Source organism: Lytechinus pictus, unplaced genomic scaffold (genome assembly GCF_037042905.1).
Source record: "Lytechinus pictus isolate F3 Inbred unplaced genomic scaffold, Lp3.0 scaffold_129, whole genome shotgun sequence".
NCBI lineage: Eukaryota > Metazoa > Echinodermata > Echinoidea > Temnopleuroida > Toxopneustidae > Lytechinus > Lytechinus pictus.
In genome coordinates this window covers 5,219-66,916 of record NW_026974249.1, presented here as the reverse complement: position 1 = coordinate 66,916, position 61,698 = coordinate 5,219, and the positions used below count along the sequence as shown (strand labels likewise).

General features: G+C 32.9%; 1 protein-coding gene across 8 annotated transcripts; it reads right to left on the bottom strand.

The window, feature by feature from the left end:
- Positions 1 to 3,998: 3,998 nt before the first annotated feature.
- On the bottom strand, positions 3,999 to 32,206 carry LOC135158987 (uncharacterized). Of its 8 annotated transcripts, XM_064115495.1 has the most exons (12): positions 32,004 to 32,160; positions 28,880 to 28,933; positions 26,909 to 26,962; positions 25,241 to 25,275; positions 20,606 to 20,716; positions 19,971 to 20,075; positions 15,404 to 15,488; positions 10,961 to 11,023; positions 9,254 to 9,411; positions 7,336 to 7,400; positions 6,941 to 7,028; positions 3,999 to 6,418 (listed from the first exon to the last, which is right to left on the bottom strand). In XM_064115495.1, exons 5-11 carry the CDS (start codon positions 20,691 to 20,693, stop codon positions 7,002 to 7,004), a joined length of 591 nt encoding a protein of 196 aa, XP_063971565.1. In that variant the 5' UTR covers positions 20,694 to 20,716; positions 25,241 to 25,275; positions 26,909 to 26,962; positions 28,880 to 28,933; positions 32,004 to 32,160; the 3' UTR covers positions 3,999 to 6,418; positions 6,941 to 7,001. The 8 variants fall into 8 exon arrangements, 6 of the variants coding, with proteins under 6 accessions (XP_063971565.1, XP_063971564.1, XP_063971569.1 ...); XM_064115494.1 differs by lacking the exon at positions 25,241 to 25,275 and having other exon boundaries at positions 32,004 to 32,206; XM_064115499.1 differs by lacking the exon at positions 25,241 to 25,275 and having other exon boundaries at positions 20,630 to 20,716.
- Positions 32,207 to 61,698: the final 29,492 nt, after the last annotated feature.

The window sequence follows — 61,698 nt, the reverse complement described above, 5'->3', positions numbered from 1 at the left end:
TAGTTCTTACTCTTTCTGAGTTATTGCCTTTATTTTTCATTTTGATAGACAAATCATCCTCAAAAATTGCAAATAATAATGGCATGTCATTTTTACTCATTTTGCGTGTAATCTCTATGGGACATGACTTTTTCTCAAAACTAGATTCTACATTCTTCTATTTCGTAAGCCATATCTCCAATTTTTGTTGCTAGTTATCCCTGAGCTTTTAGTATGTTGTAGCTGAGATTCTAAGCTTTCGGTTGCGTTCCCTTCATTTTCCGATCAGATGTCGGGATCATGCCCGTAATTCACTTGCAAGATTGGATTTGAGATTCTGGTGTTTTGCTTACGTGTTAAGTCTATGGGAAATATTCTAGCTCAATCGGTTAGGCGTCAGACTTACTTCTCATTCCATCATGCAGGCAGGGGTTCGAGTCCGACTCCTGCAACTTTTTTTTTCTTTGTTATTCTTTTTTTCACCTTATTTCTTATGTCCATTGGAATGTATATAGGTACACATATTGCAATAAATAACCATTTTAAAGGTCATTTTCCATGTTTTTCATATAATTTCTCAGTATCAAGCCTTTTTTACGTATCTAATGCCTATACCACCATCTTTCTTGATTATGTTCATTTCCTATGTTCATTTTAATCACATGGATTATGATAGTGATCCTGATGATGCTGTTGATGACCATGCTGATAATAATGATGTTATGTATGATCATAATGATGATCGTTATGTTGCTTATCTCTGGTAATATCAAATGGTCATGAGCATATTAATGATCATGATCATCATAATAAACATATTACAGAGAGAGAGAGAGAGAGAGACAGAGAGACAGAGAGAGAGAAAGAGAGACAGACAGACAGAGAGAGAGAGAGAGGTTAAAAGAGGAAAGATTTTTCTTTCTCTGTTTCTCTTTGTTTTTAACATTACCATCATCACCATCATTACCAATTTTATCATGGTCACAAGCTGCGTTGTATTTATCATTAATCTTAGTTTATTCTGATCTGTCACTATCAATTTTTCCCGAAAATTATCATCGCCGTATCATTTTATGATATTTTTGCCATCATCAAAGGTTTGGGGCAAAAGCCTCCTACCAACCACCAATGAAGTCCGTTGAAAAAGAGAGAAAAGAAAAAAATAAAAGAGGAAAATAGAAATGATAGATCATGGTCGACTTTCCTCTTTCAGCATATCTTCTGTATTTTTATCATCATCACAATCCCTTTTTTCATTATTGCCATGATTATCAACATATTCATCATCATAATTGTCTTTAATATGGTTCTCATTTTCCAAGTATGTTTATCAAGGTAGCACAAATATCTCAACATTCCAGCTTATCATTATGTGTGTGCGTGTGTAATTAAGTTTATACAGACGTGTATCAATCAGATATGATTATTTACGCCCGAGACCGACCTTTAACGTCAACGTCCGATAGACGTGACTAGGGCCCGAACCTCGAACATCTGCAGCAATTTATAACTTCCTCAATGTAGCTTAGATTACAGGCGCACGTCACAACGCCCATGCAATTAACTTCTGATATAAGTGGTGATGACGTCTCAAGATGGCGGTATACCACTAATCACAATGGAATTGTTCGTTGCTTTTTAAAGAAAAATTCATACTTTATGTTGTTCCATCAGTTGTAAAACAACAGTAGATTTTTTTTGGAAAAGAAAGGAAAAAAAGGGGGAAAGGGGAACAGAGGATCAGGTACATGGTCTAAAATAATTGTCATCGCTGTCATTATCATGATCATCATTATAAGTGATTAAAGGCAAGGGAGCACCGCCTTTACACTTTAGTGATAAAAAAAGAAAGTACTCCTCCGCCCCCCCCCCAATAAAAGCGGGGAAAAAGGAAACGTAAAAGAGGTGCGTTAAAGGACAAGTACTTCATTTTTCCCATTTTTGACATCATTTTGTCCCTCATTGTATTAAGTCTCGACCTTCCCCACTTTTTTTTTTTTTAAATTATCCTTGGATTTTTTCCATATTTTTTCTATTATTCAAATGATTTGCCATGATAACAATAAAATTGTTCGGATGATAATAAACAACTTTATTCAAAGTGACCCAGGACAGACTTTAATTACATTATTTACGGGTGCTAATGTCCTCCAGGTGGTCTCTTCTCTGACAAAGGTACTGATTCACAGTCAACAAATTAAAGGGTCTGAAGCATTCATGGGCAGGGATTTGCGTGGTAGACAATGAGACTGACAGGCAATGGTTCATAAACCTTTCTCTTTCAAATAAGTGCACGAGTGGTGAGGAGTCACTCAATTCTTGGAAGTCTTTTGTTTAGAGTGATGATAAACTTGACATCAAAGACTAAATTGGGGAGGGAGCTTTACATAGCTTTGACACATGTTCAATTATTTAAATTTCAAGAGTGCTTATTTAGTTCTCATGATCAAAGTTGTCAATAAAATAAAATTTCTAAATTATCATTATCATCATCATAATCATTATCATCATCATAATCATTATCATCATCATCACTATCACCATCATCATCATCATCATCACCATCATTATCATTATCATCACCATTATCTTCTTAATTATCAATTCAAACATCAACTGAATTTTATTAGTTCATTTAATACTTCACTATTATAATCATGATTATCATTATCACAGATTATTTCCATTTCCTATGCACTTTTTTTTAGCAAAAGGATCATGATAATGATCATGATCATCATCACTATCACCATCATCATCATCATCAACATTATCATTATCATCACCATTATCATCTTAATTATTATCAATTCAAACATCAACCAAATTTTATTACTTCATTTAATACTTCACTATTATAATCATGATTATCATTATCACAGATTATTTCCATTTCCTATGCTCTTTTCTTTTAGGAAAAGGATAATGATAATGATCATGATAATGCTGTTGATGACCATGATGATAATGATGATATTCATGATCATTATTGTTATATTGCTCATCTCTGGTACATATTTAATGGTCACGAACATATTGATGATCATGATGATGATGACATCAATTATGATGACGTTTTTAATGACTATTCATGTATGCTTAAAAAAAAAAAGAAGATAAAAAAGAAAAAGAAAAGAAAGAAAACCAATACGAGAGAGACAGAGAGAGAGAGGTTAAAAAAAGAGGAAAGATTTTCTTTCTCTCTTTCTCATCGTTTTTTAACATTACCATCATCACCATCATTCTCTATTTTATCATGGTCACAAGCTGCATTGATCTTAGTTTATTCCGATTTGTTGATTACTTTCATTCGTAACATAATCACTATCAATTTCTTCTCGAAAATTTTCATCGCCGTATCATTTTATGATATATTTGCCATTATCAAATGTTTGGGGCAAAAACCTCCTACCAACCACCAATGAAGTCCGTTGAAAAAGAGAGAAAAGAAACAAATAAAAGAGGAAAATAGAAATGATAGATCATGGTTGACTTTCCTGTTTCAGCATATCTAATGTATTGTTATCATCATCACAATCCCTTTTTTTTTCATTATTGCCATGATTATCAACATATTCATCATCATATTGTCTTTAATCAAATAAAATTTCTAAATTGTTTTTCCTGTTTGTAGACAAGTGTTTTGATGATATTAAACATTATTATTCATTACAATACCCAGCATTTATCACCAAGGGCTGGTATCCTCCAGCTGCTCCGTTCACTAACAATTTCAGGGATAAACATGGTCAGCACATTACTCACAGGGGCTATAGCATTTACAGACACCAGACTTGTAAATTATGATCATCAACATCGCCATTATCATTACCACTACCATAATCATCATTCACCATTAAACCACCATGACCTTCTTTGCTATTATTACCTAATCTCTTTCACTGTTTTTTTTTTTTTTCAGGCTTATGGTGTGGTTATTACTTTAAGTACAATGATAAGAGGAAATAATTTCAAAATTTAAGGAAAAATTGAATTTACTGCATCACACTAAAAGAAAATACTCTTTAGTATTTTTATTTTCTATCTTTATTTGTACAATCAAAAGCCATAAAAGATAATGACAGATTTCTGAACATAAAAAAGAAAATATAAATACAATAACAATGATCAACAAATAATTCATAATAATCAAATTAAAAGGTTCACAGCATTTTAACTGTTACCCAAAGCCCTGAAGGCTTGGGCTTACATTGTTATTCCAATATCATAGGGATCCTAAATACATACACAGACTACATACATAAAGTTTCATTCATATAATGTATTATTGCAAAATACTGCATCTAAACAGAAAAGTGATGCTTAGTTTAACAATTCACTGGGAAGAGGGGGGGGGGGGCCTGGTGGAGTAGACCATTTTTGTTGTTTGATATTTTTTGCAAAAAGTCCATTAAGCGAAAAGCAAAAATTCATTACAGATGCATACACAATCAAAGTTACAAGATGATCTACAAAATTGTAAAAGTAAAAATGAGTATTTTTATCTATTTTTTTTTAATTTTGTGAACTTGACCTCTGACCTCATGACCTTTAAACTGATGAGATCTTCTTCACCGCCATTCCATACAGGATTCAAGTTTCAAGTGAATCCATGAAACTGTTTTTGAGTTGTAGCAAGAACAGAGTATTTATTATGTACTTGCTTGAACTTTCTGACCTTGACCTTGATCTGTTAACCCTAAATAATGAGATCATGTACCAACAGAATATGAATATTAATTTTTTTCTAACGATACATACATGCATACGCATGTGTGAAATCATTTTGAGCACCTAATGCATATATGGTCCAAGTTGAAGTTGATCTGTGAAATGGTTTTTGAGTTACTGCGAGAACAAAAATGGAATGAACAGACAGATGAACGGATGGACGAACAGACGGATAATCCAAAACATAATGCCACCGGCAACCACTTTTGATGAGCAGAGGAATAAAAATTCTTTAGCTTGCTTTAGACAATGTCAGTTACTGATGTATAAAGAGAAACTAAAATAATAACTTTCCTTTATGAATAGTGGGATGTTTTACCATTCACGCAGGTCAATTGGTAATGAAGATCTCTTTAAATATAACTGGCTTAATTTTTTGTGGTGTTAAATCAACTGTGAAAACTGACAATGTTGAGAACTCATCAACACAGTGGTTCAACACAATTTACATACAAGCTTTGCACATTGTTCCATATCAAATTCATATATGTGGTTCTCAAGTTATGCAATATTATGTAAATGACTGTCAGGCTTTAAAATGCTGTAATGATCAAAACAAATCAAATAAACTTTTCTCCCAAAATTCATAAATGTGTCATTATTTCTACTTTTACTCAGTCAAAACAATCTATGTTTTTTGGTGATTAAAATGATGTTGCCACAATTCTCATTGAAAACTAGATAAATCTCGACTGTGCACGGTCAAAATGTATGCCTCCGCCACTGCCCGACCAGAAAAATATTTCTTACTTTCTATTTCCATGAACAAAAAAACACTATAGACCTTCAATCTTCACACTTTGAAATCTAGTCAGGTAACTGTTTCTCCAAAAGGCAGACATATGAACTGAAATCTAAAATGGATGCAAATTTTCTTTTTTACATTCAATCACCATTTCACAAAAGAATCACAACAGCAAAACTGAATTTCCAATTATCTGAATACATTGGTAATCACGAAACACTCAAGTGCAGTGACAAATAAAACAGTAGTAAATGGATAATATAAAACAATACAAAAATGTAACATAAGTAACCAATTTAAGACACTTTCCTTAAAGGAGTAGTCCACCCCCAACAAAAATTGATTTGAACCAAAAGAGGACAATCTAGGAAACATTATGTCACACACTTAATACAAATTGCATGGAAAATAAGAAAGTAATGTAATTTTAAAATATTGGTTATCTTATACAAAACAGTTATAACCAAATCGTGGTCATGTCCAAATCAATGAGTTGATGATGTCACATACTCACTACTTCTTTTGCATTTTATTACATAAATCATACCAAATTTCATGTTTTTGAAAATATGATAACACAGATACACTTAATTTCTTCACAACAGGTTTTATCAATGGTTTATGAAGAATGTGAGAATAGAATCAAACTTGGTTTGTTTCCTAAGGAGGAAAAAAATGAAATATTTCATATTTTATTTAATAAAAATACAAAAGAAATAGTGACTTGATGTCATCACTTTCTAAATTGCATACAAAGCATGATGTGTATATAACTGTTTTGCTGAATACAGAAAAACTTTGAACTGACATAATGTAGTATTCTGGATTTTTGGGGGAAGTTGTCAGGACACTCCAGAACACAAGACACGATACGACGAGAGTTGTAGGTTGTGAGCGGAATTTAATTTCCCACTTGAGCACAACAGTTGTTCAGTATATAACAAATTGGAAAAGAAAAAACCTCTGCAAGCAGAAAAGAGAGAAACAATAAAGAACATGAGTATAATGTTCAAAATATCATTACAGCATGAATAAAGCATTTACATGTCAAGACAGAATATAAACTCTTAATATTACGAATACACCTGTCGATCACTGAGCAGGCCACTACAATGTGTGTTTTTTTTTTTTTTTAAATGATTTGCAATCATATAAGTAGATATTAGTCTGCGCTCGATAATATGCGAAAAGTAATAATATTTATAACAAGTTATTAATACAACTATCGATAATTAAATAGTCACAATTATCATAGATATTATATGTTTCTAAGCTTAAATCGACCTCTTTTGCAATAGTTTCTTTCATTGTAAAATATATGAATTCACAATTTATATAGCAAACTTTGGAAACATTCTTCCAAATATATCAATCTTTTATATATGTCAACAAATTCAAACTTTCGTAATCGATCACAAAACACCGTTAATTTTGGTAAAAAATGCTGCACGTATCAATCTTTTAAGTACGGCCATCTTGACTCACCCGACTAGGGCAGATACAGGTTAAAAACCATACCAAGGACCAAAACAATCACTTTCTAGGGTCAGATTCCGGTACCCAACACTGCAATCTAAAATAAATAATAACATACATTTGCATGAGTAACTATTCAACTATATCATAATACCTTTTAGGTTCCTATACATCTTACAGGGAAATTACAATCGATTAACTGTAAATGTTCTTAACATCATATTGACAAAAAATTAGAATTATTAATTCAAACACCGTGATCTAATGAAAAAGTTATCATTTAAGCCTTCAATGCTCGAAGGAAAAAAATCAAATTCACCAATCATTCTTATCCTAATATTATAAGATATCACTTCGAACAACACAGTCATTAAATTACAAGGAAAATTCATAACTTTTCGTACCTTCGTAGAAAACCCAGAAATCATCACAATCCAGCTAGTTCCATCAACAATGAACATTCGAACTCCTAAATAAATAAACGATACACCAATCCTTAATATATATGATTGTATAATATCAATTGATCACGTATCATTTTAAAATCTAAAATATATAACTGAACTGGCGAAAATATTAATCGATTAAAGTTAAATCGATAATTAATCGAAACCATCAGTACGAAATGATTTGACATTGCCTGACCTTGAGGCTACCATTTACCAAATCTCCCGGTTTACGAATTATTCACATTTATAAATTCTACTCATCGTCTATTTAAATACACCAGGTAAATAATTTATCGAGCGTTAAAGAAATACAACTACATAAATATAGTCCTCCAATTCGGCAATTCCAAGACAAAAAGGAAAGAGTGATACCATCTTGAATCGAGGTACCCGATACATATATACACACATTCATTGTTACGTAACATGCCACGTAGTAGGTATCCTTGACCTAACAGAAAAATTACGATTCAATGCTCTAATTTTAGTTCATGATTTAGAGATAATATATTCCAAAAGATATCCTTCTCTTATAAAATAGCACATATCAATCAACATACCTCGACAGGATTGAGATCTAAATTATCTGGATCCTACAGGACTCTCTGACTGATTGCTCTCCTCACTGAGTAGCTTGACCAATGACCTCAAAACAATCGATCTCTACTGACCAAGCGGGTTTTCTTCCCGCGTAACATAATCACTTTCACAAGATCCTTCCTCTTTACTAAGTTATAACACCATTCCGTAATACAATTTCATAAAAAAGGAAGTATACTTTATCCCAAGCAATTTACATAATTATATATAATTTTCATTTCTAATAACAGTCCATATTCAATATAATAACTTTACAAAAATGGAACTATTTGTTCTGAGATGTACATTTCAATGTTGTGATAAGACAAACACTTTACACCCTCTTCGTCCAACTCTTGTAAGTAAATCTTAAAGGAAAAATCCGACCTCTTTTCAAATACTATAATAACATTCAATTTTGATGAAATTTTCAGCATAAAGCATGTTCGTTTGATTTTTCCCTTTTCGTCCAAATCCATTTGTTCTTGGGGTGGACATGGCTTTTATAAGTCTTGAATCATTGATTTACTTTTGATTTCTTTTTGTATTGCACATCTCAGTTGGGGTTTACATATGAAGCAGATTGTGAACTATAATTTAAAAAAACTGTTGAAAATCAAAATAAACAAAAATTCTGCAATGATAAGAAAGCTGAAATTGTTCAGATGATAATAAACAAATTTATAGAAAGTGACCCATCACAGAGTCCAGTTACATTTTAGACGAGCCAATGTCCTCTAAGTGGTCTTTTCTTTGACAATTTCAAGGACCTGTAGCATTTGTGGGCAGGCGATTTGTCTGGTAGCCAATGAGACTGACAGATTATGGTTGATAAACGTTTTTCTTTGAAATAAGTGCGCAAGTAGTGAGGAGTTAGTCAATCCTTGTCTTGAAGGTGTGTTCTTCATTAAAGTCTTTTGTTTAGAGTAATGATAAACTGGACGACAAATGATTAACTGGACGACAAACACTAAATATGGGTGAGAGGGGATTACATATCTGTGACACATTTTCAATTATCTAAATTTCATAAGTTATCATCATCAAATCTTGTCAATAAAACAAATTTCTAAATTGTTTTTCCTGTTTGTAGACAAGTGTTTTGATGATATTAAAGATTATTATTCACCACAATACCCAGCATTTATCACCAAGGGCTGGGATCCTCCAGCTGCTCCGTTCACTAACAATTTCAGGGATAAACCTGGTCAGCACATTACTCACAGGAGCATTTACAGACACCAGGCTTGTATGGCACCGATTGGGATTGGATATAAATTTCATCAATACAAACCAATGGAGTGAAACTGCATAAATGAATGGCTTTGTACACTATGCACACTCCTACATGGTCCCAAATCTTTAGATGAAAAGCGGTCTAATAACCGCAAGTCAGGCAGTAATCCCCAAGAGGAGTTATCACATTGTTGGTGTTTGGGTTCTTGTTGGTACCTGTACTTAATAGTAACATTGAGAGAACAACATTATTACACAGTGTATTACAGAAACTGCAAATGGTATGTAAAGAAAATTAAGAACTATTACACAATACACTTATATATCTTTGTCCCATAACCCCCTCCCCCTTGGACTACCTTTTTTCTGAGTCGATGTATACCATGTAGTCATTATAAATTACAAGATTTTTGTATTCATTGAAAATAAAAGCACATTCTTAGTAGAAAGTTTTCATTTCTTTCACTTCCAAACTAGATTCAAATTCTGTTTCATTTCTTTTTGATAATTGCTGTTGCAATAATAAACTGATGCTTCTTATGACACCATGTATTGTAAAATAAAATATCTTTGCAGTAGTAATTGCATTTTGAAACCAGACGAATCTTTGACTGCGCACGGTCGAAATGTACGCCTCCGCCACTGCCAGACGAGAAATATATATCCTAGTTTCTCTTTCCATAAAGTATAAAATAGTAGGCCTTTGATGTTGCGACTGCAGAATCTAGTCAGATAACATATAAACTTCACTGAATCCTGTGACCTTGAGACCAAAAATCTGAACAGATCACTGTCACTTGTATATGCACACATGAAAGAAGTTGGAAGTTGATCCTTCAAAGGGTTTAAAAGTTATCATTAGAACAATCTATTTCTTATGCATTTTATTGAATTTTATGACCTTCACCTTTGACCTTGAGACCCAAAATCTACTCAGATCATTGTCAGCTGTATATGCACACATGAGCCAGTTTTGAAGTTGATCTGTTAAAGGGTTTTGGAGTTATCATGAGATCGGTCTATTTTTGATGTATTTTATTGAATTTTATGACCTTGACCTTTGACCTTGACATTCAAAAAATTTAATCAGCTCATCGTCTATTGTATATGTACACATGAGCCAAGTTTAAAGTTGATCTGTCAAAAGGTTTTAGAGTTATTACAAGAATAGTCTATTTTTTATGTATTTTATTGAATTTTATGACCTTGACCGTTGACCTTGAGACCCCAAAACTTATCAGCTCATTGTCACTTGTATATGCACACATGAGCCAAGTTTGAAATTGATCTGTCAAAGGGTTTTTGATTTTTTGTGAGAAAGGTCTATTTCTTATGTATTTTATTGAATTCTATGACCTTTGACCTTTGACCTTTGGACCCAAAAACTACTCAGCTCATCGTCACCCAAATAGGTGTCCTCGAGCCGAGTATGAAGTTGATTAGTTGACTGGTTTTTAAGTTATCGCGAGAACGAAAGTGGGACGGACGGACGGACAACCCGAAAACATAATGTCTCTGGCAGCACCTTTGGTGGGTGGAGGCATTGTCATAATGTCCTTTACATGAAATGTAATGTTTTGAACTTGATTTAAATATACTTGGTTGAATATCCTTTTTTTTTAATTAATGTATTCATAAATGCAGAGCTCTTTTGAAAATTGCCTTTATTCATAATCTATGCAGACTTTCATTTATCAAAATATGTTAAATTTTTCATTTTGCAATCATAACTATTTGATCAATACAAAATTAAATCTACACTTACCCTTTATTCTTTCCTTCTTGCTTTTCTAAGATATCAGATAAACATTCTCCTCCCTTTTGACATCTGTATCGTACGATAAATAACAGTCAAGATATTTTAATACATTAACAAACTGCATTCACAATCATATTACACTCAATATGATTTTTTTTTACATGCCTCAAAATTAATGCTTCTTGATTTAGGATGTTACTATAATGTATCTTAAGTAAACACTTCCAAAATTCAATAGAAAACGGGTACATGAGTATTTTTATTTCATTTCACGTCAACTAAAATATTACTTGAATTGCTTCATGATAACTATAATACACAGGAATGACTTCAGCTTCTAATGAGTCTAATCCCTTACTGTAAACATGATCTATTAATGTTCCACTCTCTGTTGTAGGATTCATAACATGCTGTTTGTAACCATTCATAGACATTAACTGATGTATCTTTGATGATCCTTTCATCAAATTTTCATTAAAATCACCTGTTATAATACATCTTGTGCATCTTTTATTCAGTTCATTTATCAAATCAGTCAAATTTTGACAAAAATGATTAATATCATAAGAAGGAGGTCGATATACGACTGAAACAACAAGAGAAGGAGATCTACTAATAAGAACTGCAATAAACTCCAAATTATCCACATTTATGTTTAATCTGCTCGTGTCAATTTTCTTCACATACATTCCAACGCCGCCGTGTGCTAGGTCTTTAAATTTGCCTGAATTTCCAGATTCATTGTATGAAAGACTACGTGGCTGATGGTAGAATTTATGTCCATCCATAAAAATATTTAAAATGTTGTCATCATTAATCCATGTCTCAGTCAAACAAATTATGTTTGCATTCATAAATTGTTGTTGGGAACGAAGATCTAAAAAATGTTGTCTTAATCCTTGTATATTGTGCAAAATTAAAGTGAACTTATCACTATCACTCTTTTCAGCTTCCAAATTTTCAATAAATGGTTTCATGTTATCCAATCTTTCTTTGATTTCAGGATTACAATGTATGCTTTTAGATTCAAAATTTTCTATAGTAAGGCCAGATAATGAAGAAACACGACTAAGCCCAACATATGCTTGACCAGACTCAAATGTCCTTTTCAATGATACCACAGCTTTGTCTAAGGTCAAACCTTGTACTTTATGTATTGTACATGCATAAGCAAGTTTCAATGGAAACTGTCTCCTTGAATACTTCTTACCCAGAAATTCGTTACATTTTTCAATGGAATGTATACCAACATTTTCCTTGTCAAATTTTACTCTGATGCAAACATATTTAGAATTTGTTTGGTCCATAATTATTTCACAAACATTTCCAAAGCATCCATTTGTAAGGCCTTTGCTAACATCAATGTTCTTGACCAACATGACTCTTGCATCGATGGCAATCCATAAATAACTGGGTAATTGGCTTCTACAACGTGTGACAGGTTTTTCGCGAACTGTACTTCCCTTCTTCGAGTCTCTTTCTGTGTCTTCGGCTTTCAAGCATATCACATTGGAACATTTCTTATGCAACAATTTCCTGTTCCATTCATCTACTTCCTTATTACATGAATAAATATGAAGAGCGTCTTCATTTTCTTCACCAGTTTCACAGGATTTTAGCACTGCCAGGTCTTCATCAGAAAGAATATCATCTCGTTTTTTTACTCTTAATCTGTTCAGTAAAAGAGCAAATTTTGCATCGTCTTTTTGTCTCATAATTTCTTGAAGTTCTACTTTTTTAAAATTGTCATTCCATAACACTCCTTCAAGTGTATCTTTATATAAAGGGCTTCCAAAGACAGGAGGTAATTGATACATATCTCCAACAGCAATAACGGAAACACCAGCAAAAGCAGTCTGATCTCGTGATTGTTTTATTTGCCGTAGACGACTGTGGACATAAAACATCAATTTTTGATTTACCATGGACACTTCATCAATGATTAGAATTTGCAACTGAATTAGCTTGTTGCGAAGAATGCTTATTTTTTCTTCACTTAATGGCTGGTAAGGCATCTGTGCATTAGGTGGAATAGACAAAATACTGTGAATAGTATGACCATCTATATTATAAGCTGCTACTCCAGTGGGAGCCATTTTCAACACTGAGACATCATCAGGATTATGCATCATTCTGGCTAATATACGTGTTGATTCATAGTATATGCATTTGACTAAATGGCTTTTTCCAGTGCCAGCTCCACCTGTGATAAATACATGAAAGGGTTCAACTTGTTTTCCATTTATTTTATCGAGACACCACTGCCGTATCTTATAAAACACAATTTTCTGCTTCTCATTCATTGACCTAATGATACAATGCCTATCTTCTTTTGAAATTTTATGAGTCCTAATTTCCACTGCAAAGTTTTCTTTATTTTTGGATTCTTTAAGATCAGGCATAGCAAGTTCTTCATCCTGGTCTTCGGCATCAACATACACGTTTGGATGTTCAAGTCTCTGTACTTCACTTTCAGGACATAATAGGCCCCATGCATCTTCTGGTACACCAAAACGATCTAAATGCTCTTGTGCCAGTTCGATAGAATCTGCATTGATTTCAAATTTTTTCATGTTATTACTGATAACTGAGCTAACCCTTTGCAAGTCATTTCCAGATAATTTTACACAACCTGTCTCATAGAACTCTTCATAACTTTTGAACCCAGGAGGCTTCAACTGCTCATCGATATAATGTGGCAAAAAAAGTTGCAATATACTCATGAAATACGTTTCAGGTGATCTGGTGGACGAGAATCGTGGATATCTTACGACTGCATCTTTGGAACGAGTTCGTCTTTGAATGTATCCCAAATTATTTCTGAGTTTAAAGATGTTTTTGTGCACTTTGCTTTTCATATAGCAAGCGGTCAATATCCTATATTGAGAACAAAAAGTTGCAAGACACATCTTTTTGAACATTGCATCTTTAGGTCGAGCTTTGTATCTCTCAATTTTGCTAGGAAACCAAATATTTTCTTCATCATCATCACAATCAGGTCTGTTTCTTATGACATTTAACGGTAAACTCATTCTTATGGGATCAGGACCAACAGATATAAATTCAACTTTCCTAGAACATTCTTTCAGTCTTAGACTGCAAACACGGAATACACTTTCTTGAGCCGATACTTCGCGGTTGTGCATGTACACTTGCCCGACTGATTTCATACTTTCTTTAGCATCTTTATTTCCATCTTTCATCTCAGAAACTGTTTGCTCTAAAAGCATTCCTATTTCTCTTTCTGCCTTTGACATGTAGGACACAATGTAAATAACACAGGCATAGGCATTTGTCACATATTGTAAGTCCATGTTAGCATTCCAACACCTCAATAAGTTAGGGTTATACTGATTTATCCATACATCGCCAGGCTTTCTTCTGATTACCACACTTTCCTGTGATGCAATCTCGTGATGTGCCTCTTGAAACTGGCTTTGTGTAATTTCAAGTTTATCAAAAAGTTCTTTAGTACTATTATATTCAGTTCCATCCGACAAGGCATTTTTAACAGAATTCAACAGTTCTTTTGCATTTTCTGTAGCCTTTTTCTCAGCATCTTCATTATTTTCACCCTTTTTCTTTTTGTTTGTTTTTCTATCATCTTCTCCATTTTCACCCTTTTTCTTTTTGTTTGTTTTTCTATCTTTAACTTTAATGATAAACGTCTCTTCTGAAGGTGGTCTCGGGAAATTAAATCTACAAGTCGTTCCTTTTTTTCTGCACGATTTAGAATGCGTTTTACTGTGTTGCTGTACAGAACGAACAATTTCATGCAATTCTGGATCGTCTTCCTTATCAGGCGTCACACAAGAAATATACTTATCTATAAATTGTACAACATCTTCATCTTTGTCTTTTCCTAATTGTGGGGCGTCAACCCAGAACAAAATATGGCAATGTGGACTTCCTCTTTGTTGAAACTCATATCTGTATGCAAAGTCTTGGATGTTCCCAATAGGAGCAGATGGTGATAAAATGACTTTATGAAGAAAAGTATGAAATCTTTTCTCAAACATCCTTGCTAATGTTACTGGATTTGAGTTCATCAGCTTGCATTTTTGTGCCCAATCTAAGGTACTTGACTTTCTGCTATCTCCTTGCTGTTTTAGTAATGTGTTCATAATCTCTGGCCATCTCATATCAGCACAAGAAAATGAAGCAAACCAGGTTGGTTTTCCAAGCTGTCGAACCATTGCTAGAATATCTTTTTGTGTTTTCTGCCAGTAAGGAGGTGTCCCTCGAATCTGCTTAAGAAATTTATATCCTTTGTCTGATTTTAAAACATTTTTAATTTTTTCAGGACATCTCAAATCTGAGGCAGTAATTGGTGAGGAATCATCTTTTTTGTTGCAACTTTGTCTCAATGCAATAGACACTTGTGACAAAACTTGTTGAATTTCATAGATATACTGAGCATAAAAAATAAAATCTGTATTTTGAGCAAACCTGTTGTCAACATGCATCAATCGGTTCAGCAGATAACGTCCTAATGTTATCCTCTCTTCCCTTCTATCATGGTACGTCGGCTGACCTTTGGGAAACAATATAGGAAAACATCTAGCTTCATTAGTTTCATCTTGCAGAACGGATACAGGATTTTTTCCTTCACAAGGGGCACAGCATATTATTTCATCAAAATATTGATCAAGAATTTCCTGTCCAATATCAACTGGTTGAAGACATGAATCTAGATGCAAACCATGGAAACGGTCTTCCTCGTCAGTGATGTCTTTTTTTTCATCATTGATGTCATTTTTGTTTGATTTTGTATTTGGCACGTTGGCACTCTGTCTGAAGTTTTCATCATTTTTCTTGTCCTTAGACAAAATACTGTCAATATCTTCATTCCATTTTTTCCAATAATTTTTCCAATAATTTCTTAATTGAGTCTGAGCACTCATTTCGCTTTCCTGTTCTTCTTCAGTTTCATCATCATTTTCATTTCGTTCCATTGAATTTTTCCATCCCTCATTCACAGTGATATTTGAATAATATTTGTTATTTAGTTTTAGATAATGCAAAGCACAAAGCAGTTTTTCTTTATTTACAAATTTATACTCGTAATGACCTTTGTAAGACAATTTTCTTTTCAGTTTAACACGAATCAATTGATCTTCTGATTGTGCTCTTGGTAAAATATCTGCAGTTTCATAAGAATTTGAAGGGACACACACGACTGGACCATGAACTCCGTTTTGACCACCTTTAGGCAATGCCATCAATTTCATGAAGGGAATATTTAGTGCTATTAAATGCTGTTCCAATGTGTTTAAGTTCGCAAGTTCTTTTGGAATTTCATGTAATTGCAAGTTATTTAGGTTTGCTTCTGCAGGTACTCTGTCAGATTTCAACTTTCTATGGCAAGTAAAGCATATCCATAAAGATGATCTAGCTGAGGTTTTTACTGGACAATCTCCTCTACATTCTGAATTACAAACATGCAAATACTTTGTACTAATACAGATCTGAAACTTATAATCATCAATTACACATTTCTTGACTTGATTTTCAAAAAGAAGTTTAAAGCATACAGCACATACATATTCTGGACCATGAGATACAATTTCTCTAAATTCTTTGATTACATTGTTAAATTTACACAATTTTTCCTTTTTAGCAATAGTTCTTTTAGTATTTCGTTTTATTACACTTTCTCTAAACTTTTTGATTTTTCTATATTTCTCTTTTGACATTGCCAATTTCCTTTGTCTATATTGTCTATTTTTATATCTCCTTAAAGACATGAATTTCATGGTATTCCTTTTATTTTGTCTGAACTGCGCATCTTTTGCATACTTTTCTTTAAGCATGTGTCTCATGATATTCTTTTGTTTTTGTTTGTAGATTTCCTCATTCTGGTATCTATTTCTAATGATATTCTTTTGTTTTTGTTTGTAGATTTCCTCATTCTGGTATCTATTTCTAATGATATTCTTTTGTTTTTGTTTGTAGATTTCCTCATTCTGGTATCTATTTCTCATGATATTCTTTTGTTTATATCTGAACTTCAAATCTTTTGCATACTTTTCTTTAATCATGTGTCTCATGGTATTTTTCTTTTTCTGCTTGTAATTTTCTTCATTCTGATATCTGGTTTTCATAGTCTCTTTCACTTTTTGTTGGAAGTCTTTATCTGTCATATATCTTGTTTTATTTGCATTAAGTCGACGTGTTTTATATTTCAAATTAGATTGATACAGATTTTTCATGGTAGCACATTGTTTTACCTTAAAATCAGAATCAGATGTGTATTTGTAGTTTCCTTTGACCTTGTTAATTTTTTCCATTCTCCAGATAATATCTTCATGATATCTTGATTTTTTGCTCTCTTTTTTTCCTTTCTTAGGTGTATTTGCATCTTTGACACAAGCCTCTACTTTGTTTTCATATACCCTACCACGAATTTTTCTCATAAACTCCTTTTTGTATTTCATTCTTTGTGTACAACTTCTTTTACGTCTTTTCTGCATTTTCGTACTGCTTCTATCACTTTTCATGTCAGTAATATTTCTTTCATTGATATTTTCCGTTCTCTTAGAATTTCCATCTTTAAGGACAGAACTGTCTCTGTTTATGTCCTGCGATCTAAATTTCTTTGTTACTTGGCAAACATCTATGTTAGCTTCTATTTCTTGCTCCAAAGTATCCAGTTTTCGTTTTCTTGTCAGATTACAACTTCCATTTTTTTCTAAATTCTGTGGCTCATTGGCACACCGATTAAAATCATTAGCATCAGTACTTTCCATACTAATGTCTTTGTCTGCAGGGGAGCTTTTCATAGTCCATGTTGTCGATTCTGAAGCTTCTTTTATCATATTGCTTTCATCACAAAAGATTATGTTATCCACTTCATCAACTGGACTTAATAACTCGTCTTCAACAATTAATTTGTCAGAAAAAACACTTTGTTCTATTGTTCCAACATTATCACAGATATCATTCTCTACGTGTATTGCATTGTCACTCGGTAATGGATCTTGGGGCAATGAAATGCCAGGTAACTGAAAGCGACCATTCAATGTCTCATTCTTGCCGGAAATTGTTCTTGCAATAACACCTGTGATTTCATATTGCGTATATTCAGAGCAACCCAAAGTCCTTGCCAACCTCATACAATGCTTGTGAACACCTTGCCAGCTTGGACTTTCTAGTACTACACTAAAGCCATCCTCTATGAGTAAGCCTCTTGAGTTTCTTGAATGAGAATCAAATACAAAAAAAGATTCAAATGCAGATATGACAACAAAAGTGTTCCCAGAAAATGTTACAAAGCTAGCATTGACATCACTGCATAACTCTTGCTCTAGTGCTTGTTTCAGTGGCAATGAAATTGAGTCCACCAAAGTTGATTCATCTCCTTCTAGCAAACCAGGAATCGATTCACGATATTCAATCTCGAACAATTCATCATAGGCTTCCAAGAGTTTTGGTAGATCAGAAATCAATAAATATTCGTCTTGGCGTGAAACAAACTGCCTTATGTTACGATACAATTCATCCCCGTTGATCAAAATCCTATCCAAATCATCATTATTCCAATCAGCCGCATTTTTCACTTTGCTGTACAACAGAGCTGATAATGAATTAGCAACACATTGCTTTCCAGATGAACAACCAAATCTTTCATGACCTTGATTGAATCTTCCCTGTGCAACTGGTTTGACTCGTGTATCTACTGCTGTACTCACATCTTGTTTTGTTTTTGTGGTCTTTGATGAATCACTACCAAGACTCTTAACAGATTCAACTACATTGAAATGATTATTATCTGTGTATTGTAGAAAAATGCCTCTCTCAGTTGTAATAACATTTATGCTGCCAGGTTTCTTAGCAGAGTACAACTGCCAACACGGTACTTGGTCATTATAAGAATAGATATCAGTATCAATTAAGTTGGCCAATGCACTCATCTCCGTGTCCGTAGCCCAAGTTCCATCTTCCGATATTCTCTTTTCAACAACATATTCTCTGACACTTCTGAACTCACTTCTCAATGTATTCCTGAACATATCGTTAGTTTCTAATAAATGATTAACGGTAAGTCTCCGCAGAATCGCATGATGACGTTCAGTACCGGAAATTCCATACGAAATTGCACGAAAGAAACAGTTGCCATCTCTAATTATAATTTTTATGCACGAAGGAATCCCAATATTCTCGTCTTTATTAAAACTTTCAAGCCAGCTCTTCTGTGCACAATTAATATTCATTTTTTTACAAATCGCTTGTTTCTCATTCATCTCGAGGGGTACAAATTTGAAAGACTCGTCTGGTCTATCGCACATTCCAAGATCTGATACAAACTCTACTTCGTCTCCTGATTCATTCGAACAGATTTCAACTTCATTTTCTTCTTCAACAATGTCTGCTTTGATATCAGATTCCAAGGAAATTTGCACATGAGAGTAATCAATACACTCATCTCCCGTATTCAAAATTGCATTGCTTGTATTTTCGTTCAGTCTTGCATCTGGAACAATTTCAATGTGACACGTTTCATCAAGTACATGCTGTGTACCAATACCCTGACATGACTCTTCACTTTTAATTGAACTACAAGGTATAACTGCAACAGTTTCAATGCTGGTGTCTGAATCTGAATCGATGTAATTCCTACGATTACGTTTGATAGGTGTATCAATGTCAATGTCGCTACCGCTTTCCTCATTCTCTTCAATATCATCCTGCAAATCGACTTGCCTTACTCCATTGGTGACATTCATGTTTTCTGCACTACCGATACTTTGTTTTCTAATTTCACCTGTTCCATTCTCATTTAATGGCATGTTTGGAGGATGACCGTCATTACTGCCTCTTGATTCTCCTTTATCTTTGCCTACTGTGATCGATTTATCAGAATTGTTTGATTGATTAGAAACTTTTTCTTTCTCTGAAGAATTTGTCACTTCATTGTGGATCATATCTGTGTTCAACTCTTTTACTTCCTTCTTTGACGATTTTGAAAAAGTGCAATCGACATCATCTACCCTTTTTTTCACTTTGATAAACTGACCTTTCTTGTTCCTTTGTTTGCCTCCTGCATGAACTCTGTACCGTCTCAAATCCTTCATCTTTCCCAGAATATTACACGTTCTTCGGTTGGAGTGCTTAGCAGAATCTGGTTTCGACAATGGAGACAACTTAGTAGTTACATTAGCATAGGATCGATTTTGCATTTTCTCAAATTCCTTACTGGCATCATTACAAAATTTCATGGAAAGCGGAGATTTCACACTGCAAGCATAAATGCTCAATAGAGTTTCTGCATAGGATTGGACACCAACATGTTTTTCTTCATTTTTCATTTTGTGGTTCTCATCATTCTCTTTTTTCTGTACTGTGTTTTTCCTCTTACGACTTCCATAAAATGTCTTGAATGCTGTGCCAATGTACGTTACACCTGGTTCCAACAATACACCATTGACTGATCTTTCCTGCCTTTTGCCCTGATCATTTCTTTGTTCTGAATTTGATTGCAACCTTTCTTCCCTTTTTCTTGCCATTAGTTTTGCTCTCGTGCATTTTACTTTCACCCAGCTATTGTCAAATTCTTCACTGAGCAAGTTTTGAGACAGATTGTCTGTTACACCATTTTCATATCTGCTACATTGATCTGTAAGCACTGTGCTCTTTTTTTCTTTGACATACCTCTTCCTTGCTCCCTTAACTTGCCTTGTCTGCTTGAAGGTTTTGATGTTCTTATTGCTATTGTCATCATCATCATCATCATCATCATCTGCTTCCATTAGAGGCTCATATCTGTTATAATGAGATGGAATACACTCTCTGTCAAATATGCGATCACCAATGTTGCTATAACCACAACATGAACAAATCCATATCAATCTCTGGTCAGCAAATTTGTTATTGTTCACGTATTCCTTACATGTCACATGGAAATCATTGTTGCAAGATTCACACGTTACGTAGGTTTCATATTCATTGATCTTATCCATGCACAGATAACATTCATCAACATCTGTATTGATCATCGATGTATAATTAGAGAGTATGCTCAAAATTTCATGAACAACTGAGCTGAAATGATCGACAGCCATTTTCAATTTCTCTTCTGCAATAGACATAAAATGCTCAATATTATAATTTTACAGTTCAACTAGTTAATTCCAAATGAATGCCTTGATGTGTTTTCAACACGTAAAATACTCGTATCCAATAACTTTTTTTTTTTCAACAAACGTTGGTTTACAACTGGAATATTGGATGAATATACGGGTTTTGGCTATGAAATTATATAAGCCTCCTTGTATTTCACAAAATACTCTTATCCAATATTTTTTTTTTTCTCAACAAACGTTGGTTTCCTATTGGATGAATTTATGGGTTTTGGCTATTAAATTATATAAGCCTTGTTGTATTTCTTGTACCTTGTTTTCTTACTTCAATTTTTCTACTTTTGTTATATATCAAGCTCGCTTTAACAAAAATGGAAAATCTGTGATTTAATTTTTTCCAGCCACTTAAACCAATTTGTTTTACTTAAGCCTTCTTCTTTTACTTCAATTTTTCTTACTCTTTTCGATACTTGATTTATCAAGCTTAGCTCTTTCTCCAAAAATTTGTAAATGATAAAATATCCTCTTTATAACAGTGTATCTTGATCTTATTCTCTTCAATATTTCCTTTTTTTAATGTACAGGTGATTTATCAAGGTCAATTTCCCTTTTCCAAGCTCTGTTAACTTCTGAATTTTATTTTCTTCCTTCAACTTCGCTCACTTTTTATCAATAAACCAAGCTCAATTCTTTTTTAGATAAAAACAAATTCTCTTATCAAATATTCTCTTTCTAATTTGAAAGCCACTAGTACTTCCCAGTCTTGTTATCTCGATTTGAATTTTCTTTTTCTAATTTATCAAGTTCAAGCCTTTTTTGCAATCTAGAAACTTTTTTATGAAATATTTCTTCGAACTACTCAAGCTCACTTGGATATTTAACTTTATCTTATTAATCAATTTTTTAAAACCCTTTTTTGTTTGTTTTTTCTTCAAACCTCTGTATATAACCAAAAACTCTTTTACTTTAATTACTCAAACTATGTTTTTACCCTTTTTTGTTTGTTTTTTCTTCAAACTTCTGTATATAACCAAAAACCCTTTTATTTTAATTACCCAAACAATATTTTCTACCCTTTTTGTTTTTTTCTTCAAACGTCTGTATATAACCAAAAACTCTTTTATTTAATTATTCAAACTATGTTTTTTACCCTTTTTTTTTTTTTTTCAAACCTCTGTATATAACCAAAAACCCTTTTATTTTAATTACTCAAACAATATTTTCTACCTTTTTTGTGTGTTTTTTCTTCAAACGTTTGTATATAACCAAAAACTCTTTTACTTTAATTATTCAAACTATGTTTTTTTACCCTTTTTTGTTTTTGTTATTTCTTCAAACCTCTGTACATAACCAAAAACTCTTTTACTTTAATTACTCAAATAATATTTACCCTTTTTTGTTTCTTTTTTTTCCTTCAAATGTCTGTAAACTCTTTTACTTTAATTATTAAAACTATGTTTTTTACCCTTTGTTTCTTTTTTTTTCAAACCTCTGTATATAACCAAAAACTCTTTTACTTTGATTACTCAAACTGTTTTTTAACCCTTTTTTGTTTGTTTTTTCTTCAATCCTCTGTATACAACCAAAAACTCTTACTTTAATTACTCAAACTATGTTTTATCTCTCGATTTTATTCTATTCAATTTTCCTTACCTTTTTTCAGTATAGTTCATCAGTCACTTCTTTCTTATGAATCTATGAACTTCTGAGCCTTATTCTTTTATATCAGGTGTGCTTCTTTTCATCAAACTCTGCAAATGATAAAATACCCTCTCTGGAACTACTCGAGCCTACTTGTTTATCTGGATCTCATAAGCTTCAATTATTCTCAATTTACAAACTGTGTTTATAATATATCAAGGCCACTTTTTTTCTTGTTTGCAAAAGTTGTAAACCTCTAGCCTTTTGTCTCTTAGCACAATTTTGATCACTTATTTTCTGATTAACCAGCCTTATTTCTTCCTTAAATAAGAAATATATTTGATCAAATATCCTCTGAAATTATTAAGTCCACTAGTACTTCTCAACCTTGTTTCCTAGACTTCAATTTTATTCACAATACTCTACCTAATCAAGCTCACATCTTTACTTTCAATCTAAACACTTTTTAATCAATATTTTCTTCACAACCACTCAAGCTAACTTGTATTTACAACTTACTCCTATTACTTCAATTCTCCTCACCTTTTTTTCCCTCTAAAAACTCTGTAAATAATCAAATACTCTTTCCTCAACGATTCAAGCCCAGCTGTATCTCTAGACTTAATTGGATATAAATTCTCGTCTCCTTTTTCAGTATGTATAATTTATTACTCACTTCTTTCTCTTGAGAGTCTCTAAACTTCTGAATGTTATTCTCTTAATTATATATTCCTCACTCTGCTATCCTAAAAGAAAAATAACCTTAGTAAAATAAACTCTTTCAGATTACTCAACACCACTTGTCCTCTTGACTCCAATTTTATTCACTCTCTTTGTAATTTTTCAAACTCATAAGAAAGAAACACTTTACAGTCAAATAATGAAGTACACGTCTTTATTTTCTCTTTTTTCTTCTGTTTTGTTTTTGTTTTTGCTTTGTTTGGGGGGTTTCACCTCATCTCCTTTTCAGGGGTTTCACCTGTTCTCCGCTTTCTTTTTTAATTTTTTTTGTTTTTGTTTTTCTTGTTATTTTATTTGTTTTTATCGTTATTCTTGTTAATCTCGTTATCTCGTTATCTCGTTTATCTCGTTAACTAGTTTTTTGCTACCAGTCCTCACAATTCTCTTTGACTCAACCAAGCTTTCGTGCAAGGTGCAAGGTCTACTGTCGTGAATTGTGGGGTAGACTTTCTTGGTTTCAGGGGTTTCACCTGTTCTCCTTTTTTTACTAACTTAACAGGAGTTTCACCTGTGTGCTTGTTGAGGGGTTTCACCTCTTCGCCGGTTTTACAGTGGGTTTCACCTGTGCGCCTGTTCAGGGGTCTCACCTGTTCTCCTTTTTTTTATTTTTTTCGTTTGCTACCCACAATTCTTTTTGACTCAACCAAGCTTTCGTGCAAGGTGCAAGGTCTACTGTCTTGAATTGTGTGATAGACTGATTTGTTTCAGGGGTTTCACCTGATCTCCTGTTCAGGGGTCTCACCTGTTCTCCTTTTTTTATTTTTTTCGTTTGCTACCCACAATTCTTTTTGACTCAACCAAGCTTTCGTGCAAGGTGCAAGGTCTACTGTCTTGAATTGTGTGATAGACTGATTTGTTTCAGGGGTTTCACCTGATCTCCTGTTCAGGGGTTTCACCTGTTCTCCTTTTTTAAATTTTTTAGTTTGCTACCCACAATTCTTTTTTACTCAACCAAGCTTTCGTGCAAGGTGCAAGGTGCAAGGTCTACTGTCTTGAATTGTGTGATAGACTGATTTGTTTCAGGGGTTTCACCTGATCTCCTGTTCAGGGGTCTCACCTGTTCTCCTTTTTTTTATTTTTTCCGTTTGCTACCCACAATTCTTTTTGACTCAACCAAGCTTTCGTGCAAGGTGCAAGGTCTACTGTCTTGAATTGTGTGATAGACTGATTTGTTTCAGGGGTTTCACCTGATCTCCTGTTCAGGGGTTTCACCTGTTCTCCTTTTTAAAATTTTTTAGTTTGCTACCCACAATTCTTTTTTACTCAACCAAGCTTTCGTGCAAGGTGCAAGGTCTACTGTCTTGAATTGTGTGATAGACTGATTTGTTTCAGGGGTTTCACCTGATCTCCTGTTCAGGGGTTTCACCTGTTCTCCTTTTAAAAATTTTTTAGTTTGCTACCCACAATTCTTTTTTACTCAACCAAGCTTTCGTGCAAGGTGCAAGGTCTACTGTCTTGAATTGTGTGATAGACGGATTTGTTTCAGGGGTTTCACCTGATCTCCTGTTCAGGGGTTTCACCTGTTCTCCTTTTTTTTGAACAATTTTTTTTTTTAGGGGTTTCACCTAATCTCCTGTTCAAGGGTTTCACCTGTTCTCCTTTTCCAGGGGTTTCACCTGCTCTCCTTTTTTTAAATTTTTTATCTTTTTTTTTTTCCAGGGGTTTCACCTGCTCTCCTTTTTTTTGAACAATTTTTTTTTTTAGGGGTTTCACCTAATCTCCTGTTCAAGGGTTTCACCTGTTCTCCTTTTCCAGGGGTTTCACCTGCTCTCCTTTTCTTAATTTTTTTTTTTTTAATTTTTTTTAAATTTTTTTTTTTTAATACCGGGCTTGCACCTGTTCTTCTTTGTTTACGGGAAGCTGTAGAGAGAAGAGAAAGAAACATGAATTTCCCCACCTTCCTGTTTCAAGTGTTGCAACAATGTTTCGCCAGTGCGAGACCAGAAATATATCTCAGCTTCTGTTTCAATTAAAGTAAACAAATACTAAACCTTTGATCTTTTGACTATGAAATCGATAAATAAATAATTATTACTCCAAAAATCAAACATGTATATTGTAAACCTGATCGAATCATGTGACCTTGAGACCAAAAATCTTAATAGATCATTGTCATTTGTATATGCTAAAATGAGCCAAGTTTGAAGTTGATCCATCAAAGGATATTTTAGTTATAACAAGACCGGTCTATTTCTTAGGTATTTTATTGAATTCCATGAGCTTGACTTTTGACCTTGAGACCCCAAATCTAATCAGATCATCGTCACTTGTATATGCATACGTGAGTCAAGTTTAAAGTTAATCTGTCAAAGGGTTTGATACTTATTGCAAGAACAATCTATTTTTTATGTCTTTTATTGAATTGTATGACCTTGATCTTTGACCTTGAAAAAAAAAAAAATCAGTTCATCATTACTTCCATATGCACACATGAGCAAAGTTTGAAGTTGATCGTCAGATTTTTTCGAGTTATAGCGAGAACAGTCTCTTTCTTATGTATTCTATGACCTTGACCCTTTAACCTTGAGATCCCCATAACTAATCAGCTCATCGTCACTTGTATGTGCACACGAGCCAAGTTTGCATATGATCCGGCACAAGAATTCAGACTTATCGCAAAAATGGTCTAGTACTTATGTATTTTAATGAATTTTATGACATTTGACCTTTTACCTTGCAAACCAAAAACTAATCAGTTCAGAGAAGTATCGAGCCAAGTATGAAGTTGATTGGTTGACTGGTTTTTAAGTTAGCGTGAGAACGAAAATGGGAGAGATGGACGGACGGACAACCCGAATACGTAATACTTCCAGCATCCACTTTTAATGGATAGAGGCATTAAAGAGTCCATTCTTATGCATGTCATAGATTTTTTGCTTTGAACCTTTGATCCATCACCCCCATAAGTACAATAGAAACTCGTTAGAAAGAGATCTGATAAAATAATACTCCTGATATAACAAGGTAATATTTTGGACTAAGCTCTTAAATTCTCTTGTTTTTTTAACCCTCATATTATGACATTCCTGCTATAACAAAGAAATTTTGATGTACCCAAGGACCTCGTTATTCTGAATTTCCACTGTAATTACATAATTGTCACTCCCTTATCACATATGATCAAACTTTCAAAAATTGATCAGTAGAATGTTTTTCAAGTAGTGACTTGCCACTCACAATATGAAATGCAAATTCATACCATTTTCAGAAGAGTGTATTGCTTGTTCATTATGAATTAATTTTTTTTATTTAAACTATTATTTCAAAGCTGGTTCGATAGGCTATCTACGTGTATACATTTTAGCCAAGAAAGAAACGAGATACAGAGATAAAGACAAACGGGGAGAAAGAAAAAACATAGCACAAATCTTGTTATATCAGGGTTAAAAAACAAAAGAATATAAAGAGCCGAGACCGAAATATTACCTTGTTTTATCAGGAATATTGTTATATCAGATCTTTTTATGAGTTTCAACTGTACATGCATACTTACTCTAACTTCAAGCAAAATACAGGAACGAACAAGCTATGCTGTAACTTTGGTAATCTACATTGGGAAAAAAAATGAGAGAAAAATAAATTCTTTTATAACACATACATACTCAAACCCACTGCTCTCCTTTTTTTAAAACAATTATTATTTTTCTTTACACAGAGCTAGCACCCGTTCTTGTTTGTTTACGGGTAGCTGTATCAAAAATAAAAAGAAACATAAATTTTTTGTAGTGTTCCAATAATGTTTTATTATTGATGAAGTATTTTTCACAACATGTAACCTTCAGGTCATTGTCACCCTCTAATTAATTTTCAATTAACTTTCAATTAGATGCATGAAAAAGTAAATGTTATTATAAAACCAGTCTATATATAATGTATTATATTGAATTCATGATCATGATCTTTGACCCAATGGCCCTGAAAACTAATTTCATCAATGTCACATCCCAGTGCATATGTAATAAAATTTCGAAATTGATCCTTAAAATTATTTTCAAGTTTTTGCAAAAACAATCTATTTCTTATGTTATCTATTGAATTTGTAAACATAACTTTTTACCCCAAATCAATCAGATCATTGTCATTTTGCAATGAGTATGTGGGCTATTTCAAGAGAAACGAAGACAACGAGTCCAAAATAGGGTCAAAATTCTAACTCATTTTTATTGTATGAAATTATTCTCAATTTAAAGCTTAGATAGTACCTCATTAATTTAGAAAATTTAAAAGTGTGACATTGTCAACAACCTTCATGATCTGTCAAAGGGTTTGAGAGTTACATGTATTTCAAGAACGGTCTATTTTTTAATGTATTTTATTGAATTGTATGACCTCAACCCTTGACCTTGAAAACAAATTATAATCAGTTCATCATCACTTCCATATGCAGACATGAGCCAAATTTGAAGTTGATCGTCAGATTTTTTTGAGTTATCGTGAGAACAGTCTTATGTATTCTATGATCTTGACCATTTAACCTTGAGATCCCTATAACCAATCAGCTCATCATCACTTGTATGTGCACACACAAGCCAAGCTTGCAATTGATCTCTGAAAGGAATTCAGATTTATCGTGAAAATTGTCCATATCTTATGTATTTTAATGAATTCTATGACCTTTGACCTTTTACCTTGCGAACCAAAAACGAATCAGCTCTTTGTCACCAAGATAAATATCGAGCCAAGTATGAAGTTGATCAGTTGACCAATTTTTAAGTTATCGTGAGAGTGAAAATGGGAGAGATGGACGGACGGACAACCCAAATACATAATGCTTCCAGCATCCACTTTTAATGGGTGAAAGCATAAAAAGTCCATTCTTATGCATTTTATAGATTTTTTTACTTTGAACCTTTGACCCATCACTCCCAAAAGTTCAGTAGAAACTTGTTAGAAAGAGATCTGATAAAATAATATTCCTGATATAACAAGGTAATATTTTGGTCTCAACTCTTATTACTCTGTTGTTTTTTTTAATCCTGATATAATGACATTCCCGCTACAACAAGGAAATTTTGATGTACCCAAGGACCTCATTATACCAAATTTCCACTGTAATTACATAATTGACACTCCCTTATCACATATGATCAAACTTTCGAAAATTGATCAGTAGAATGCTTTTCAAGTCGTGACTTGCCACTCACAATATTAAATACAAATTCATACCATTTTCAGAAGAGTGTATTGCTTGTTCATGTATGAATTAATCTCTTTTATTTAAACTATTATTTCAAAGTTGGTTCGATAGGCTATCTACATGTATACATTTTAACCAAGAGAGAAACGAGATAGAGAGATTAAAGAAAAACAGGGGGAGAAAGAGAAATAATAGCACAAGTCTTGTTATATCAGGGTTAAAAAACAAAAGAATATAAAGAGCCAAGACCAAAATATTATCTTCTTTTATCAGGAATATTATTATATCAGATCTTTTTATGAATTTTGACTGTACATGCATACTTACTCTAATGTCCAGCAAAATACAGGAACGAACAGTCTATGCCGTAACTTAGGTAGTCTATAATGGGGAAAAAAAATGAGAGAAAAATAAATGCTTTTATAACACATACATACTCAAACCCACTGCTCTTCTTTTTTTTTTAATTATTTTTTTTTACATAGAGCTTGCACCTGTTCTTGTCTGTTTACGGGTAGCTGTAGAGAAAATAGAAAGAAACATAAATTTCCCAAGCTTCTTGTTTTCGAGTGTTCCAATAATGTTTTATTATTGATAAAGCATTTTTTTCAAACATGTAACCTTCAAGTCATTGTCACCCTCTTATCAATTTTGAATTAACTTTCAATTAGATGCATGAAAAAGTAAATGTAATATTATAAAAACAATCTATTTATTATGTATTATATTGAATTCATAATCATGATCTTTGACCCAATGAACTGAAAACTAATTTTAAAAATGTCATATCCCTGGGCACATGTAATCAAACTTCCAAATTGATCCTTGGAATGATTTTCAGGTTATTGCAAAACAATCTATTTCTCATATTATGTATTGAATTTGTAACCCTAACTTTTTACCCTCAAAATGAATCAGATCATTGTCATTTGGTAACGAGTCCATGATTCAAGTTTCAAATATGAGTAAAATAGTTTCCAAGTTATGGTAAACAAAAAATTGACGAATCTTCAACCGTGTGCGGTCGAAATGCATGCCTCCGCCAGTGCAAGACCAGAAATATATCCTAGTTTCTGTTCAAATAAAGTTTAAAAAAATACTAAACCTTTGATCTTGTGACTATAAAGTCTTGTCAAATAACTATTTCCCCAAAAATCAAACATGTAAAGTTGATCGAACCATGTTACCATGAGACCAAAAATCTTAAGATCATTGTCATTTGTATATGCTAATATGAACCAAGTTTGAAATTAATCTGTCAAAGGGTTTTAAAGTTATTGCAAGAACGGTCTATTTTTGATGTATTCTTTCTAATTGTATGATCTCGACCTTTAACCTTGAAATAAAAAAAATCATCAGCTAATCATCACTTGCATATGTACACATGAGCCAAGTTTGAAGTTGATCAATCAATTTTTTTTAGTTAACGCAAGAGCGGTCTCTTTCTTATGACCTTGACCTTTAACCTTGAGACCCCCAAAACTAATCAGTTCATCACCACTTGTATGTGCCAAATGAGCCAAGTTTGCAATTGATCCATCAAAGAATTATTGATTTATCGCGAAAATGATCTATTTCTTATGTACTTTATTGAATTCTATGACCTTTGACCTTCTACCTTGGGAACAAAAACTAATCAGCTCTTTGTCGCCCAGATAAGTATCATCGAAGGTGTGCAAAATATTTGCTTGGAAAACTCGACATTGGGTTTTTCAGAACAAATATTCTGCACACGCGAAGATCAAGACTAGTACGTGCGATCGTGTGAGATCGGCTTTCTTTGTTGTGCAAAAGGCAGTATTGTGACATCACAAATTAACACATGAAGTCATGGCGATATGTGGGTATCGAAGTGAAAATCACAGCGCTGGGTAAGAATTGTTGCTTTCTTTTCATCTTTTTACCGAATGAATAATGCGATCCACCCTAGCATTTAAAAGCATCGTGATGATGAAATTTTTTATATGATTCTTGAAATGATGATCAAGACCCTTTAACACTTTGGTTAAAATTTCCTGCCCGGGTCATGAATCAAACAACTATTCTTACATTTTGTAAAAAATCTACAAATGTTTTCATGTGTTAATTTGTGCTGTAAAATACTGCAATTTGCACAACAAAGAAAGCCGATCTTACCCGATCACACGCACTAGTCTTGATCTGAAGGTGTGCAAAATATTTGCTTAGAAAACCCCACGTGTAACCATTACGTTTTTCCTAACGAAATATTCTGCACGTGTACGCGAAGATCGAGACTAGTGCATGTGATGGGCGAGATTGGCTTTCTTTGTTGTGCAAATGGCAGTATTGCGACGGCAAGAATTAACACATGAAAACATGGTGACACGTGGATATTGAAGCGAAAACCATAGCACTGAATAAGAATTGTTACTTATTTTTCATCTTTTCACCGAATGAAAAATGTGATCCACCCACGCAAAAAGTGTTCGGAAGTTAAGTAAAATATTTTAACCCCTCTAGTTTTTTGTAAAATGTGTAGATTTTTTATAAAATGTTAGAATAGCCGTTTCTTTACATGAGCCCGCAAGAAATTTTAACCAAGACTTTAAAGTGTCATGAAGACCATATCAAAAATGATATACAAATTTTCTCATCACGACGCTCTTAAAGCTAGATCCACCCACGCAAGAGCTGTTCTGTCATTAGTACAATGTTTTAACCCCTCTATTTTCTTTTGGATAAATGTGTAGAGTACCTCTAGATTTATTACAAAATACTAGTAGAATAGTTGTTTGTTTACATGCCCCAGACAGAAACAGACTAAATAGCATGTAAATAAGACCTGCTGTGAAGTGAAACTTAGCAGTACACAACACAAATTGTAAAAAAAGGTCTTAAAATATTATTATTATAACAAAACTAGTAAAACTAGGCCGATGATGACAGCACACAAGAACAAATAGTAAAAATAATTCTTAAATTAAAATATGATTAGGAGTCTAGACTCTAGTCTAGGCATAGAATCTACTGTACCGTAACAAAAAATATTAAAACAGATGAATGATCCGTCTTCCATTTAGAGACTATCACCAGAGAGAGTAGGGCCCTACTCAAATCTTTAATTTTGAAAATATTTTTTGTGTTTGGCAATGAGTTTTCAATTCTAGGGGGCCTTGCAAATACAGCAAATAACATAGCCTTTTATAGGGCCTAGGCTTGCAAAAATTAGACCGAAAAATCTGTCTATTTTGGTCACGATATGTTCCGCTGAGACTTCGTCTGGCCTCACGGAATCCCTCCCGAGTCCCTACATAGACCGAAGTCTCCAATACGCACCGCTGTAGTGAAGGCCTTAAGCACTGCTATAGGAAAGCGGGTGAGGCGGGGTGAGGTACCTCACCCGACACTGGCATTCAAAATTTAACTCCGCAGAACATAAAAAGAGGATTTGTATATCTAAAATGATATGTAATAATAACAAGGGACTTACCAGATTTTTCATATTTTGAAGATTTCAATGAAATATCGGCCTATAGCCAATGTACTTCTCATCGATGTGCTTCGCAGCGATGTGGGAGCGTCAACCATATACGTGTGCCGAACTTCGAACCCCTGCGCTGCTGCATCAATTTGAAACTTTGAAATGCAGCTTGGATTACAGTACAGGCGCACGCCACAACGCCCAGTTGTGATGATCACGTCTCAAGATGGCGCTATACTACTTATCGCAGGGAAATTGTTCTTCGCTCTTTCAGGAACAAAAATATTATCCCATGTTAATTGTTCTTTGTGAAATGACTGTCTAGCTTTTTTGGAAAAAAAGAGAAAGAAAGGAAAAGGGGGAAAGAGGATTACAATATAATATTAAATAACTGTTATCATCGTCATTAGCATGATCATCATTACAATTTACCAACAGCAATGGGGAACCACCTCGCATGAAATATCAAGTACACTTTAGTGATAAAAAAGAACGAATCCCCAGCCCCCCCCCCCAAAAAAAAAAGAAGGAATGAAAGGAAATATAGGAGAGAAACGTTATAAGACAATGCTTTCTCTTTCTTATTTTTGACATCATTTCGACCATCATCGTATTAACTCTCAACTTCCCCTGCCTTTCTTTTCTTTTCTTTTTTGATTTAATAATTTTATCCTTTCATTTTTTCCTTTTATTGAGATAATTATATCTTCGTGATTTTGCTCTCTAAGAGTGCTTACTTTAAATTTATGTGTATTGTTTTTGTGTTTGAAGTCCTACTTTTGGTTTTCATCATTATTATCATTCTTATCATCATCACCATCATCCTCATCACAATCATAATTATCTTCAACATCACCACAACCATCATCGTTATCATCATCTTAATTTTCTTCTAGATCATCATTATAATCATTATCATCTTCATCATCATAATCATCATCACCATCATCATTATCATCACACAATCATCAGTATCATCATTATTATTATCATCTTCATAATTATCTTTATGACCACTATCATCACCCTGTTCATCACCATCACATCATCTTTATAATTATAATTATTATTATCATTATCATCATCACCATCAGCTCTATCATTAAAGGTAGCGTTTAGTTTAGGTAAACTTTCAAAAATTGGATTGTGGGTAATGAACTGAAATAGAGAAAGATACTTTTTCTGACATTTACCAAAACTAAATACTACCTTTAACTTAAACTAGTCTCATCAAAACATCATAATGTCACCATCTCCTATGGTACAGTATTAACAATAAATGCTTTTAAATTTGAGTTAATGTTTCATTTTAATTTATCAATTGTGTGAATCATAAGGAAAAAATAAACTTCCCACAACTTTCTGATAAAATCAAATTCACAGCTAAAAAACATAGTAGATATAGAATGAAGTTTGAAATGCAAAAATTATGCTGATCTATTGCTTTGTGGTATCAGAATTACAATTGTTCTAATAACAAATTATTCTGCAAGAAACAAAAAGATAGGTTGTAAACTTTTTGCTCTAACAAAATCAGTAAATTTCACAATTTTTTATATAAATGCTGCTAATAATTTTAATCAAAGTGTAGTTGTGAAAAGAAATATAAAGAAATATATACAAAATTAATGTCAAATTAAACAAATTTTAGACCAAAAAGTTAAAAGTGCAGAATTAGCAACCTTATTTGTCAAAAATCGTATAATTTTACCATAAAAATCTTATTATATCTATAAAGAAAGTACTTCTCTTTCTCATTGTTAATCAGAAGATATTTTGCTTTTTTTTAAATTGCTGCCAGAAATGAGTAATTGAACGTGTACTACACAATGCTTCCCCACAGAAACACAAATATTGTAGTATGTACATAATCATAATTTCATAATCATGGCCAAATGTCAGGTACCAGCATTCCAAGGACTTCTTTTTATAGAGTTTCCACTGAACAAAGGAACTTAAAACTTTGTATTAGAAAAATAGTTATGACTAAACCTTCTTATATTTGTGCTTTTTACTTTGAGAGTCCACTATAGTACCCTTCTCTCCTCTTTCAGATATTTATTCCCTTCAATATTTAAATAGTAAAGAATTTATTATTCAGTATTGATTTTTAGAGACTATCTCTATCATAGTTTTAGGTTAAAACTTGAATTTATGGGGCTATTATGTTTTTGAGAGGCTACTTTTTCAAATACATCTCAAATTCAAGTGATAAATAATGTAAAAAGAAATTATTGTGAAAATTTGTGAAAACCTTTTGCAGTGTGGCAGAATTTGCAAGCAAATATCTGCCCCAGTGATTAAGCTTTTAAGCCATAACTGTCTGTTGCCCTAGGCTATTTCCTACACATGTATGGAATGTAGGTAAATTATTCAGTATAATGCATACAATGTATATGGCATTCTTTGGTTTTTCAGCCAAGAAACATGATGATATGATACAGTAACAGAGGTTGGCAGAACTGTCATGCAATCTCTTATGTCTTCAGCATTAAAATATGGCATGTCACTATGCTTTAAATAAAAAAATATATATGACCTAGTAAAAATTGTTGAATTATAATTCACATCAACAAGGAAAGTATAGACATAACTTTCTATCAACTATCAGGATGTGCCTATTCATACATGGCCAATTCCATAAAATATGTGAGTCCGATCCCCTATGTTTGCTGCCTTCCTGAAATGATGTCTCCCTATTTTCTAGTTCATATAAAACGTTGCAATGCTCTTGAATAATCATGGCTTGAGCAGTTTATGAAGTAATATTGGAGTTATATGAATTAATATGGGGGTCGGACGTACAAAAAGGTTGAGTATTTTATAGAATAACCCTATAAAAGACTAATTATGCAAGTTGATATCTTGTGTGCAAGTGCAATCTTGTGTGATCATTTAAATATTACAATACTTTTGATGATCATTACTTATGCATTTTTTTTTTCAGAAACTTTATATAGTAACCTTTATTAATTTATGATTCTAAATTTTAAGATTTATTTTCAAAATGAAGAAAAGGACAAAGAGATCATATCAGAATACCCAGTAATAGACCAAACCTTATAGTCTCAGAACTGAATCTTTTATACACCTCGAAAATGCTTTCTAACAGAAAGTCCCAACATACAAATTTTGTAGAAGTAAAACATGTTTTAAAGGAGAACTCAACCCAAAAGAAAAATTGTTTTTAGAAGAAAGAATAATATCAGACATGCAGATAGGTGAAAATTTGAACAAGATTTGACAGAAAATAAAAAACTTTAATATGAATTTTCAAAAGTTGTAAAAAGTTGTTATCACTACACCCATGAGAACTTCAATTTGGCAGCTTTAGTAATTTCACTGTGATGTAGGGTTGGGACTACTCTTCCATATCTTCAAATACACAAAATGGATAAAATTCATTCTTTCCAAAAGTTTTACTTCCAATTATTTGTTTTCTTTTTTTTCTTTTATGAAGAAATAACAAAATATGCCAGCTTTGATCTTGATTACTGTCTCAGGAGAATGGGCACTTGTGAGAAAACCACAAATTCATGATATACAGCTATGACAGCCTATGCAAAAATGGTTGGCCCTATCAATGTCATACATTACTTCCTGAGTTGCCCATTTGAAATTTACATAGTCTCAGTGATCTCATTTTTAAAATAGCCATGAATTTCTTATTTCTGGTCCAAAATTGTTTCTAACTTTCACCTTTCTTTTTTTCTTATTTTTCTTCCTTCTTACAAACCATTCATCGCCATGGTTAGATTCCAATTTAGAAATATAAAAATGCTTTGAACAGCATACATTAAGCTACATGACACATAAAACTATCTTGCTTTGTTACATTCCGAATATTACACAATGTTAAGAGGTTAACTTTCTTTTTACTTTCAGCCTGCAGGGCTTTAGTTTGTTGTAAGTTTGTTTTTTTTTTATAGAAAGAAAAACATCATTTGAAACAAAAACAAATATGGTACATCTAAAACCATCTTCAGGAAATAGCAAAACATCATTCAACTTACATGTATGCACTATTCAACAATTTTGCACAATTCAACTATTATGTACTTCAAAATGTTGAACAATCAATAGGAAATCACAAAATGTGACATTCGAAACAGTACTTTTAGTTATTACTTAACAGTCCAAAAATATTCTGAAAACATTAATGTTCTGAGGCCTACCAATAATAAAAAGAGCAGTACAGGAAATTGCTTGGTTCATGGTACTGTAGAGGGGAATGAATATTGATCAAAGTATAGAAGACGGATCTCCCTCCCCTCCTCCCTATTACAAATGAAAAATTTCCATGTCACTATCATAGTTTTTTTTAATGTATTACTGCTGTAAATGGCACAGTAAATGATTGATGTAACATATTGGCATTTTCTCATGATTTGATTTCAATATATCCTAAAGAAAGTGTATCTGAACAGATGACAACGATGGAGTACTGAATATTGCCCCCCCCCCCTTCCAAAAAAAAAAAAACGAGAGAAAAGTTGGTGGTAAAACATATCCCCAGTTATTCTTTGACTATTACAATTCGGGAGTTTGCACACTCAGCTAACTTCTTTTCAGTGGAACCTACAAGCGCCCAGTATACTCGCCAGACACACTCGCCAGACATATTTTTGTAACAAATGATCATTGTACTAATAAAATATAATATTCTCCATATGATCATAAAAAACAAAAATGATTTTATAACCTCATTAAAGAATAATATCATACACAAAATATGTCAATTTTCTGATAAAACATCTAATACAGCCAGAGGCGTAAATCCACTTTGGAAAGTACGGGGGGGGGGGGGATGATCCACTTTTTTTTTTTTTTACTTCTGCCCAAAATACCCGACCAACACAAATTTTCAATATGTGCATTTACATGTATTCAATAATTTTGCAAGCGGCCTTAGCGAACTAGACAAAAAAATGATTTGATTGCTAATAACTTTTGTGAAATAGTGCCTGAAGCTAATAAAAAATCATCAAATTGAAACATGTCAACTCTGAAATAAATCTAGTCCCATATTCAGTCAGTCATACTCATCATTTGTTGATAAATACCTAGCTAGGACTTTAGAACTGTTTCGGACGTTACATAATTTCAACGTTAACATAAACCTGTCAATTTTACCACATTTTTGTCATGTAACTACTCTAAAAGCATTCTATTTGTTAAAAAATGTGAGAATGGAATAGTACATTAAAGCTTTTTGTACGGTACAGAGTTAAGAAAAATCAGAGCCGTAAACAAACAAAAGAAAATACAAACAACTGAATAGACAAAAGAGAGACAAACAAACAAAGCTTTCACTCTTATCTGTCAATAACTTTAAGTATAAAAAAACAAGTCACTAACCTATTGGAAAAGGTAAAACAAAGAAAACTATTGATGAAACATTATCTTTTTTATCTCAAGTATTTTAATACATCTAAAATACTTTTTTTTTCCTTTTTCTCCATCATTTCATTTTTGATATAATTTCTTGACATATTTTCTCATATCTTTTACCGTGACCTCGATTGTCACGTTTTGTGGAAGTTCGGTTGGGTCAACTTCAATTACTGAATCCTCGTCCACACAGATGTCTTCTTCTTTATCATCCACTTCAATGATCAGTTCGTATGGTAACGACAATCTAATAATAAAGAACAACCATTTAAGAGTAATCATCACATAAAGTACTTCAATCTCAATACGATGTGACAATTAATTAAAGCCTTTCAAACAAATTTCACTATGCAATTCAAAAACGACATCATTTGTTATTCATTTAATTCAAACTAAAATAACTTATTCTTAAACATAATCATTTATTGATACATTCTACTCTATTATTTTGAAATGACCATTATTCTACAGTGTTCATTTAAATGTAAATCCAAAATACATGTACTTCAATTTCCAAGGCATTTTAAATTTGGTAACATGATACATCCAAAACTTTATTTCTTCAAAACAAATTATCTTTACCTTTGATCTTTAGACCCCAAATTCTGAAAAGATCATTGTTACTTGTATATGCATACACGAATCAAGTTTGAAATTCATCTATCAAAGGGTTTTTAAATTATCAGAAGAACAATCTATTTTTCAAAATATTTTGTTCAATTTTATGACCATGAACTTTGACCTTCAGATTTCACAACTAATCAACTCATCATCACTTGTACATGCAGACATGTGTCAAGTTTGAACTTGACATATGTGTGTCACATCTGTCGAAACATTTGAAAGTTGTCGCAAGAACGCGTTCAAATAAGCTTATCGTCACCCACATACGCATCCTCGATCATAATATAAGTAGATCTATTGACCACTTTTAAAGTTAAAAGGAGACCGAAAGTGGGACAAACAACATGGAAAAACTAGCTTGGACACAAAGACGGGCAGACAACCGAACGAACAAACATACAACCAAAACATAATGCCTCTAGCAACTATCTATGCTGAGCAGAATCACGTACATATATTGTTTGATTCATAAAATTGAAATTTTTTGATAGAATTACAATTCTACAATTTCTTTTTTCCATTTCTTCCCCACACATAATGAAACAATCTAATTCTATTTCTAAATAGAAATATAAGAAACACTTGAATTAATTGTCACGAAGACCTAATCTTCTTGTTCATTCATAAATTTTGTTTAAAAAAATAGAAGTCTTTGACATATTTAATCAAAATATAGAAAAAAGATGACAATGAGCACACTTCTTTTGTATTAGTTCTACTTCATAAACTGAAATAAAGTAAAAAAAAAAACCTGTATAAAAACAAATATAAGAAAAAAAATGTTTACAATATTTCATTATTGCACTGTTGTAGGTTTCATTATATTCCTCACCTTGTTATAGAGAAGTATGATCATGTCAAACCCATCTATACCACAATGTATTCTGTAAGTTACTGATGCTAGTTTTTATATAAATTTGTATCTTAAAACTGTTTTGATGTTATAGATCACATGTAATATAAAAACTTGATTTCATGATGTATTTCATGATCATACATTTGACAAGTTCCTCCGTCTGACACTCTTACAAAGCTAAAACAATTTACATTTTATCTTGTTGCTTCTATTTCTTGCAAACTTTTAATATTTCAACTTATTGTAGTTAATATGTTCAAGCAATCCTACTGCATTACACTATATAATACTTTTCATTTCATGAATCTTTACACTGTGTCTATGTGAAACGAGAAATGAATTTAAATAAATAAATAAATGAAAACATGAAAAAGGAGTGACAGCTGTACATGTAAATCGACATGAATTCCCAATCATATCCATAATTTATTGTACACACTTGACATATTCTTCATATTTTTAATGTTATGCCTCACAGAATATAGAATACCCCCCCCCTTATTTTTTGTGCAACTCATTTACTTCTGAAATTAGTTAAATATTCACCCTCTCTACAAAGTGAATTAGCCCAAGTCCCAGAGAGAGGATACTGTGACCATATGACTAGTCCAGTTTGGCCTCTGTGAGAGAGAAGTCACTTTTCTCAAAGCCCAAAATAGAGGGGGCATAATGCATAGTTCAGACATAGTACAAACCCTAGAGCAGCTGAGTGCTCTAGAGTTTGTATTATGTCTGAACTGGACTACCATGACCTGCTCCTTACTTGTTCATGCCACATCACACCTGCAACATCACAACCTGCTTCTTTTTATTATTATTTTTTTTATTCTTTTATTCACTGGGTAAGAAACATTTTTCATACTTTCTTATATTGATATTTCTTGAAATTGTTACAAAAGCCAAATTGCTAATCTCACACTTACATGTCAATAATCACATCATGCCAGTAATGTATAGAAAGTATTGTTAAATTATAATTTCAGGGTAGGCTACTTCTTGAGAGTTTAGAAAGTGAGAGAAAAGTGAATTAATAAATATGTGTTTCTTTCAGTTAAAGGATTTCATTTATAATTGCTCCATCTCACTTAATTCTTTAATGTATATAGCAGAGAGTGAATGGTCTATCAGTGGTTGCCTTAGTAACTGACCTCCACAAGTATTTTGAGCTACATTGCAACAGTACTGGCAGAGTTAAGATAAACCAGATACATGTATAAAGCCAGGTACTGTTCTCCTAAAGGGTAATACTAACGCTGGTAGAGTTGAAGGCTGAAAGTTCACATGTATCTACCATCATTTGCAAAAGTTTAGGACCACCAGCTAATAAAGTCAATGAGGGTGAAGGTTCAAGATGAAATATGTCACTAAATTTATTAAAGAATAAGCTGAATTTTATGTCAGAATGAAGGCACAAAAAATTATTTTTTTTTAAATCAATATACTCCCAATACATGATCACTCATGCATAAAGTCTTATTGTCCATTTATGGATTTTACACCTATCTGTAATCATTTGAGCATAATTTGTGATGGATCAGTGATATGGCTCATTGTTTCATTTGTCTGTTTGTAAAATAGGAGAGAAACTGTATTTCCCATAAGACTGTGCAGTAGAAACCTCAAGAAAAAGAGGGAAACTCTTTTGAAACATTAGCTGAAAATAGTAAAACAAATTCATATCATCCCTCTAAATTCATAATAGTTGGGAGGTCTGAATGGACAATAAGTCTTCATGTATGAATGATCACATTCTGAAAGTATATCTGATTCAAAGAATATCTTTTTCTATTCTAATTAAACATAATTCAGCATGTTTTATCACAAAATAAGTGACATATTGAACATTCACAGTCATCAACATTGTGAGCTATACATGTTTTAGTGGTCCTAAACTTTTGCAAATGACGGTAATTTTAATTATACTTACTCCATTGACGTTACAGCAACAATATCTCCTACCACTGTTTCCCCCTGATTCAGACACTGAAAAATCATAATATAAACAATAAAAGCTTTGAAAATAACATTACTTCCAACTAAAACCTTGAACGATATCATTACAATAATGACTTTATGTCAATCATCATAGTTGAGTTTTCATATGCAATTCCCAATATCATACTTTGACTGTTAAAAATTAATGATACTAACCATTCATTATTTCATATACATTAAATATACCAAAAACTAAGATTCATCTTTTTACATATACCTACTCCACACACCCATTGATTGCATAGAATTTCAAACAGAGTTATTTTCCTTTCTATAGACTTAACTTATTTTCTTTACACTATCTTTAACCCTGTTGTACCACTTCAACATCAATCAAAATTTTGAAAACCACAAGATTTAAACCAATTAAACCAAAATTTAAAAGCACCTGCTTATTCATATACCTTACAAATAAAGCATACAAAAATTGTGTAAAAAGAGACTTAAAATCACAATTCTTAACACTTTATGTTAATAAATAAAAAAAAATATCTCCCAAATATTGTTCTGTACTAATCATTCTGTTTCTATCAAAGTTTCCATAGAATAAAGTGATTTGGTCATGACACATCATACCTGCAAGGCTGCAACATCACAACTTATAACAACCTATTTCTTGTCTATTATCTACTAGACTTGAATCCCTCTTGATGTGCGCACTACAATTAGAAGGCTCCCCTAACTACTTCTTATTGATGTTGCTTGTTTTTTCTCTTCATTTTTATATCTTCAATTTTATTCTTTCTATGAATCTCTATTTCTCTTTTTCATTCTATTTTTTTTCTCTTTTTTCCTCTTCTTATGATTTCTTCATATTCCTTTTTGCAATAATAACATACAAAATGATATCATGCATAATACATTACTAAATACCTTAAGTAGTCTATACTAAATATAATTTCGACCCTTAAAATTATACTATAAATTTTAAACACACACACACACAGATAAACACAATAAAACCAACATTCAAATCTGTCTCCCTACTACATACATGACACATCAACAGAATAACTAACATACTTCATATCTCTTTCTCATAAATACAATATAAAAATTACTTACTATTATTGTCATCGAAGGTGTGCTACACAGAGCTCTTTCTATCCTGCCATAGGTCGATGACACTTCAACATTTTTGAAAAGCATTTTGGCAGATTTTTTCACAGGTAGGTCTGCTGCTTCCTCCCACAGACTGATAGTTGCTGACATGCCCTCATCATTATGGACTTCTATGCTTCTCACTCGTTTATTTCTAATCATATTGACTTCTCCAACCTAATAACACAAAATAACAAACTCTATATTTTATCTTCATATGCAATAATTCGTTTTCTTAATTAAAAATCACAACTTACAATTGTATTAGCTTTTCAACCTACATGTACATTTGCCACTTTGCCACCATGCATCAATGCACTATGAAAAATTTCTTTGCAACCTACATTGTAACTGGCATAAATTAACCAAAAAGAAAAACTTTCATTTCTTTTCATTTACCTCATTATATTGCCAAAATCAAATATTTACATCATATATTTCTACCAATCCAATGTTTACATTACGATTCATAATCTTAACTAATCAGTTGTTCTAGACAGTAGTATTCAATTCTCAATCATTGATGTGCTGATCGAATATGTCGATAGCCAATATTTCAGCCATTACAACAAACATTAACTACATATATACATGCATCTACTTCTTTCACAAAATCCACTGTCTCTATTAAATATAACCCCCCCCCCCAAAAAAAAAAAAAATAAGACAAACAAATCAGAAAACATAAACTCTTATATTGCTGCCTTAAAATAATCCATCGCATATATTAATCTTGTATTAACAAAAATAAAGAAACAACTAAATTAAACAAATTTATCACTTCAAAATGATAAATACATGTAAAGTATATGATTAATGTAAAAATTTCTGTCATACATTTACTTTCAGATAAGTCCTGTTGAAAGATTCTAAGTACATGTACATGTATTTACAATAATACTTCTCATCCTTTATACTTCTCATCCTTTAAATACCTGACCAACATGTCCATGTATTGAAACCCTCTTCTTCTTGGGGCTCTCCTTAATTTCCTCAAATGTAATTTCAGGTGGGTTCTCAAATTTTTCAATTAGTTCTTTTTCGACATCAAATTTCTTTACAACAGCAAAGAGCTGTAAGAAATGAAAATATAGAAAACAAATCCATTTTATACAGTCTTAAAGTTCAAAGTAGAAAATACAATGAACACACATTTCTTTATCATACCTGATACTATAACCATGACACTTCTTCACAAATCTATTCAAAAGGAAAAAATCTTTATGTGATCTTCAAAAACAAGTACATAAATACAAATAATAAGAAATATTAAAATAAATACACAAATTTTCATTCAATTATCAACATCAATAATCCAAAATGAAAATTCTGTCAACTTAAAAAAAGTAATAAATTCTTAACATGGACTTGCCTGCATCATACAATTTTATCATGGCACTATTTTAAATTAAAATCTAGAAATATTCTAAACCTTTTCTTTTATTTTCTTAACAGTACAACACTCATACTGGAAACACACACACAGATTTTTAAAATCAACACTGCTGCATTTATAGACATCAAAACAAACATACATGACCAACACAGAAGCATGTACACTAACTCTAATTGATTTCTCTAGGAGTTAAACTAATGAATGTACTCATTACAATAGAATACAACTCTTATTTTCAATTGTGAATAAATCTCAAAATAGTATAGGGCCCACTATACGTAAGGGTTTTTCTTTTTTGTAATGACAATGTATCAAACATGTGTACTAGAGATTGCTCGTTCTTAACTTCTACATTTATAACATATGCAACCAAATCAATCACACAAAATGTTTCTATATTGCAAATTCTCTTTTAATAATAAAAGTTTATAAACAGTTTAACCAACAAAAGCAAAGTAACCTGTCTATTATTAGCACTAAAAAGACACAAGAAATATTGTCTTTATGAACAGGTGATTTTTATAGAAAGGTCCTTTAATATATCAAATATCTAACAGAAACAAGAAAAAAGGAATCTTTATACTCTGCAGAATATAGACAAGTAGTAATACTATAAGCAGATTTGACTAGAAACACCCAAAATTACTGAAAATTTCATCAAAATCAGATTTCAAATAGAGATTTTGATATTTCGCTTCATTCCCAGAACAGTTATCCAGGTCAGCATAAACTGATGACATCATCCCTCATATTTCTTTTGTAATTTATGATATGAAATATAGAATATTTCAAATTTTCCAATTTTATCAATAAGACAGCTCTTTTGGATTCCCCATATGTTCATAGAAAAATCAAACCATTATAAATACTGTAATACAGAAAACATATGACATTTCATATTTCATGTAATTAATTACCAAAAGAAATAGCGAGTAGGTAACCTTGTCAGCTCTCTCATTTAAGTACTGAACAATATGTGCAAATAATTGTTCTGTAAAATTAAGTAAAACTTTAAAATATCATATCTTTCATATTTTACATACCTTTTGGTGAAATTTAAAGCAATATGCCTGTATGATTTTTCTCCATTTATTCAAGATTATTTTTTACTGGGGTAGACAAGACTTTGCCCCAGGGCAGGGAGGGGGGGGGGGCAATCACAGATAAAGGCTGTACACATGTGCGTGGAAGAAAACACTTAAGAAGGTGGGGGTTTTTTCCAGGTGGACACATCACCGGGTTACGCGTTAAGGGTCCCCAAAACAGTGATTTTTTCATGAAAAGGGGTGCTTTTGACTATTGACTTAACACATTTAAGGGTTAAATTTTCCATCTTGAAATTTTTTATTCAAAAGATGTCCAGAAAACAAACAAAGAAAAAGAAACAAGTCTGTTAAGGTGGTATATTCATATAAAATCTGTTAAGAAGCGTCTACAAAAAAAAAATCCTTGTTTATGGGTGTTATTTTATTGAAGTATAAAACCGGTTTAGGGGGTATATTTCAAACCCATAGACACGCATGTGTACAATAGGTATATGTGAGTGCCCCCACCTAGTCTGCAGGCACAGACCCTGATTGAAACTTTACTCAACAATTGGGTCTTGGGACCAGACTAGCTCAAACACAACTTGCTGTTTCAATTTCATGAGCGAGAGAGGCCCTCAATACAGAAGTCTATCCCAGGGCCTTTAGGCTGCATATTCAGACCACTTTCCTCGAGCGAATGGGTTTGCACAGCAAACTAGCCCCCACCCCACTCATCATGATCGAAATTCCGGTCCCTATCATAATTAAATGAGTGGAAAAATATATTTCCCAATATTTCCTACTAAAAAGTGGTAAATACTGGCAAAAAACAGTAAATATCCCTCATTTCCCAACATCCGAAGAAAAAGACTCCAAAATGGGAAATATGCCAACCCTGCACTCCCCACATCAAAAGCAATGCTTATTTTTTTCTTCTGTTACTCTGACAAAACAAAACAAAAACATACCACACTTCCTGCTCCAACAATGATCTTGTTCTTCACAGTATCAATGATAGCTCCTTTGACACCAAAAAACTTTTGGGTCTCTAACTCTGTGTAAGCTTTAACATCCTGTAATAAAGAAAAACAAATAAAAAATGTATCACTCATAATATACATTGTTTTTAATCAGGTAAATATACAATAAATGATAATACTACTAATAATAATAATTATCAAGAAAATACTATGGTGATTATAATAATAAACGATAAACTAATAATTTATAATTTCAATGAATAACAATAAATTCATAAACAGAACATAAACAGATCACAAATGAAATAATGGCAATAATCAATAATCTTCTGAAATTTTAATGATATTTGTCGTTGAAAATTTCATGGTTATTTGGATTTAGATTTATGTAGATTTATTTTATTTTCATTTCATTTTTTCATACAAATAACAATAATGTCCATACAAGCACAGACAAGCCAATGATATAAATGAACATACAATATGAATAATGTATAAATCTAAACATGCAACAATTTTACTAAAAACAATTGATTTTGATAATAAAACTATTTGAATTGATTTCTTTTACTTTTTTTAGTTTAAATATGTAGTATTTACCTTTTTACATATGAATTATGAAATAATTAAAGGATATAAACAAATTTATTGGAAAAAAATACTGAAGAATGTCATATGACCGGATTCTGGGCGGGGTGACCGAATACTAGGCTGAAAAGTCCCCTTCATTCTTTCTGGAGTATTTTTTTCAGCAGCAATTTATATTTTTCATAACTCTGAAATCTGTTAGACGAACGTTTTTTCTTTCTTTTAATTGGTGGATTAACAAATTGATTGGATATTTTGTCTAGAAACAACTGATTTGCCCTTAAGTGACCGGATACTGGGCGTTTTACCCTACAAGAACATGCTTGCAAGTTGAAGTACAGAGACCACGTAAAATGTGGATTGCTTTGAACGATGATGACATATAAAAACATTTCAGTTTATTTTCATGATTGTTTGCTGCAATATATCGACAAAGATATTGATTGTGAAATTTTAAAGTGTCCGGTAACTGCATTCACCAATATACCCTAAAATCCCACATCTAGATCTACAGTAGATAAGGCTAGGCCTAGTTATAGTGAAATATACAGTTACCACACAGCATGGTAATAGGCCCAGAAACTATCATGCAGAACATGAGCTAACACCATGCTAACACTTATAACAGTTAGGCCTAGACCTTACTAAAAAAAAAATCACTTACTTTATCATCCATGTTATTAACAAAAACCTCAAACACCGAGTCATGGTAATTTTGACAAATTACCATTCCCTGAACAAACATCCGGTCTCCCTGATGCTTCTGCACAAATCTCTCTAGTAGATAGAAATTGCGACGCTTAAAATCTTTGTTTGACGCCATTTTGTTTTATGACCACACATGCACAATTTAATTATTAATGCGCATGCCAATATTATACCTCTCTAAAGGGGAATCCAACCATGGTGATAAAAGGATATATAAGAGAGAAGAAAAATAAGAAAAGCAGAATGGTGAAAGTTTGAAAGAATTTGGACCAGGAATGAGAAACTTATGGCTGTTTTAAGAATGATATCGCTAAGACTATGTAAATTTAAAATTGGCAACTCAGGAAGTAAACTATGACAAGTGGTAGGGACAACTTTCCCATTGGCTGTGTACTTAATTATCAGGAATTTGTGGTTTTCTCATAAGTACCTATTCCCCTGGGGCAGTAATCAAAATATAGCATAATTGGCATATTGTGTTATGTCCTCATAAAAAGAAAAAATTAATTTGAAGTAAAACTTTCGAGAAAAAATGAATTTTAGCCATTTTGTGTAATGGAGCATATGGAAGAGTAGTCCCGACCTTACATCACAGTGACATCATTAAAGCGGCCAATTTGAAGTTTCCATGGGTATAATGATTACAACTTTTTACAACTTTTGAAAATTCATAACTTCCTTATATTTTGTCCGATTTTGTTCAAATTTTCAGTTATCTGCTTGTCTGATTTTACATTTTCCTCTAAAAACAACTTTACTTTTGCATTGGATTCCCCTTTAATTTCACATAAGTCATTGATGTCATTTATAAATTTAAATATTATTTGAACGTTTGAAAATAATATGAATTCTAGAATTGTACAATATTATTTTCCAACATCGAAATTATGTATAACTTGAAAATCTCTCCTTTTTTTAAAAATAAAAATATGACATCATCATACATTTCCAAATTTACGTATTTCATTCTATACATGCAAACTGACTTCTTTCTCAAAACTAAATTCTCAATTCTTATCTTTCTCAAGTAGGCCTAGTATCTCCATTCACAATTGGTGTTTTTTAAAGAGGTGATTAAAATCATGATTTAAATGAAAAAAATCTATTTAATTGTCTTTAATCAATTTTAATCGCTGAAAAAAAATCATGATTTAAATAAAAATTTAAAACACCATTGACCCTGTCTCCATTGTTAGGCCTTTATAGCTTCGTTTTCACTCAGCTTTAATTATAGGTGGTAGCTGACATACAGGGGCAGATCTGGGGGGGGGGGCAGATCCAAGGTTTGTGAAAAGGGGTGGGAGACGGGGGACGTAGACCTCATCAAAGAGTAATTGGCCGCCTTTGGCGGCCCTGAAAAATGCGAGGGCGGAACGCACGAAGTTCAGGTGGGAGTTGCGAATAAATACCCACAACAATTTCAACAGAAACGATTCCACTTGCATTCAAATAAGAATTTTGATTAATCCAACATATCTTATTAAATTAATGAAATGGAACCAATTGAATATTGTATTGATATAAAAGTGAATTTAATAGAATTTCTACTTAATTTTGATAGTAAATTTCTATAGTTGAAATGTTACATCATTCCTTCAATTTTCGTTACTGGTTTTCATTGTATCATTTGACAAACAAATTTCCTTTCATTTCTGTTTTTCACGATTTCATTTCATTATTTCATTTAACACATCATTATTTTATCATGATTATCATTATCACTATCATATCACCATCATATTAATCATTATAACCAAGCAATTTATTTCACTGTAGTGACATCATTACTCCTTCCAATGTTGCTTTAAGATGATCATGGTCATAAGAATTCATGCTCCTTTTTAATGAAATATGTTATGAAAGTGATCATGATGATCTTGTTGATGACGCTGATGGTGATAATGACGATTGTTATGTTGCTAATCTCTGGTACATATTTAATGATCTTTTCTAATTCTTTTTTATCTGTTATCTATGCTAAATCTTCATCTTAAGGATCATGATGAAGATCATGATCAATTCTATTGCTAATTTTGTCTACACTGCTTCATTTGATCACTTCATTTCTCGCACATTTCATCTGTTCATCAACATCACCATAGTCGTGATGCAAATCTCTGATTGTATTGACGATGTTCATAGTGTTAATTTTTCAGTACTGCAGTGCATTAGGTAATTTTTATTGCTACATGTATTTTATTACATCATTTCTTCAATTCGTATTACTTTTGCATTGCATCTTCTCATTTAACTGATAGATTTCCTTTCATTTCTGTCATTAAACACTTCATTATTATTATCCTGTGTTATTATCAGTATCATATCTTTATCACAATAATCATCATGATTGAGCAATTAATAATAATCATTATGATCAAGCAATTCATTTTAGTAGTGACATCATTACTCCTTCCAATGTTCCTTCAAGATGATCATGATCACAATCATAAGAATTTCGATTTCATATGTATTCTTGGTCAACAAATGACTGACAGACCACCTAATTCGTCCTTACGACGAATTAAATTTCTAGTTTATTTTTATTTCTTATTTTTATTTCCTCCATTTCTTGTGGACAGCAAATCTCAGAAAGTTCATTTTCAATAATCATCAAAATATCACCACATATCAACATCAATAAGACCTCAATTCTGCAAGAATCTTAATGTCATGACGTCATCATGACGTCATCTAGACGCCATTTTGTAAAATCACATTATCAATCATATCTCCATTATCAATTATCAAAAATAAATCAAATTTACATGACATAAACTTCAGATCAAGGGTCATCAGGTCATGTCATCAAAGGTCACCTGAAGGTCACGACGCGCGCGTACGCGCGCGTCAAAATTTTAAAATGCTAAAAATCACTTTTTGACCAAAACAGAGTACGTTTTAGGTCATTTTAAGCATTTCAAAAAATTGCGCGCGCAAACGTATGCGCGCGCGTTTCCGCGCGTAACGCCTTGAATGCAACTCAGAAACACCGTTTTTTTTATTTCATTGCATTGATCATATAATTTTGAGCAATTTGATACCTTGATCAACCTTCTACGACCATTAATAAGGAAATTAACACCCGTTAAAGTTTGCAGCACGTGTGCGCGCGAGCTCTCACTATAGGCCATATATGGGCAAAAACATGCCTATAGAAAATCCGCTGTAGCTCTTCAGAACGCATGGGGACCCCCAATTTTTTTTTCATATTTTGATAGAGTATGAACTAGAGATATAATTTCATGTCTCATTTGACCCTCAATTATATTATGACGTCATCAAAATGGCGTCGGAATTCAAAAAATCCATTTTGCCTATTATGACGTCATTATAATTATGCAAATCTTGCTCTAACTCCGTGAATATTGGTCAATTTTCACCCAATTTTTGATATGTTGTAGCTTAGTTCTTACTCTTTCTGAATTATTGCCTTTATTTTTCATTTTGATAGACAAATCATCCTCAAAAATTGCAAATAATAATGGCATGTCATTTTTACTCATTTTGCGTGTAATCTCTATGGGACATGACTTTTTCTCAAAACTAGATTCTACATTCTTCTATTTCGTAAGCCATATCTCCAATTTTTGTTGCTAGTTATCCCTGAGCTTTTAGTATGTTGTAGCTGAGATTCTAAGCTTTCGGTTGCGTTTCCTTCATTTTCCGATCAGATGTCGGGATCATGCCCGTAATTCACTTGCAAGATTGGATTTGAGATTCTGGTGTTTTGCTTACGTGTTAAGTCTATGGGAAATATTCTAGCTCAATCGGTTAGGCGTCAGACTTACTTCTCATTCCATCATGCAGGCAGGGGTTCGAGTCCGCGGGTGAACATGATTTTTTTTTTTTTTTTTTTTTTTTTAGCTATCTTGCCCACGATCAATTATAAGAATTCTAACAAATAATAGCTAAAATATTGCAAAATAAAACAGATTATAATTACTTTTTTATATCATATCTATTTATCTGTCTGTCTATCTACCTACATGACATATCTATCTCTCTGTCTAATATATATCTTTCTGTTTGAATACGTCCCTCTCTCTCTATCTATCCATATGTCTGTCTGTCTATCTACCTACATTGTATATCTATCTGTCTGTTTATCTCTCTCTCTCTCTCTCTGTCTAATATATATGTATCTATCTGTTTAGATATGTCTATCTATCTATCCATCCATCTGCCTGTCTCTATCTATCTATCTATCTATATATCTATCTATCTATCTGTCTGTCTGTCTCTCTATCTATCTATCTATCTGTCTATCTATCTATCTATCTATCTATATGTCTGTCTCTCTATTCATCTATATGTCTGTCTCTCTATCTATCTCTGTCTCGATCTCTATCAATCTATATGTCTGTCTCTGTATCTATCTATATGTCTATCTATCTATCTATCTATCTATCTATCTATATATCTATCTATATGTCTGTCTCTCTATCTATCTATATTTCTGTCTCTCTGTCTATCTATATGTTTGTCTATCTATATGTCTGTCTATCTATCCATGAAGCTATCACGAGAAGGAGAACCATCTTCCAATTTCTCTCTTAATCCTTTGTTATCGCTTCCTTCGGGCGAAGGAACGATATCTAACATCAATTGGCGAGCCGCCAGGCGAAAGTTAGAGCCCGCTTACATAACGCGATAGGACCACGCAGCATGAAGCTATTACGAGATAGCTCGTAATAGCTTCATGATATGTCTGTCTCTCTATCTATATATATGTCTGTCTATCTATCTGTCTATCTATCTATCTGTCTGTCTCTCTTTCTATCTATATGTTTATATATGTTTTATTAATATAACCACCAATCATCTCTCTATCTATCTATATATCTATATATCTATCAATCTATCTCTCTATCTATAAGTCTGTCTCTCTATCTATCTATATGTCTGTCTCTCTATCTATATGTCTGTCTCTCTATATCTATCTATATATGTCTATGTTTTATTAATATAACCACCTATAATTTATCTCTCCATCCATCACTCCATCCATGTAATATAATTATCTTTCTTGTATGTATCTGTTTGATTATGTAAATCTGTTTGTCTATCTATTTTTCAATCTAATATCTGTTTAAATATTTTTTTCCTGTTTATCTATCTATACGACAGACCACCTAATTCGTCCGCATGACGAATTAAAATCTAGTTTTGGTTCTTTTTCCTTGATTATGTATGATTACTTTTATTTTGGGTTCTTTTTGTATTATTATCTATAAATCTTAGTATTTATGTCATTTTAGAGTTTTATAGTTGAATGTGTGCTAGGTATTTATGTTTTGTGTAGTATAATTTTTTTCATTTCCTCATCAAGAATTGTGACATGCAGAAGGCTTTTTGGACTACGAAAAAACACAATTAAGATTTTTTTTTTTTCACATTGGGAATTGAGTTGAGGACTGGTTTGTAAATCAGTATTATGTTGTGTGTTATGTGTAGTTTCTACATGCATTTTATTAGTATTAGATTACTGACATTGCTGTCTTGTACAGTATTTATTTCTTTTAATCTGTTTCTTTTACTTTGTCCTTAATTTGTCCTGATAATTCACATTGTGTAATTAATAATTGTATGTGGACTCTATGAGATCATAAATATGATGCCATGATGTTATTCTTCAATAACTTGTTCAACAAGTAAGTGTTTCCTCTTTTATCCATAGATTTTTATCACTATTATGCAATAACAAGCTAATGATGCATAGAAATAGCTCTGTTTCATAATGATTTACAATTGATTAAAATCAATCTCAAATTTGGAGTTGTTATACAACTCAAAACAAGATTTTAATCTTAAATTATTTATAACAAGGGATCCCAATGTTAAAGAATAGATATTGTCGAAGTACTATTTTAAGTGCAGTATTTGCCATCTTTTGTCATCACAACTCTTAAAAATATTTTCTTATTATGATTATGTTCATGTTTTTACTCATCAAATGGCACAAGTATTTCTCCATCTCGTTGTGATTGTGATATTGCTTCAATATTTGCATCTGTGCCTATTTTTAAATCTGTATTGCCTTTGATTGAGGAATTCTATCTTGCAATGTGGACAAGAAAGAGAAAACTGTATTTTTAGTTGAAACTGTGTTGACTGCTGATAATGTTGTGCTCAGTTTTATGTTCGCTTAGAAATTACATGTTGCCTTCATTAATTGGTAAATATTGGGTATCAAAATATGATTATTTTAATGCCCTAGGCACAACTTCGCAGTGACTTAGGCCTGAATTAAAAAAAAATGGGTTTAAAATAGGAGGAAGCTTGTACGTGTATGTAAATCATGGGCTATGCATATTTTGTGCATAAATGCCTTTTATTTAGCGCATAAATAAAGGTCCAATAATGAATATACTCTTAGCAAAGGGTGCCAAATTCATGTTGTTGTTATAATGGTATATGTGAATTGATTTGAATACACTGAGTTTGCTCTCATTATAGATGAAACAAGTTACAAGTGTGAAAAAATAGCACCCTTTGCTAAGAATGCCAGTTATGTATATTATGGGTAACAATCGGGGCAAAATGCAGTACTTGGAAACATTTATATCAAGTACTGTATAAATGTTGCATATTATTAATATTATTATTGATTTATTGTTATAGTTTCACTTGTATACACATCACCTTTAATTAATCCCTGGAAGGAATGAAATATATTTATGCCTACTAATTCTAAATCACTTGTCAAGTAACATGTGCATGTACCTCCTACAGCACATGAATACCTATATAGTCTGGTAGGGAGGTAGGGTTCCCATGCACCCGAATGATATATTTTTTTAACCTACATTTTTGTAATCCTTAAGATGTCTAGTGAATGAATTTTGATGTTCCCAAAACGAAATATTGTCCCATGGGGTTCAAATTCAAGATGGCGTCCAAGATGGCCGCCATATTCATGGGATTTGGATTTTCGTACATAGATTCCGACACAAACATTCATTTGCCACAAAATTAGTGTCATATGAAAGATAAATAAATTGTCTACAAGTTGATACTATTCATGGGTGATGAAATGGTAATTCGGCTGAGATTTTAATGAGAAAAGTACAATTTTGAGAATTTTTTCCAAAAAATTGAAAATTTGTGAAATACATGATTTACCATAAATCTAAGGAAAATAAAGGAATCGCCTCGAAAACTTTTAGAAAACTTTCCTAATATACAATTATTAAGTGGACGAAATTCCAAATTGATATCATTATTAGTCACAAACTTATTATGTCTCAAACTTGAAAATTCAATTTTCAGAAATTTAGCTTTTTTTTACTGCATATCGGAGACTTGGATATATTAATGTATATTGTCACATTTTCAACCCAGAAAATGGAAAAAGGCCTTCATAAAATGCGAAATTATCTATTATTTTGTTGGTAGAATTTACTACAATCCCTTTATTCTTCGATTTCAAGTCGGTTGATATAGTTTTTAAAAGAATTAAGACTTTTGGCCAAAATTTGTATGTTTTTGGTAAAAAAAATTGCACATGCACTGTTATTGATCAGATTTATTATGAATATCAGTAATAAATGCACAATCTCAACATTCGATATGAAAGATGATGTATCAACGAGAATATTTGCAGGCTTCATGCCACCATAAGTATCTTCATTTGCTTCAAATAGAAGGAAAATATGCTGAATGTATTGAGCGATTTTGCGCTAAAGTGAGGCCAAAAAGCAACCTCGGTGTGGCAGTCACACCTCTGAAAACGATTGCAAAGTGATGAATGGTATGTCATTCAAATAATACAATAGCTCTGATCAGCCTTTCGCATCGATTGTGTTGGTATGACTAACACACCGTAATGTACATTATAGAATGTGCATGGTAATAGAAATGTATCTGATTCAGAAGGATGTAAAGGGAAAAAAGGTGTTTCTGTTACATCATAAAGAAATCTATTTATTGAAGTCTTTTGGAAACATTTATAAGATACACTAGCACTGCAGGTAATAGAGATGAAGTTCTGACATATCAATACATAACTGAAAGGAACATGTCAAAGCTACCCCCACCTTATCTGTATTTTGAATCTATGGCCTTGTATTCCAAAATCAGGTTTATTTTCCAACACGTTCTAACTCTTTTCTAAATTTATGAAGAGCCAATATTCTGTTTATTGTATTGTTTATTGTGTTTACAACTCTGTTCCGTTTGCTTTCATAATGAAGGAAAAAACCTCAATTATCATTCTCAGATAACTATGAACCATTTGGGGGTCAATATTAATGGAATCTGCTCTCCACAGTAAAAATCATTAGGGGTAATTCTGTCGTCAGTCAAAAAGTGATCATAGTTGAAAACCATAACGTAGTTCAGATGACCGAAGATCTGACATGGTATGTGATGGTCGTTTACCAAAACAAAAGAAATCACGATCAAAATCAAAACGTCGAAAGAACTAACCAATCAGCGAAATGGACACATCACACGATACTATCACATATCCTGATCATTATCAGTCTAAAGGCAGTCTATCCAACTTTGCTTAATTTGACATAATACATACCAATGGACCACACACAGTTGTAAATTCAGAAGGCACAGTAGCATTTGCTAACATTTACATATGCCCACAGAGCCGGGTAACATAAGCTCTACCTAAGAATTGACTCAAGTGCAAGTAATAACACTATCATAGTCCGTACGCCAAGGAAATATAAGTTCCAAGTGGGAATCATTAGTGAAACAGTAAAACTTGAAGCTTATGGTGAGATTCCAATTAAATGTAAAGGTACACTAATTCGACATAAAATGTTACAGTCCAAAATGGTCAAAATAGACATTCTATGTACCAGATGTCAAGGTTTCAGCTATCCTTGGGTTGTTAGGTTGCACTGACCTTGGAATTATCACAATGTACTCAATGTACAATTATGACACACCAACACCTAACCCTAAACCTGAACAAATACTTATCACAAGTGATGAGGATCTCAAACAAGCATTTCCAGAGCAGTTCGACGCTATTGGTAGTTTCAAAGGAAAAAACGATGCTTCATGTCAAGGACATCGCTAAACCTACCATAGACGCACCACGCAAGTGCAGCACTCCTTGGGTTGTTAGGTTGATCCTTGGCTTGTTAGGTTGCACTGACCTTGGAATTATCACAATTTACTCAATGTACAATTATGACACACCAACACCTAACCCTAAACCTGAACAAATACTTATCACAAGTGATGAGGATCTCGAACAAGCATTTCCAGAGCAGTTCGATGCTATTGGTAGTTACAAAGGAAAAAACGATGCTTCATGTCAAGGACATCGCTAAACCTACCATAGACGCACAACGCAAGTGCAGCACATTAATTATTGAAGGACAAGATCAACACGACAAGAATCGGTACTTGTTCATGGAGACGGCAAAGCAAGAAGGCTCAGTGTTCAGCAGCTCCAAGTGCACAATCAAGAGACCTATCAACTTCTTTGGCTCCATGTGCACTAGATCAGATATCTACTCAGATCCTAGCCAGGTAGAAGCCAACACATTACCCAAGTACTATTACCCAAGGACGAAGAGGGTGATGTTCAGAAATGCCTAATATTGTTCCAATACCTAGCAGCATATATTCCTAATTTGTGGGAAAAGTCAGCACCACTTCGGTAACTTCTCCACAAGGAAGTACCGTTCATCTGGGACGATGATCATGAACATTCCTTGAACAGCCTGAAATGTGCAGTATCATCAGGTGCATGCCTACAGTTCTATGACCCAGAGAGAGAGGCCTGTCGAGATGGATACATCAATGAAAGATCTAGGAGCATGCCTTGCTTCAGGATGGTAACCTGCTGCGGTTGCATCCAAAGTCTTTCCACTGCACAGTCCAACTACTCAAACATAGAGGGAAATCTTAATCCTAATGTTTGGTATCAAACGCTTCCATGCATATCTGTTCGGGAAGGAATTCACAGTGAAACAATCACAGACCACTGGAAATTATATGGAAAAAACTCTTACAAGTGCACTGCTGCATCTACAGCGATCGCTTATAATCAAAGTCCAAGGAAACAGGTTTCAAGTCAATTACCGACCTGGAAACAACATGATTCTTTCCGATTCATTGAGTTGACTTTGTAATCCCAAGAAAGCATGTACCGTTAGGTGTCAGAGTTAAATCCATCTGCTCTTAGGAAAAAGATTCGCATATGCGATCGACCTATTACTCTTCGGAAAACACAAGACGACAGAACTTCAGAGAGAAACAGCTAATGATCCAATACCTAGATCATTATGGCAGATAGTTACTAAGAGTTGGCCTGAAACAATCCAAGAGTTATTGAAATCCCTTATGCAGTATTGGTCGTATAGAGATAACATCGGATTATCACATGGAATACTCTTCACGGGAAGTCAAGTCATCGTACCGAAGTCACTGAGGAATGATATCCTTGGACAGCTTCACCTAGGACACATGGGAATCGAATGTACCAACTGACTTGCTCGTGAGACAGTGTTCTTGTCAAACATCAACGAGTACATCGACCAGTTGATAAAGCAGAGTGAAACATGCCAGAAACATCAAGCAAGTCAGCATAAAAAAAGAAGTGGAATATCAAGCACATTACTTCTTCTCCACACTATCCAAGATCAAACGGATTAGCTCAGAGGATGGTTCGTACAGTCAAGAATCTGTTGACAAAATGTTCTCAGACTGGCCAAGACAGTCAACTAGCAATGATGAACCAGAGAGCAACACCAGTCGAAAGTTACTTTAGATCACCAGCAGAAATGTTATTTGGTAGACCCATCAGAACCACATTATCAAGTCACTATTTCTCGAGAGATTCTACTGCCACTGATTTTCTCTTGAATAGGCAAGGCAAGGTGAAGGAAGTGCAATCGACATGCAAGTTCTGATCTACCACCTCTGCATGTAGGACAGCCAGTGAGAGTTATACATCCAAGATAACACACTTGGATACCAGCTAAAGCATCCAAACGCAGGTCTTACGAAGTATCAAAGCCAAACGGAGGAATCCTGAGAAGGATCGGATCACACGTGAGGGAAATTCCATCCACCATCCCCACTCCAAAGCAGGAATCGAAATTATCGGTCGCCCGGGTGACGTTGGCAACCAAAACTGACATCATGGTTGCCCGGATGGCAACCAAGAAAATATCATATTTTTTTTCTCAAAGAGAATAACATTCTCTTGAATTTTGCAGCAAGCAAAATTGCTTTTCCAGACCAAAGTTTACAACTTCTGGATCAGGAATATATCTTTCAAGATCACGTACATTGGCACAAAGTTTTAGCTCAAAAAGATCGCCCAAATGTGGCACATGAGCCTGCCAATGACTTCTAAGATTGACTGCCTGTTTGTCAAAGTCCTCCCTAAGAACCATAAAGCTTGCATTTTGACATGATATAAGTTAATTGTTGGAAGTTGTAAAATGCAATTTACAGGAGGCCTTTTCCGTGGTACTGATTCGTCACCACATTTTCTACTTTTGAAAATATTAAATAGATTAATAACACAGCCATACACATCTCAATGTTCCAAAAATGCCTTCCCCTTCTTTACATTGGTCAACAGAAAGAGGTTTTTGTCATTTTGGCACTTTAATGTATCAGAATTGTTTGATTTAAATTGTAAAGAATAAAGATAACCCACTCAATTAATTTCTCATACTCAGAACACCCTCAAAATATTTGTAAGAGTTCTTTTGTCAGAATCCAAGATGGCCGTCAAAGTGGCGGCCAAGGGACAATATTCAAGTTTTCAGAACATCAAAATGAATTCATTCAGTATACGACTCCAGGATTGAAAAGGTGAAGGTTAGAAAAACTTTTCAATGTGGTGAAAAGGGGTGGTAAAGATAATGACAATATAGTAATTTAAGTCTGTAAAATGCAGTAAAAAAATCAATTTCTTAATAATTGTATATTAGGAAAGTTTTCTAGAAAGTTTCAAGGTAATTCCTTTATTTTTCTTAGATACATGGTAAATCAAGTATTTTGCAAATTTTCATTTTTGGGGAAAACAATTTCAAAATGCACTTTTCTTATTAAGATCAGCCGAATTACCTTTTCATCACCTATGAATAATACCAACTTGTAGAAAATTTATTCATATTTCATATGACACTAATTTTGTGTTCGAAGATAAACCTGATTTAGGAATACAGGTCATAGATTCAAAATACAGATAAAGTGGGGGTAGCTTCGACATATTCCTTTGAGCTGTGTATTGATGTGTAAGAACTCCATCTTTCTTACCTGCAGTGCTAGTGTATCTTATAACTGTTTCCAAGAGACAATACTTAATAAATTTCTTTATAATGTAACAGAAACACCTTTTTTGTCTTTGCATCCTCCTGAATCAGATACATTTCTATTACCATGCACATTACATACTGGACATTACGGTGTGTTAGTCATACCTACACAATCGATGCGAGAGGCTGATCCAAGCTATTGTATTATTTGAATGACATACCATTCATCACTTTGCAATCGTTTTCATGGATGTGACTGCCACACTAAGGTTGCTTTTTGGCCTCACTTTAGCGCAAAATCGCTCAATACATTCAGCATATTTTCCTTCTATTTGAAGCAAATGAAGATACTTATGGTGGCATGAAGCCTGCAAATATTCTCATTGATACATCCTCTTTCATATCGAATGTTGAGATTGTGCATTTATTACTGATATTCATAATAAATCTGATCAATAACAGTGCATGTGCAATTTTTTTTACCAAAAACATACAAATTTTGGCCAAAAGTCTTAATTCTTTTAAAAACTATATCAACCGACTTGAAATCGAAGAATAAAGGGATTGTAGTAAATTCTACCAACAAAATAATAGATAATTTTGCATTTTATAAAGGCCTTTTTCCATTTTCTGGGTTGAAAATGTGACAATATACATTAATATATCCAAGTCTCTGATATGCAGTAAAAAAGCTAAATTTCTGAAAATTGAATTTTCACGTTTGAGACATAATAAGTTTGTGACTAATAATGATATCAATTTGGAATTTCGTCCACTTAATAATTGTATATTAGGAAAGTTTTCTGAAAGTTTTCGAGGCGATTCCTTTTTTTTCTTTAGATTTATGGTAAATCATGTATTTCACAAATTTTCAATTTTTTGGAAAAAATTCTCAAAATTGTACTTTTCTCATTAAAATCTCAGCTGAATTACCATTTCATCACCCATGAATAGTATCAACTTGTAGACAATTTATTTATCTTTCATATGACACTAATTTTGTGGCAAATGAATGTTTGTGTCGGAATCTATGTACGAAAATCCAAATCCCATGAATATGGCGGCCATTTTGGACGCCATCTTGAATTTAAACCCCATGGGACAATATTTCGTTTTGGGAACATCAAAATTCATTCACTAGACATCTTAAGGATTACAAAAATGTAGGTTAAAAAAATATATCATTCGGGTGCATGGGAACCCTATCTCTCTCCCCTACTAATAGGCCTATGGGAAAGAACTTGTCCGAGTTTTTTTTTGCTCTTTTAGATACAAGCCCTTTAAAGTTGGGTCAAGTCCACCCCAACATAAAGTTGATTTTAATTAAAGAAGTTAATCAAACAAGCATTCTGCCAAAAATTTCATCAAAAACAGATGGGAAATACGAAAATACCAAAATTAAGTCACTTTAGTTTTGATTAGTTGATTTAAATTTGATTTCACAAAACCGGTATGCAAAACATAGTAATATGCAAATGAGGTAACTATTGAAGTCACCCTCTCACAATTTTTTTTTGTATTGTGTATTTTATTATACTTTGAAATATTTCAGTTTTCTCATTCTTAATATGAAACGAAGCTTTTTTCCTCCTTGAATAGGTGGAATCGCCATTGGGTAGCTTCCCACATCTGCAAATATTGAAATTTTGTATTGAATAATAAAATATGAGGGAAATAGTGACTGACATCTGCTGCTGTCTCATTTGCATATCATCCTTGTCATGCATTAACTGCTTTTATAAAAAGTATGCAAAGTCACTTCTGTCTTATTTTACATCTAACTTTGATCAGTTTGATGACATTTTTCAGCATTATGATTGCTTGAATCCACTAGATTTATCCAAATCAACTTTCTGTTGAGATGGACCTGGCCATTAATGAAATAATTTTTTGGAACATGTACATAATTACATTTAGATTTATAGATAATTTCATGTAACTATGGAATTGTAAGTAAAGCAACTATTTGTATACAAATTCAAGTATCTTGTGTCAATCATTTCCTGGATTTTTTTTTCTTTTGTCGCTTTTGTTTTTAGAATTTTATTTCAAATTGAATACTGATAGGTGGAAGGACCTATCATGGATATTATCAGTTTACCTAGGTTAAACTCAAGACTGCACAGTAATTAGCATGAGGGGTGACAGAACTGGAGGGCAGGGGGCACTTGCTCCCCCCCCAAAAAAAAAAAAAAATCCCCGTAGGAAAAAAATTTCCTTATATTTCAAATTGAATACTGATAGGTGGTAGGACCTATCATAGATATCATCAGGTTACCTAGGTTAAAGTCGAGAGTACACAATAATTAGAACCAGGGGTGATGGAACTGGGGGGCACTTGCTCCTCCGCCCCCCAAAAAAATCCCCGTAGGAAAAAATGTCCTTTTTTCGAAAAAATGGAAAATGCCCTTTTTGTTCACCTGCATAGCAGTGTGAGACTATAGGCGCCGCTTTTCCGACGGCGACGGCGTCAACATCAAATCTTAACCTAAGGTTAAGTTTTTGAAATGACAGCATAACTTAGAAAGTATATGGACCTAGTTCATGAAACTTGGCCATAAGATTAATCAAGTATTACTGAACATCCTGCCTGAGATTCATGTCACATGACCAAGGTCAAAGGTCATTTAGGGTCAATGAACTTAGACCATGTTGGGGGAATCAACATCAAAATCTTAACCTAAGGTTAAGTTTTTGAAATGTCATCATAACTTAGAAAATGTATGGACCTAGTTCATGAAACTTGGACATAAGGTTAATCAAGTATCACTGAACATCCTGCATGAGTTTCA

Excerpts from the sequence above, each read along its gene's own strand:
- LOC135158987 (XM_064115494.1), bottom strand. The coding sequence starts at position 20,693 with ATGATGATGATGATGATGATGATGACAATAGCAATAAGAACATCAAAA. Across the intron at positions 20,076-20,605 it reads GTTAAGGGAGCAAGGAAGAG|ATTCTGCTAAGCACTCCAAC; the intron begins GTATGTCAAAGA and ends TGTCGAAACCAG. Across the intron at positions 7,401-9,253 it reads TATGCAGTTTCACTCCATTG|GAGTTCGAATGTTCATTGTT; the intron begins GTTTGTATTGAT and ends TTATTTATTTAG.